The sequence below is a fragment of the Lactuca serriola genome, chromosome 3, assembly GCF_051521515.1.
Source record: "Lactuca serriola cultivar US96UC23 chromosome 3, Lser_US96UC23_V15, whole genome shotgun sequence".
Classification (NCBI taxonomy): domain Eukaryota; kingdom Viridiplantae; phylum Streptophyta; class Magnoliopsida; order Asterales; family Asteraceae; genus Lactuca; species Lactuca serriola.
Window position 1 is genome coordinate 183,863,449 of NC_136410.1, and position 72,089 is coordinate 183,935,537.

The 72,089-nt window shown below is 38.1% G+C and overlaps 1 protein-coding gene across 1 annotated transcript; it reads right to left on the reverse strand.

Annotated features, from left to right (window-relative positions):
* Positions 1-7,087: 7,087 nt before the first annotated feature.
* Positions 7,088-9,747, reverse strand: LOC145093433 (MYB-like transcription factor EOBI). Its single transcript, XM_079031559.1, has 3 exons — positions 9,507-9,747; positions 9,279-9,408; positions 7,088-7,629 (listed from the first exon to the last, which is right to left on the reverse strand). Exons 1-3 carry the CDS (start codon positions 9,643-9,645, stop codon positions 7,326-7,328), a joined length of 573 nt encoding a protein of 190 aa, XP_078887685.1. The 5' UTR covers positions 9,646-9,747; the 3' UTR covers positions 7,088-7,325.
* Between the last annotated feature and the right edge of the window lie 62,342 nt (positions 9,748-72,089).

The following is a 72,089-nucleotide window of genomic DNA, read 5'->3' on the forward strand; positions in this document are numbered from 1 at the left end:
CTGGGACCTTGTCCCCTCCATCGGACCGAAGTCCGAAGCTAACTGTCTGGGACCTTGTCCCCTCCATCGGACCGAAGTCCGAAGCTGACATCGGACCGAAGTCCGAAGCTAACTGACTGGGGCCTTGCGCCCTCCATCGGACCGAAGTCCGAAGCTAACTGAACACAGCATATCATAACATATCAACTGGCATAAACTCACATATACTGCATACTACATCGGGCCGTAACCCGGATCACATAACACATAAATACTATTTGAGCCACGAAGGCATCAAACATACTAACTACTGTATCCGATCAATATCCGAAACTACTGCTAGCTAAACGGGCCGGCATTGTGGCCTTAGACCCGTTCCTACTGGAAGGAAACTCACCTGAACTGCTGAGCCCTGCTGATAAACCTCTGGCTGCTACTCGACAATCCCCTGAACCGCTGCTCCTCTAGCTGTCCGAGCTATCAATATACATATAATACTTAGTCTGACAGTCAACTAGGTCAACTCTGGTCAAAGTCAACCTTCCAGGTCAACCCTACTCGCCGAGTCTTCCTTAAGACTCGCCGAGTTTATAAGCTCAGGGTCTCTCTTATTCGCGCCCCGACTCGCCGAGTCCAACTAGTTCCAAGTCCTTTCCTGACCAACTCGTTGAGTCACCACCCGACTCACTGATTCGAGTCTCAACTCAAAGGGTTTGAGGTTTCACGATCTGACTCGCCGAGTCCATGAACAGACTCACCGAGTCCATGCCTAACTTCAACCGACTCGACGAGCTGTTCATCCTACTTGTCGAGTTCCTCCTCATCTTCAAGCTACTCGCTGAGTCCACTCGAAGGACTCGCCGAGTCTATCCAGTCCTCAATCCATGCAGTGGCTTTTCGAGCCAAGCAGAACTTCTAACTCATAGATCCATACTTCTAGAGTCTATTCCCCACGTAAAGTGGCTAACTTTACGTGTAGATTGAGAGATCTATGCTCAAAACACACTAAACTAGGGTTTATGGCAAACATGCTTCTTCAACATACCAAGGGCTGATACTTTAGGGGATTCAAGACCAAAACCAACATGGATCTGAGGGAGCAACCCCAGATCTGAACCTCCAACCCGAATTGGTTACAAACATACCAGTAATGACCAAAACTCACACATAAGAATAGATCTAGATGCAAAGGGAGTCCAATCATCAGCTTATTACCTCCAAATGATCTGAAATGCCTTCTCAATCTCGGATCTACAGTCCCTTCTTGCTCTTCCAAGGCTTTTCTTCCTCCTCCAAGCTTTAGTGCACTCTTCAAGGCAAGATCTAGCTCAAAAACGGATATGGCGGCTAGGGTTTGGTGTTCTGGGGTAGAGAGGCAGTAAAGGAACCCTAGGAACGAGAATGAGACGCTTAAATAGGCTCCAAGTCCCGGATTTAGGGTTTTCCTCGATCAGACCCAACTCGTCGAGTCTCCTTGGCCGACTCGCCGAGTCGGTCGCTTTCACCACAACCCGGATCCCGCTCGGACTCGCCGAGTCCCTCCATGGACTCGCCGAGTCTCCCCTAAACTTGAGGTTTTCTTTCTTTTCTTGGCTTTCCAAACTTTGGGGTGTTACAACTCTCCCCCATTTAAACTAAACTTCGTCCTCGAAGTTTGCTATGATCAACTGCCTGCGAACTGCCTCCAATTCTCTGTCTGGAAAAATCTAACACCCTTTTGTCCGTCACTCCAGCCACTCACCATGCCGATCATTACCGTTGGAACATACTGAATCCTTCTCTTTTCCATAATTTCCTCAACGATACTTCCTCCGACTGAAAATCCTGCTGCCTCCCATCCGCCTACCGGATGCACTGAGACTACTCTGGTCTAACCAATCTCCCGATATCTGAGTTACCGGACCCCCACCGGTCACTACACTCCATCGCAACCTCCTAGCCTCTTCCAGCGACTCCTGAAGATACTTCGGCTATCTATAATTGGAAAAAAAAACACAAAAAAATTATAAAATTGTTTAAAAACTTATATATATTTTAATCTCGACGGTAAAAAAGAACAATACAACAACATAATATGTATGTAAAAGTATGTGAATTTCATGTTCTTATGTATTATGTAAAATTATGTGGTTTTCTTATAAGTAGGATGCTATAATTGAAAAGAAAATAAAAATTAATTATTGTTATAATTGGAAAAAAAACAAAATATATATATATATATATATATATATATATATATATATATATAATTGTTTAAAAACTTATATACAAAAACTAGAAGGTACCGTACGATATATGTAATTATTTATTTAAAATATAATCTAATTTTTAAAGTTAAACAAAACCTTAAGAGAGTGGAAACATTTCGCAAAGCTCATACCGATAAGAATGGTGTATTTGTTACTGCTGAATCGGAACAACAATATGTAAGTATTTAATTATAATTTTATCATATATTTAAATGTTTATTTATACTTAATTGTTACTCACTTTTGGGAGTTACAGAATCGGTTAGTTGAAGAGCTGTTAGAACAAACTCAAGGTGAAAGTGAGTTAACGCCCTCTCAAGAAAGAGCTTCGTTTGAGAAAGTATCAGGAGAGCGACGTGGCCACATTAGAGGCATTGGCCGCAAACCTTATGGTCTCCCGACGATTCCACAGCCTTCGCAACCATCACAACCACCATCACAATCATCACAGGTAAAATAGCAATCTACTTTAGCATCGTAAAATGCATGTTGATTTGGTAGTTTTGGTTTTGTGTTGGTTATTTGCTAAAAAGTTTGGTAATTTGGTTTTTGTCCCAAGTGCAAAATATAGCAATGTACTTTGGTTTTCTATCTTTGTTTAAAAAATCGCAATCTACTTTAGCATCGTAAAATGCATGTTGATTTGATAGTTTTGGTTTTGTGGTGGTTATTTGCTAAAAAGTTTGGTAATTTGGTTTTTGTCCCAAGTGCAAAATATAACAATGTACTTTGGTTTCTATCTTTGTTTAAAAATAACAATCTACTTTAGCATTGTAAAATGCATGTTGATTTGGTAGTTTTGGTTTTGTGGTGATTATTTGATAAAAAGATTGGTAATTTGGTTTTTGTCCCAAGTGCAAGAAATAGCAATGTACTTTGGTTTTCAATCTTAGTTTAAAAATAACAATGTATTTTGATAGTTTTTGTTTATGTTTGACGATCTAACTTATAAATTTATATATATTGTTATTAATTATGTAGTTGGAAAATCTTCGTGCAATGATCGTCGACCCGGCATGTAGGGATGAGCTTTATTCGTTTTTTCAATCCCAAAATAACCATGGAAACGATGGGAACGACGATGATGGTATGTAAGGATGAGTTTTATTTGCATATGTTGTCTCGTTTTGCTACTTGGTAGATTGTAAAAATTTTGTTGTTTTGCTACTCGGATATTATGACTTTTGATATTTAATTGTATTTGGATGTTTGTTTGTAGTTTGCATTGACATTATTATGTTTGTTTGATATATATTATTATTAATTTGTTTTGTAATTAGCATCAACACTATTGGTTTTGATATTTAATCGAATATTATTATTACCGGCGACACTTTTACCTGCGATATTATCACCGTCAACCAAAATCATTATTTAAAAAAAAATTAAAAAATTGAAAAAAAATTACCGGCGACACTTTTACCAGCAACATAAGTTATTATCGGCGACACTTTTGCCGACGACACTTTTACCAGCGACATAAGTTATTACCGGCGACTAGCTTATTAGCGGCGACACTACTCATTAGCGGCGACATAGTCAATAGCGGCGACTTTTATCATTAGCGGCAACAAACTAATCAATAGCGGCGAGACAGTAGTGGCGACTCAGTACCGGCGACGCGTCGCCGCTATTAGTATTACCGACGACTTTTGAGACTTTTATCGGCGACTTTTGTCGCCGGTAATGGCATTTTTCCTTGTAGTGATATATATATATATATATATATATATATATATATATATATATATATATATATATATATATATATAGAGAGAGAGAGAGAGAGAGAGAGAGAGAGAGTTAGGTTCAAATGTTTTCTACAATTATTGTATGTGTGTATGCACCAATCACAAATTAGCAAAATATTAAATCATTTTTTTAAATCAATAAGGGTAATTTGGTAAATGGCTTATAAAATCAATTAATTGAATTTAATTTACAATCCTTTAAACTTGGTAACTTTGTTTGATTTTGAACCTATATTTATGTTAATATATTTATTCAAATCTAGGTTTTTGATTTCCATTTAAATTTGTTAAATCAATTTTAAAACCTATAAACCATCGACGCCTTTCAGTATCTTGCCGCTACCTCTTATTCTTCCTCCCCCTCTACTGTCGGCTCGATCAACCATCGACGTGGGTATGTTAATGTTTATCGGACAAAAAAATGGAAGAAGAAGGTTGTTCTTCGAGTACTTTGTTTACGGGTGCCGAGGCTATGATATTGTTCTTCGAGGTGATTTTGCAATCTTTTACCCTAATTCATATAAATTAAATTACTTTATCTTCATGTTTTGTAACGTGCTTATGTATGAATTTTGACTTTTGATGGTAAAATCATTAGCTTTCTATGTTTTAACTACAAAATGTGTAAGAGCTGTGTCGATTATTGAAAGAAACTTGTTAGTTACATTAATTTTATAGAAACGAATTCATATATTGCTATTACAGTTATATGAAACAGATTAATTTGGAATGGGAATTATAGAAAAACAATTGAAAGCCTCATAATTAAAGCTATATGATGGTATGCGTGTTATAGAACAACGATTGAAATCATAGTAATTAAATATGAGTATTAAATTATTGTTATATTCTTGATTTAATGATTGTTTTGTTCCTTTATCTATTAATATAAATATTGTTGATTATGGTATTGTTGATATTGCTATGTTTTGGATGACGATTCAAACAATACTTTTTGAAGATACCATTACTATGTCTACTTTTGATTCTTTAATTCTATATTACATTCTTTAATTATGTTATAGTCTTTGTTGATACACACCTAGCACCCAAATTATTATTCTAACTTCATTAATTGTTTTAGATGAATTTTGGTTTGTTTGATGATAATATCTAACAACTGTTTGTTGAAATGCCTAAAAGAGAATTTAAAGAATTTAACTTTGTGGTATGCATTCTGTCAGAATTATTAGCAACATATGTTTTATGTAATTGTTTAAAAAGGTAATTAATTTGGAATCTAAAATTATATTAGCAGTAAATACGATACTTTTGAATGTATTGTATGTATTCTATTAGAATGTATTCTGCCAGAATAAAATCTATGTATTCTGCCAGAATGTATTTTTATGTATTCTATCATATTCTATGTATTCTACCAGAATATATAAAGTGTTAGTTAACTGCAAGTAACATGTTTTTAACCATTATTAGTTTTTGTTGTATTTGTGATAGGAATGTATGGAAGAATGCGTTGAAGACCTAATAGGAATAACTTGAAGAATGAATAAAGTTTGATCATACTCACAATTTAAGAATGCTGTTATTTTTTAAGAATTTTATTCATTTTTGTTGATATTCTATTAGAATATGTATAATTATATTAAAATGTATAAGTTCGGATGTATGAATTTGTATTTAATTTCAGATATATAATAGTATATTAGAATGTTGTTATTTTTCAACCTCAGATTCAAGAATTTTGTTATTCTTCAATAATATTCTAATAGAATAAAATTCAGAAAGACATCATTCTAACAAAAAAATATTCTGACAGAATAAAATCGGTTATGTTTACAAATTACGTTAGAATTGAAATTGAATTAATTAAAAAAAATCAAATTTTTTAAAATTAGGAGAATTAATTATCCCTAAAAATCCGAAAATTTCCTTTTTTAAATGTAGTTAATTGTCCAAAATACCCTTTTTCTAAAATTTGTGTGATTATATGGTACATGTTAGCGCATTGTAATATCATACACTTTCAAATCATGTCCATTGATTAATTTCATCCGTTGGTCCAGATCTGTGCATTCTGGCACACAATAGTTAGTAAAAACAAAATAACCTAACACTATATATATATATATATATATATATATATATATATATATATATATATATATATATATATATATATATATATATATGAAAATACAAAAAACGCATTACCAATATATATTATTTGTAAGGACACTATGTCTTTTATTTTATTTATTATATAACAATATTAGATTTGACAATAGTAAATACTAAATCTTCTGAAGGCATTACTAATACATATTATTTCTAAGGACAGTTTGTCTTTTATGGATTTATTATATGACAATATTAGATTAGACAATAGTAAATACTAAATCTTTTGAGAGTATGGGAAGAAAATGGTATCAATGCATGTGAAGACTTTCCTTGAATAGGTTGAAAAAGTTAGGCTTACGTCGCCCTTCAACAGTCTAAACCTCGTGCATTAGTTTGGATAAAAATAGAAAGCAAAGATTGAACTTTCCCAAAATAGCATTCAAGATCATTCCACATCTTTACACGTGTCGCTTTGTTATTGGTTCAGTTTGGCATATGTTTTCCTTTAGCTTCACTTGTCGTTTAGTAAAGTTGATGCCAACCCATTATTAGCATTAATAAAATTTTCCAAAATGAAGGAAAAAAACAAATACAGATTTGTATGTTTAACATTGATCCTATTTAAGCCTTATTAACTTTGTATGTTTAACAAAACATAGAAACTATCAATAAAAACAGATAATACTAAAAGTAAATAATGAAATAATTAACAAAAAACCGTAATATATAACTTTTTATTTTAGATGACTAAACAAAAAGAAATGGTTATGTGATGAGAATGATTTTTCAGAGGATCATGTACTTTTCCACCAATCAAATCATACAGATTAGAGGAAATCATATGTTGGTATTTTTAGTATGAATTATACTTTGGAAGTTACGGTTTAGGTATTTATCTATATATAGGATTAACACAAATTAATATAATCAATTATTTCTACTAAAAATATGTACAACAAATAGCCCTATTGTAAGATCAGATCATTTTTGGGACATTTTCCATGATATAAGTGTAAACTAATTCGGTGGTTTTATTGTATAAGCAAATGTAATGACTTCAATAACTCTGTTATAGTGATACATGAGTCCGTAAACAGAAGACCAAATATAGATGATTATGTTTCTCGTTTGACTATATATATATAAACAAAGACACAAGTCAAACAATGGTTTTACTCTCTCTTTTTTCGACTCATATGTTTATAAATGTATACTATATAGATCTATAAGACTCTGGTATGATTTTTTTTTTAAAATGTAAAACGATTTAATCGCTATTTAGTAATTGCATGGACCATAAATCCTCCATACTCCACATGTTCTCATTTGTTTCAGTGGGAAATGGACCTGAAAAGTTCTGAAAATTGTCGTAGGGTGGTGAATACGTTTCCATCGGATTTAGTACATTGCATGTTTGTGTTGAGCTTGTGGTTGCTTGATCCGTATGTCCTGAAGAAGTTTGTCCACTAAAGTTTTCCGCTTGCTTGATATGCTTTTGAATCCTTGTCCTCCAGTAATTTTTTATCTCGTTATCTGTTCTTCCGGGGAGATGTTTTGCTATTTTTGACCATCTAAAAAGCATTATAGTTTTAAAGGTTACATACAAATAGAAATAAACTTTAAGAACTTATAAATTATATTATGTTAATTTGTCTAGCAATATGTATCTACGTAAATATATCCGTTTTCTTTTTTTTTTTTTTGAAACGACGGAAGTTATTTGTTTATGTAAATATGATTTACTTTTTCCAGAAACCGAGATAGGTATGATGCCCCACAAAAGATGATAGGATGTACATTTGATAATTAAGACTCATATACAACCAAACATGAAACATGTTCCACGATGGAAATTAAAAGTCATCATGTTCCACGTTTTGAATGGGCAAAATCACTTTATCTTGAATCGATGTATATTTAAAGGAGACTCGACTCACATTTTATCTCGTAAATATAGGGAGGACTTCAGAAAAAAAGGTAACCTTTCTAATTTTTTAATCTTTTAAAATTCTTTGCTAAAGTTCATAACTCAAGATTCGTTTTGACGATGGCACGAAGATTCATTCGACAAGAGCATCGATGCGTTCGAGATTAGAGAAGAAAAAAGCTACATCTTTTTTTGGTAAGTAAAAGAAATTAAAAAAAAAATATGTTTTTAGAAACAAAAGACACGTCTCTTCAAGAAAATAAATTTATGCGTTAATATACTTTTTATAATTAAGTATTTTCACTACAAGTATTACATCTAAGGTGTTTTTTCCAGTACATGTAAACTGTTTTACTTGTCGTTAACTTGTATTTTAAGAAATTACATCTAATGTTTTTGTAAGTAGCAAGAATTTCAAGACCGATCACTACTTCAAATAAAAAATCGAATGCACATTATTTTTTTTTCTTATATAACTAAAATCTCGAAAAAGTTTCGGGGGTTTTTCTGACGATAAAAAATATTAATTATAATGAGTGCACACCGTCATAGAACCCTAAAAGTAAACGGTGAAGGACGATCACATTGTATTGTTGAGCCAAAAGAATATGGAATCTGTCAATTTCTAACGTAATTTTACGTGAGATCGATGAAATTCAAACACGTGATGGATTAAAAAGCGTTACTTCCAAAACTGGGATTTCTTTATTTGTCTGTTTGATCTTTTTATTAGTATTGAATTTGAATCCGAAGCTATGCAAGCTACAAGACCTATTATTACTATTTTGTTTTAAGGTGTTAATAAAAGAATCTTTTCTAAGTCCATGCTTTAATTAGTTGATTAAACTTAATTGTAGTTTCAAAGTGTGCTTAATTAAATAACTAATTATTAAATATTCCTCATGATTAAAATTAACTATGAACCTACCTTTTCTTTACGTTTTTTATGACAAGAAGAAAATAAAAACCATCGGTGAAAAGTGGATTACACATAGAAAGTAAATTGTAAAAAACTAAAACCAAAGAAAAAACTATAAAAAATTATTTGTAGACACGAAAAAACCTGGAATTAATATTGCAAGAATGCTGTTTGCGAACGCTAACTAATGGATTATTATAAGTTGAAGAAATAAGGAACAAAGCAACACGAATTGAGTCTTTGAATATATATACTATATATACATATGCACATGTATATATATGTAGAGAGAGAACCAAAAATCCGTAATTATCTTTGCTAGGAAATCAAGGTTTATTTTTATTAAATTAATGGACCAAAAATGAAATACGTACCTGTTTCCCCATTTAGCATGAAGCTCCATGATCAGAAGTTGTTCTTCGGGTGTAATATTACCCCTCCTTACATCGGGACGGAGATAGTTCAACCATCTAAGTCGACAGCTTTTTCCAGTTCTTTTAAGACCTAATTAAACAAGTAATTAAAATACATAACTAGGGTTTAGTAATAATTAAAACATCAATTTATTTAAAAACCATTAAAATTATAACTTTTTCAATTACCTGCAGATCTAGCAAGAGAGTTCCAAACACCTTCACCATGATTTGCAATATAATTTATAAGAATCAAGTCTTCTTCCATCGTCCACGGCCCTTTTCTAACTTCGACGTCTTGCGAAGAATTCATTGATTTTTTCTCCATTTTTATTAACAAAATTCTTTTATTTTCTGCTGAAATCTAGAGAGAGAGTAAGGGAGAAAGGTATAGAGAGAGAAAGAGAGGTTGGAGAGAGATTTTTGAAGAAAGATAATGAAGAAGGTGTTGGTTTTATAGGGGAAGCCTAAGATGACATTTAACATTCTAATTGAGCTCGTTAGTGAACCTTAATCAACTTTATAAATCCTTAGACCTAACTTCCTTATTAACCCTAATTAATTAGTGGTAAATATAATAAGGGATTCAAGATTTGTATTCAGCAGGCATGGATGGATTCATGCATGCATATGCCACCCTTACTCATGCAAATTCCATATATATATATATATATATATATATATATATATATATATATATATATATATATATATATATATATATATATATATAAATAAAGAGAGAGAGTATGTGTGTGTGAGTGTGTGTTGAGGGCAAAATGGATATTTGCATAGGATCCAATTATTTTATTATATATTTTTATTTAAAATAAAATTTTATAATAATGATAAAGGTCTTCTTTTTTGTTCGTCCTGGGCTTGGAGGATATTGAATTCCTTAGGACCGGCACTATATATATATATATATATATATATATATATATATATATATATATATATATATATATAATCTTCGTATTTTGATTTCTTAAAGATCTATATAATCATTACAAGTTTATCGATCGTTTTGAATGCTGTTATCTGAAATAGTATTAATTGTGTTTTACCATGGATTAGAGTTTTTATCTGATACATTATTATAGTTTAAGTTCATTTTCAATTTTATTAAATTTATCCTTTCAGAATCATTACTAATTTATTAGGATCTACACATTGTTATTCATTAACATTTTGGATTGCCACACACTACCAAGGTTTCAAATTCTATCATTGAAACATGTCTACAACATAAATTTTTCATTTTTAACCAACTTTGAAATAAAAAATTTGTCAAACAAAAAACAATCGGATTTGAATCGAATTAGTAATGAACGCTCATCAACAAAACATAAATTTTGAAAAATATTAGTACAAAAATGTTTAAAACAATGAGCACGAGCGTCATGCAGGTGCTCGAATACTACTAGAAAACAGTCCTTTAATGACACACATTTGATGTCATAAAATGGTGCAGCTGACATGCAATGCGTGTCATTAAAGCGCTTGTCATACATGGAAGACGACACGTATTTGCGTGTTGTAACCATATGATGCATATTTACGACATGTATATATGACACACAATGTGTGTCATAAAAGGGTTATAGATGACATGAATGCATATCATTAAACCCTCTGTTATAAATAAAGTTGACACACATTTGTGTTTCATAAACTTATAACATGCATTAATAAGGTGCATTTACAACATGCATTTACGAAATTTTAACACTCGTTTTCCAGATTGGATCAACTAAAGGCTTAATGGGATCAAAGATGGGGTTTGGGGGAAAAATCATGTGTCACGACATAGTACATAGGTTGCCACGACGTGGTAATTGCTGTTTATATGTGCATCAGCCTTGTGCGCCATGACGTGACAAGTTTATGGTCACGACGTGGTAGTCGCATAAAGGCTTAACCCTAATTAGGAGGTTTGTGCCCCTATTTACGGGAAGTGATGATGAGTTTTGAGTATTCTAACACTCCTATGGTGTACATGTAACCCTAGAAACCTTGGATCTATGTTTTCTCTAATATTTATGAAAATTTGATTTTTCCAAAGTTCTTATCCTAACTAGTATCTGTCACACCCCAAAACCACGAACGGCGGAAACGTTCAGGGGTGGAGGACGTCATGTACAGTATCACAAGAGTGTAGTATAATAAACAAGCAACAACATCATCCATTGCATTATAAGTAAAGTTTAATACATGTGTGTTCTTTCATTGTAATAAGACATCAAAAATATACAATCAAAATAAAAGACGAGACTTGTCTGCTCCGACTTCTCAAAACTTGGCCTCCGTACCTGTCTACTGATGACCTGAGAATACAAGTTATTTTGAAAGCGAGTATCAGCTTTAAGCTGGTGAATTCATAAGTATATAAGTGTCATTGCCTTGTTTGTGAAAATCTGTTATGAAAGCCATGTAAACCTTTAAATGAAAATATTGAGGTAAGTATGAAATCCCTAGAAAAACCCTTATTTTCTATAAGTATGAAATGTAGTCTTCTACCAAGACCCGAATGTTCTGTATGTATGAAGTGTAGTCTTCTACCAAGACCCGAATGTTTTGTAAGTATGAAGTGTAGTTTTTGTATTGACTAGTACTAAAAGTGCTTAGTCTAACTCATCGTTTATGTGAAAGGTATCACAAAATAAAGTAATAGGAAATACGTAATAAAGTAAATGTTAGCCGGAGGTACTGGTGCTAACATGTACTTATATAACCTAATGAACATCCGAAGATTGTCCAATTGTCCTCTGTAGCAGCAGCAGGGCGAGGGAAGGGTTAGTCCCCGTAAAGGTACTCCTAGTATAAGTAATAACCGTAGGCATCCGTAGATGTTCATCACTCATTGTTGCTAACAGATGGGTTCCAGAATGGTTAGTCCCGTACGTATATCCCGAGGTACTGTGGGATAGAGGCCCATCTAGGTATCCCGAGGTACTGTGGGATAGGGTCCTGTTTTAGATATCCCGAGGTACTGTGGGATAGGCAGGAAGATTTACACAGAAGGTACTAATAAATCATCCTCGCAATTTGAGATACAAATATTCACTATAAACAAGTATACACAGGTAAAGGTATCTACGTAAAGGTACTCTTGTAATGTGTTCATATATCATGTAAGCATATGTAAAGGTACTCATGTATCAGGTAAGGTTCTAGTAAGAACTCATGAATGAACTAACTCTTGTGTGATTCCTTGTAATAGAAGTAATGTTTGATATCTTCAAATTATCCCTATGATAATCTACTATAATATAACTGGAAGATCATGTAGGTTTGTACACTCTTACTACTCAAGAGTGTGGGAAACTAAATGAAAGATGTACGCTATAACATCAATACATATATAAGAATATAAGTGTATACGCATAGTTTAGCTCAAGAATGAAAAATGGTTTTTGTAAGACATCTATGGGTTTTGAACAATAATTAACAATGAATTGATGTCATTTTAATAAACATTTCAAAGGTAAAACATTTGGTAACAATGTGTTTTTAAGATGTAAAACCATTTCATGCATCACATTTTGTAGCATGTGAAATATGTTAAATGACAAACACAGTTATAAAATACATATCAATGATTAAATAACATGTTTGTTTCTACTTGTATCCCCCCCCCCCCCATTAAAGCATTTAAAATCATTTATAATATTGATTAGGGGTATGAACTCAATTGAAAGTTTGAAGATCGCGAGATGGAAAACCGGGCAGAGTTTCGTCTCGGGAAACGGATTTTTCTCGGGATTCTCGGGAATCTCGGGAATAAGATCGAACTTCGGGACTGGAGCAAAATGACCAGGGCTTCGGGTTTGAACGGGCACGGAAAACAAGGCAAAACGTGAGAGAAAAGAGAAGAAATGGGCAAGTTTTTCAGAAACCCTCGCATTCTATTTATAGGGGTCTGAGAAGCCTCGGTATGCGGGGCGTACGCTCGTACGCAGCGCGTACGCGTACGTCATGCATGACCGAGTCCTCGACTGCCTCGGCTTCGGATGAGACGGATCGGGTCGGATGGGACGGGTCGGACGGGCGGGTCGGTAGCTTCGCATAGGGGCGACGTGGACGGACCGAGACCAAGGCCTTCGGGTACGCGGGGCGTACGAGGTTACGCAGCGCGTAACTCAGATGAGGACGCTGACTCTTCCTTCGGATATTACCGGATTTTTGATTTAAATATATATATATATATATATATATATATATATATATATATATATATATATATATATATATATATAAATTATTTAATAAACTTCAAAAAATCATATCTCCTTCATACGAACTCCGTTTTCGATGGTCTTTATATCCACGCGAAGATGAGACTATTCTCTACAACTTTCGTTTAGACTCCGTTGGCAAATTCCGAAATTATTTTTATTATTTAATTATAAAATGACGTGATTAAGGAATTTCTTTAAAAATTCATAACTTCTTTATCTGACGTCGGTTTTTGCCAGACTTTTCACCGCTGAAATACCATTGTCGAGACCTTCGATTCTCGTTTAGGTCATTCCTACTAAAAGTCGCTCGATCTCCGATTCGAGTTTTTAGCTGTCTGTTGTTAAGCCGAACTTGGAAAAATCTTAACTTCAATATACGAAGTCGGATTTGGGCGTTCTTTTTACGTACGATCCCGATTTAATGACATTTAAACATAGAGGGAATTTAAATAGAACTTTTTGGACATTTTATTATCAAAGTTAATTTTATTAATTCAAAAGTGGTTACAATACTTGACTTTTTAGGTCATTACAAAGATTTGAAATATCGGGTTGTCACATCATCCCCCCGTTAGAGGGAATTTCGTCCCGAAATTTAAAGTAAGAAAACACTTGTGGACTAGGGAAACAGATGAGGGTACTTGTGTTTCATCTGATCTTCGCGCTCCCAGGGGTATTCAGGTCCTCGCTTTGCATTCCAGCGGACCTTCACGATGGGGATGCAACTTTGCTTGGTTTGCTTGACCTCTCGGTCCATGATTTCTACTGGTTCCTCCACGAAGTTGAGGCTCTCGTTGATCTCGATCTCGTCGAGTGGAATAACAAGAGTCTCGTCGGATAGACACTTTTTCAAGTTTGACACGTGGAAGGTAGGATGTACGTTACTGAGTTCTTGCGGTAGATTGAGTTTGTAAGCTACAGGACCGACCCTCGCAAGAATCTCAAAAGGCCCTATGTATCTTGGATTGAGCTTCCCACGCTTTCCAAAGCATATCAAGCCCTTCCAGGGTGAGACCTTCAGTACGACTCGGTCGCCTACCTAGAACTCCAATGGTTTCCTGCGCTTGTCAGCGTAGCTTTTCTGTTGGTCTCTAGAGGCTTTCAATCGTTCACGAATTTGAACGATCTTCTCTGTCGTTTCCCGAATGATCTCCGGACCTGTGAGAGTGCTTTCAGGAACTCGTCCCTTAGCTAACTGGGTATCACCCACTTCAGCCCAGCACAGAGGGGATCTGCACTTTCGGCCATAGAGGGCCTCGAATGGAGCTGCCTTTAAGCTCGTATGATAACTGTTGTTGTAGGAAAATTCAACAAGGGGTAAATGAGTATCCCAAGCTTTTCCAAAGTCAATCACACAGACACGCAACATATCTTCGAAGGTTTGGATAGTTCTCTCACTTTGCCCGTCGGTCTGTGGATGGTAGGCTGTACTCATCTCCAGCCTAGTTCCTAGGGAACTTTGTAATGACTGCCAGAAACTTGAAGTGAATCTACTATCTCGGTCTGAGATGATAGATAAAGGAACACCGTGTAGTCTTACAATCTCCCTAATGTAAGTTCTGGTAAGTTTCTCCATCTTGTCTGTTTCCTTGATCGGTAGGAAGTGTGCAGACTTGGTCAGTCTATCGACGATGACCCATATGGAATCAAGTCCACCCGTCATCTTGGGCAACTTGGTTATGAAGTCCATAGTGATCTGCTCCCACTTCCATTCTGGTATCTCCGGTTGTTGTAGAAGACCGGAGGGTTTCTGGTATTCGACCTTGACCTTTGCACAAGTAAGGCATTTACTTACGAAGGTAGCAATATCTGCTTTCATGTTAGGCCACCAGTATAACCTTTTAAGATCCAGATACATCTTATCTGAACCCGGGTGGACGGAATAACGAGCGTTGTGAGCTTCGGTCATGACCAAGTCTCTGAAGTCACCGTGTTTCGGTGTCCAGATCCGATCCATGAGGTATAAGTCTCCGCCACCCTTGACTTCCAAGTTCTTATCCATCTCTCTAAGGGATTCACCCGCCACGTTTTCAGGCTTCAAAGCGTCGAGCTGAGCCTCCTTTATTTGCGTGGACAAATGGATGGTTAGAGTCAAAGATTTGACTCTACGACCAGTATAATCTTTCCGACTTAGGGCGTCGGCTACTACATTGGCTTTACCCGGATGATAACGAATTTCGCATTCGTAATCACTAAGTAGCTCAACCCACCGTCGTTGTCTCATCTTGAGGTCTTTCTGGTCAAAAATGTGCTGTAGACTCTTATGGTCTGTAAAGATCGTGCTTTCTGTACCGTATAGGTAATGTCGCCAGATTTTCAGAGCAAACACAACTGCTCCTAGCTCGAGATCGTGGGTTGTGTAGTTAACCTCATGTGTCTTCAGCTGTCTCGAGGCATAGGCTATGACTTTACCTCGTTGCATCAGTACACATCCGATTCCTTGATTGGATGCATCGCAATAGACAATGAAGTCTTCTATTCCTTCGGGGAGGGATAGTATCGGGGCGGTGCACAAGGCTCATTTGAGCGTTTGGAACACTCTTTCCTGTTTCTCTTCCCAGTCGAAGGCCACGCCTTTCTGGGTCAGGGTTGTAAGGGGTTTCGCTATGCTGGAGAAGTTCTGAATGAACCTGCGATAGTAGCCAGCTAGACCTAGAAATTGACGAATTTCAGTAGGTGTCTTTGGTGCTGACCAGTTCTCGATGGCCTTAATTTTGGAAGGGTCCACGTGTATACATTCTTCGCTAACTACATGGCCCAAGAATTCGACTCGTCGAATCCAAAATTTGCACTTTGAAAACTTTGCGTAGAGCTTCTCTGATCGCAATGTTTCTAAGATTTTACGGAGATGTTGACTATGCTCCTCCTTACTTCGAGAGTAGATGAGTATGTCATCAATGAAGAAGATGACGAACTGATCCATGTAAGGACGACACACCCTATTCATCAGATCCGTGAATACTGCGGGCGCGTTAGTTAATCCGAATGGCATCACTACAAACTCGTAGTGCCCATAACGAGTTCGGAAGGCTGTCTTGGGAACATCCTCCTCTAACACTCGTAGTTGGTGGTATTGGTGTTGCGTTGTTTGGATTCCTGCGTGGCGGCATCTTTAACTATACGTTTAAAGGATGACGAAATGGATAAGAATAAATGATTAATGAATGTGTCTCATGGACTAAATCCCCATAGCCCAACAACAGAAGGAATAGCTAAAATAGACGAACTGACTAAGATAATTACAGTAAGACCAAATACCCCTATGGTATTTCTTTATGGTTGTGTTGGTAAGTTTTTAGACTTGCTGCCATATCACAACCATTCTCGGGCATATTCTAATCACTCCTCGGACCAGCATAGTTGATCAGGCTATGCCATTCCCAAGACTGACCATATATCCCCAGGCTTACTTGTGATATTCAACAATTGTAATACTTTTGTTCTTGTCGTTGTGACACTGATTTTAGTATGAATGCAGGCACGTATACTTTGTTAAATATTTTATTATTTAAAAGTATAAACTCTTAGACAGAGTGTTTTAATCCCATGTATTTATAGTTAGTATATCTTTTATGGGTTGATATACGTAATTCACTATAAACAATGCTCTGATACCAATCTGTCACACCCCAAAACCACGAACGGCGGAAACGTTCAGGGGTGGAGGACGTCATGTACAGTATCACAACAGTGTAATATAATAAACAAGCAACAACATCATCCATTGCATTATAAGTAAAGTTTAATACATGTGTGTTCTTTCATTGTAATAAGACAGCAAAAATATACAATCAAAATAAAAGACAAGACTTGTCTGCTCCGACTTCTCAAAACCTGGCCTCCGTACCTGTCTACTGATGACCTGAGAATACAAGTTATTTTGAAAGCGAGTATTAGCTTTAAGCTGGTGAATTCATAAGTATATAAGTGCCATTGCCTTGTTTGTGAAAATCTGTTATGAAAGCCATGTAAACCTTTAAATGAAACTATTGAGGTAAGTATGAAATCACTAGAAAAACCCTTATTTTCTATAAGTATGAAATGTAGTCTTCTACCAAGACCCGAATGTTCTGTATGTATGAAGTGTAGTCTTCTACCAAGACCCGAATGTTTTGTAAGTATGAAGTGTAGTTTTTGTATTGATTAGTACTAAAAGTGCTTAGTCTAACTCATCGTTTATGTGAAAGGTATCACAAAATAAAGTAATAGGAAATACGTAATAAAGTAAATGTTAGCCGGAGGTACTGGTGCTAACATGTACTTACATAACCTAATGAACATCCGAAGATTGTCCAATTGTCCTCTGTAGCAGCAGCAGGGCGAGGGAAGGGTTAGTCCCCGTAAAGGTACTCCTAGTATAAGTAATAACCGTAGGCATCCGTAGATGTTCATCACTCACTGTTGCTAACAGATGGGTTCCGGAATGGTTAGTCCCGTACGTATATCCCGAGGTACTGTGGGATAGAGGCCCATCTAGGTATCCCGACGTACTGTGGGATAGGGTCCTGTTTTAGATATCCCGAGGTACTGTGGGATAGGCAGGAAGATTTACACAGAAGGTACTAATAAATCATCCTCGCAATTTGAGATACAAATATTCACTATAAACAAGTATACACAGGTAAAGGTATCTACGTAAAGGTACTCTTGTAATGTGTTCATGTATCATGTAAGTATATGTAAAGGTACTCATGTATCAGGTAAGGTTCTAGTAAGAACTCATGAATGAACTAACTCTTGTGTGATTCCTTGTAATAGAAGTAATGTTTGATATCTTCAAATTATCCCTGTGATAATCTACTGTAATATAACTGGAAGATCATGTAGGTTTGTACACTCTTACTACTCAAGAGTGTGGGAAACTAAATGAAAGATGTACGCTATAACATCAATACATATATAAGAATATAAGTGTATACGCATAGTTTCGCTCAAGAATGAAAAATGGTTTTTGTAAGACATCTATGGGTTTTGAACAATAATTAACAATGAATTGATGTCATTTTAATAAACATTTCAAAGGTAAAACATTTGGTAAGAATGTGTTTTTAAGATGTAAAACCATTTCATGCATCACATTTTGTAGCATGTGAAATATGTTAAATGACAAACACAGTTATAAAATACATATCAATGATTAAATAACATGTTTGTTTCTACTTGTATCCCCCCCATTAAAGCATTTAAAATCATTTAAAATATTGATTAGGGGTATGAACTCACTTGAAAGTTTGAAGATCGCGAGATGGAAAACCGGGCAGAGTTTCCTCTCGGGAAACGGATTTTTCTCGGGATTCTCGGGAATCTCGGGAATAAAATCGACCTTCGGGACTGGTGCAAAATGACTAGGGCTTCGGGTTTGAACGGGCACGGAAAACGAGGCAAAACGTGAGAGAAAAGAGAAGAAATGGGCAAGTTTTTCGGAAACCCTCGCATTCTATTTATAGGGGTCTGAGAAGCCTCGGTACGCGGGGCGTACGCGTACGTCATGCATGACCGAGTCCTTGACTGCCTCGGCTTCGGATGGGACGGATCGGGTCGGATGGGCGGGTCGGTAGCTTCGCATAGTGGCGACGTGGACGGACCGAGACCAAGCCTTCGGGTACGTGGGGCGTACGAGGTTACGCAGCGCGTAACTCGGATGAGGACGCAGACTCTTCCTTCGGATATTACCGGATTTTTGATTTAAATATATATATAAATTATTTAATAAACTTCAAAAAATCATATCTCCTTCATACGAACTCCGTTTTCGATGGTGTTTATATCCACGCGAAGGTGAGACTACGCTCTACAACTTTCGTTTAGACTCCGTTGGCAAATTCCGAAATTATTTTTATTATTTAATTATAAAATGACGTGATTAAGGAATTTCTTTAAAAATTCATAACTTCTTTATCTGACGTCGGTTTTTGCCAGACTTTTCACTGCTGAAATACCATTGTCGAGACCTTCGATTCTCGTTTAGGTCATTCCGGCCAAAAGTCGCTCGATCTCCGATACGAGTTTTTAGCTGTCTGTTGCTAAGCCGAACTTGGAAAAATCTTAACTTCAATATATGAAGTCGGATTTGGGCGTTCTTTTTACGTACGATCCCGGTTTAATGACATTTAAACATAGAGGGAATTTAAATAGAACTTTTTGGACATTTTATTATCAAAGTTAATTTTATTAATTCAAAAGTGGTTACAATACTTGACTTTTTAGGTCATTACAAAGATTTGAAATATTGGGTTGTCACAGCATCGCATGGGGTACTTGTAATATAAAACTAGTAGAAAGACATACATTTCTTGCAGCTTGGATTCCATAAGACCTTGTGAGCCTAGCACCCCAAGTGTGATGCATCATATGTTTCACACAACACGACAACTCTTGGAATAACTTGAGAGAAGAACACTTTGATCATAAAATCGGCTACACCTCACCCTTTGAGTCTTTGTGCCGATTTTACTCCATATGAGGTTCTTTATATAGTCTGACGCACCGACTCGCCGAGTCACCCTCTAGAACTCGCCGAATAGGGCTGACTCGCCGAGTCCAAGAGTGACTCGCCGAGTCAGGTCGAACAGTGAGGCCAAAACACGATTTTCAGTTACATCAAGCATCAATACAATAGAAACCAATCATGGCTCTGATACCACTGATGGGTTTTGGTCATAAGACATCCTATGTGCTCATACAAACCCTAATGCTTGGATCTAGGTTTCTCTATTGTACATACTTTGAATCCAAGACTATAAACCCTAATTCTAGCATATGGAAATCGGAATTCACATGTAATTAGGTTTAAGAACATACCTTGATTGTTATATAGCAATAACAATCCAATTCCTCCTTGAATTGACCTTGGAAAGCTGAGAGTCACAAGTGTCACTCCTCTAATGGCTTACAAACACCATAAGCAAGTGGAGAAGGTATAAAGAGAGAGGAGTGAGGTTAGAATTCATCCTTAGGACCTCTTGGGAAGGGTTAGACGAATTCCTAAGCCCTAGGGGGTTTATATAGGTGTAAAGATAGAGTTTCAGTCATTATCCTTATCTAGTTGCTTATCCACCAAGCAACCCATAAGATAATCCTTGAATCCTTATCATAGTCGAATTCTAAGTGATTATCACTTCAAATTCGTCCACCACATATATAAGATAATTCTTGCCTTATTTTGTAACTATCACATAATTACAATTCAGCCCCTCTAGTTTAATTAATTACACTTGATCACAAAATTAATTCTTAATTAATTATTGACCAATATTAATTAAAAAAATATGATTTTTCCTTTAATATATTATTCTTATAACATATTAATAAATCATAATAACCTCTCTCTCTTTATTTATTTCTCCATTCAAGTTGCTTTGGTGAAGGCAACCCAAAAGGACCATGCACCATCGGGTCAAGTACATACCAAAATAGTTATGGACTTAGACACTAATCCAACAGTCTCCCACTTGGATAAGTCTAACAACTATTCTGTGTATGACTTCAGATCCCGATCTGCAATCGTAGCTTTCCAAAGCCGCTGTCAACTCTGATCATATCAAATACGCGTGTCCTTAGATAAGGGATCATATATTCCTCCATTCTAGATATCATATGAGATATTATTTCAAATCATTCTCTTTGTACTATATCTCGATTTCTGATTTATGACGACTGACTAGTTGAACAAATCAAATTAGCCCTAGCCCGGCCGAGCATTTACGTTTGTCATCACTAAACCATCGAGGGGCCCAAAGATATCGCTTTTATCCTACTTTGGATAAAAGGAACGGATAAACTTTGATACAATGCTTGCTTGTACTCATGCACCGAATCACACACAACAATATGTTTTATAACACCAAGTTACTGGTGCGTTTACATATTATCAATGTGCAACCGATTTGCAAAATACAACTCACACATCTCGGTTTCAAGAATATAAGATGTTATCGTCTCACCAATCACTCGTGATACAATCCATGGAGTGATCCAAGTGAGCGTGGGTCTAATCGAATGCTCAAATCACATTCATAAGCACTCATGAACGTTGCAGCAAACATTTGCTTATGTCTAATACTTTTCTAGACATTCCACACACCAATTCACGACAGTCTTCATTCATATCTACTTCCAACATATGAACGACTGTGGCCCGTTCGAATAATTCGATTATTCTTAATAAACTCAATTATTCTGGAAGTCAAAACATGCAAATGTGAAACACAAGAATAATACTAATCCCATATGGCCTCAAACCTTTGAGTATAAATAAAACTCATTTTATTTATCACCATATCGATTACTCATTATTTGTCGTTTCGGGTAATCAACTTCTTACTTGAATTACAACACTTGTCCCATGCTCCTAGCATGCACACAATGTTTACCTATGGTTCTTACTTTGTGAAATAGATCACATTGAACACATTTCCAATCCTTCTCATTTCACAACTCCAAATCCGTTTTTCATAAGTTAAAGAATATCAAATTCTTGCTACTTATAGAATATGCTAGATTCTAACATTCTATGCAACTATCCTTTCGTAATGTCACTATACCAAAGTCACAAAGACTATTGCCAATGATATTACAAAGTCCTCTATCGGAGATTGTTACAAGACAATTCCATAGACGTGATGTCTCTCACTCAAAGTACATTCTTTGAACATCCTTTTGCATAGAAGTTTCTAATCTAGTCATAGATTTCTCAATATTCAATTCCCAATATGGACACACTTCCATATGTTCCATGTGACAACTCATTCTTAATAGAATCTTATCTATTCGTAATGATGTCGATATGGTCCATCCAATATGGAAACATTTCCATATTTTCCAATACTATACTTCCAACTACTCACAAGCGACCAATCCTCGTCGAACTTGGATTGTCCTTTGATAGTTGTTTAATTATTTTAGTCTAATGTTTTATTTGCTATGTTCTCAAAATTCAAATTGTGAAGAGGGATGCCGTAATCATAATCGAAATTTTAAGAACACACTTTGTACCTTTGACTAAATTTTATTAACACTTCTCAACCTAAACCTTTAGATTTGAAATGAAGCATAATATTCTCTCCCTTAATTATAGCAAAACAACTCTTCAACTATTGCGACTTTGCATAGTATGACTCTTGTTTTCTATAATTAATATTGCTAATCTTGCAATACTTTCCTTAATAATCATACAATCATAACTTTTATGCTCCCACTATCTTGATGATTATTATAAAACATAACACTTATGCTCCCACTAGCTTCGACATGTATTCATAAACATCTTAACTTTCAGAAAAACAATGCTTATTGAATTTCTTAAGTTCATGTTTCTAATACTTAGTGCTTTGATAATCTTTTATCAATGTTTCTTGATATTATACACATTTGCCTTCGATAGTTCATATGTGTGTCTAAACAATTAAGACTAATTGCCAAACCTCACAATTCAAATTATGGAAAGGGATGCCGTAACCATAATTGAATTCGAGAATGCAATTTTACAATCACTATCTTCTTAGAATCTGTCTTAGTGAAAGCATTTCCTCACAATCATTTTCATGAAGGAGGAAATCTTATGACACTTAGATTTAAACAGTGTATTTGTTCCTATCCATGTGAATTTGTCAAAACCAAGGTTTACGACAAATTCAAACTCTTATGAATCGAACTTTCTTGATCTCGATTTCTTGCCTTTATGGTAGCACAGATGCCCACCATGTCTTCCAAGTAGTTAAGCAGCTCACCCTTTCCTATCAATGTACCTTTCATTGATTAAGGTGCTTTGCCTTTTATGCGTTCAAAATGAGAACTCATAGAACTCACATGCATAATTAACTCGATTGGATTGGCACATAATCAAAATAATGTCAACACGATAGGTTGTAAACCTCAACTCGTGTGCTAGTGATGATCGATAAGGTTTATTTGATTTGTTCTTGAAACCTTTCAAGACCATTAAGACTCCCACTGACTCCTTGACATATAAGATTCTCTTGTCAAAAACCATTTCTTGACAAACAAATATTCAAGAGTTAGTGTAGCTTTTATCAAAAGACGTCATAAATTGGTCCTAGTTGGTCTTTGTCTTATCCAAGACATTACAACTTTCCACATTTAATGAAAGTTACAAACCTTCTTAATACCTTTCACTCAATGTCACAATCTTAACTTTAAGACTTGTTATTGGAACGAAGTATGATTGACTTATTGATTTAACCATCTCTTCAATTCTTGATTCCTCTTCTTAGACATACAATTGTACTAAGACTCTCTTAGAGGATCAATTGAGGTATGGTTCTTAATCACTAAGACATATCATAAAGCATAAAAGCTACCCTCCCTTCTTCTTAGAATGGAGAAACTTTTATCTTTCTGCCTACTTGATTCTTCTTATTCGTTCTGCTATTGATCTAAACCCTTTAATCAATTCAGAATTACACTTAATCTTGTAAGTATAATCATATTTACTAAACCTTTAGTAAATCATGACGAATATCTTTGTTACTCTTATGGTGGACTTGATCAACATGCAACTTTGTGTATTCGATCTCCAAGTCCTTCACTTGACACTTTGTCAATGAATTAGTCTAATTTCCAAATATGAAATTTCTCATTCATCGTGCAACCAAGTTTCATGATTCCAAATTTCTGTCCAATTGAAACTTGGGCGATGAGAAACTCTCCCTATTTGGTAAATTCTCGACTTTTACATAAACAACATAACTAAGAATCATATCCATTCGTTGTAGAAATATTCAAACATCAATTTTCATAACGATTTCATTGCAAGGAAAAATAAATAAAAATTGAAATCAAAATTTATTTTATTGCAGAAAAAATTTGTCCTTACAATGCAATGCTAATACATCTTTCTTAGCAATCTAACTCTAACTCTAAGTAGTAGCTCAAGAATCTAATCTTCGAGAAATGCGATCGAAATCCATTCCTTCACGGTTAGATTTTGCTCACTTCTTCCCTTAAGCTTCCTTTCTTTCCTTCGATCCTACAAAACATCAATTGTAATCTTATCACATTATGTATTAAGAATATAGAATAGAAGCTTAAAAGAGTTAGTCAATGGATTTTACCTAAAGCAAAGCCATACATTTTGACTCTCTTAGATCTCTTAGGCAAATAGGGCAGCTTTGTCTCCAATGCCCCTTTTCTTGGCAATAAAGCAAATTGACTCTTTTGGAACAGAACATGGAACTACTTCAGACATTGCCTTTTCTCTTATGATCAAACTTTTCGATCATAGCATGTCTTTTGTTACCATTGTTTATATCCATAGAGGTCTTGAAGGCAGATTCACCAATCAACTTTGCTTTTCTATTGCGCCAAACCATTGCTGATTCAGCAGCAATAAGCATATAGGTGAGATCTATAAGGGTCACGTCGCGGTTCATCGTATAGTAATCTCTTACGAACTCACTATATGAGTTAGGAAGTGACTGAAGAACCCAATCAACAGCCATCTCCTTACAGACAACGGATCCCAACATCCTTAACCTTTCAATGTGTGACTTCATCCCTAGGACATGTGCACACACCGACTTTCCTTCTTTATGTTTACTTGCCAAAAGGGCTTGAGTGATCTTGAACTTTTCAAGCCTTCGAACTTGTGGGTTAGGGAGAATAATTGGAGGAGGAGGAGGAAGTGAAGTATGATCTCTTGTTCCTCGATCGAATCGTGGAATATCATCTTCATGTGGAATGCTTGTTCCATGGGATTTGAGAAGACCATAGTTGTCAAACTTTGACATCTACAAAACGGGAGAAAACAAATTCAAGTTAGTTGATTGATAGAGTCCTTAGTAAATCACCCAAATGAAATACTAAGGCTAGGACCCAACACAATATTCTAAAACTCGGGAGAGGGATGCCGTAACCCTAATTGCAGAATATTTGAAGGTAAGTGAATGACGATTCACTAATTTCCACCACGAAAAACGAAAAAGAAATTTAAGTTTTAAATCTATGAAAACTCCTAGATCCTTTGAGATTCATTGAACTTTCAATGGCATGTTTAAATCTCGATATGCCCCTCTTGTTTGTGACTGGGATGCCGAGGATCACAAAGCGGGTGTGAATAACCATGCAAACTTACATGGTGCACTCACATGTTACAGTCACCTATTCGATGTGTCAGTAAACCACACACGCTCCACCGAACTATGACAAACATTGAGTCACCCTTTGCTACCTTTGCTTAGAACCATTTAGTGTGCCGGTAAACCACACACGCTCCACTAACGTCTTCGCAAGGGCACAAAGTGTAATTTCATGGAATTGCATCAATTCACTTTTGCCTAAGTAACTAAGATTGGGAATTTTATGAAAACATTTAGTTACTTTTATATACTTTATTATACTTATAATGGAAGGTTTCGTCCTATCCTACCCGTTCGGCTAACGACCCTCCACTAGTCAAGAGTGCGGTGGGTAAGAGTGGATACCCATTCAATTGCCATTTTATAGGCAATTTCCTTAAACACCCCTTATAGACTAGCTTCGTGAATGAGGCCTACTAACGGTAAGACTGACTTTTACTCATACATATATATAATGTTAGACTTTTAATGTTATATATAGTATAGGGTGTATTTTATACTTTTAAAATACTAGGTGGTCTAATTTAACAATTATGCTTTTAATTCAATTATATTGTAAACCTAAACTTTTATGGATTTATTAAACCTCTTTTAATTATACACCTTAATTAATTAATAAAACCATAAGGGTGTGATTTGAACTTTTTCAAAACTATACTAGAGTTTTAGAATTTAACATTCCTAATTAAACTTTTAATCAACTTTTAAATTCCAAAACTTGAGGGCAAGTTTTGAAACATTTCAACACGTTAGGTTTTCGAATTTAAATATACATCAAAATTAAACTATTTAATCAAAATTTAAATTCCAAAACTTGAGGGCAAGTTTTGAAACCTTTTTCAAAACATTAGGGTTTTAACTATTTAAATTTCCAAACAACAAAACTTTTGGGTTCAAATTTAAACTATAAAACCTAAAGGGCAAAATATGAAACTTTTCACAACAACAAGGATCAAATAAAAAATAATTCAAATTAACATTTAATCACATAATTATCCATATTTGATGATTTCTTGCAAAATAATTTATCAATTTACTTAAAATAATTAATCAATTATCTTATAAGGAAACAATTATCCTATTAATTGATAAATATCTTCAATTAGATTAAAATTATAGTCAAATATATCATATAATCAGATTAATATTAATCTAACATGATAAGGTAATTATCCCAATGCAAAAACAGCAAGAAATCCCGAGATAAGCACTGTCTGACGCACCGACTCGCTGAGTCACCCTCTAGAACTCGCCGAATAGGGCTGACTCGCCGAGTCCAAGAGTGACTCGCCGAGTCAGGTCGAACAGTGAGGCCAAAACACGATTTTCAGTTACATCAAGCATCAATACAATAGAAACTAATCATGGCTCTGATACCACTGATGGGTTTTGGTCATAAGACATCCTATGTGCTCATACAAACCCTAATGCTTCGATCTAGGTTTCTCTATTGTACATACTTTGAATCCAAGACTATAAACCCTAATTCTAGCATATGGAAATCAGAATTCACATGTAATTAGGTTTAAGAACATACCTTGATTGTTATATAGCAATAACAATCCAATTCCTCCTTGAATTGACCTTGGAAAGCTGAGAGTCACAAGTGTCACTCCTCTAATGGCTTACAAACACCATAAGCAAGTGGAGAAGGTATAAAGAGAGAGGAGTGAGGCTAGAATTCGTCCTTAGGACCTCTTGGGAAGGGTTAGACGAATTCCTAAGCCCTAGGGGGTTTATATAGGTGTAAAGATAGAGTTTCAGTCATTATCCTTATCTAGTTGCTTATCCACCAAGCAACCCATAAGATAATCCTTGAATCCTTATCATAGTCGAATTCTAAGTGATTATCACTTCAAATTCGTCCACCACATATATAAGATAATTCTTGCCTTATTTTGTAACTATCACATAATTACAATTCAGCCCCTCTAGTTTAATTAATTACACTTGATCACAAAATTAATTCTTAATTAATTATTGACCAATATTAATTAAACAAATATGATTTTTCCTTTAATATATTATTCTTATAACATATTAATAAATCATAATAACCTCTCTCTCTTTATTTATTTCTCCAATCAAGTTGCTTTGGTGAAGGCAACCCAAAAGGACCATGCACCATCGGGTCAAGTACATACCAAAATAGTTATGGACTTAGACACTAATCCAACAGTGTTTAAACTATAGGGCGATCTGTTTATGGGAGTCGCACTGGGTTCTAAGTTTGTTCACATGACGATGTGATTTCTCGTAGGCTTAAGCTGTTCTCCGTCCTAAAGTTTATATTAGAATTCATAATTGGTTTCACAATCACAATTTCAGGTATACGAGTCGCATATAATTAAGGTTGAAAAGGTAGTCAAATAACTGATTCTTCTTTAAGCTCACATCCCATCGAGGAAAAAGAAGTTAAAGTGGAATCATCAATTCTAAACCTGTAGAAGCTTGATCATATATAACACTTACGTATACCTTCCTCAGTGATAGATCAATCGCATGAATCCTTGGATTAAACTTGACGTACTGCTCGAGTGGTACTTCGGGGATTTCTTTGGAAAGAAAATAACTAAGTGGTACTCCTGGCATGAGTACTTCGGTGTTCTGATATGACGGCTTCGCTGGAAAAGTGATCAAGAAGAAAGAGATGTACGTAAAAAGCTGTTTTCGTGAGGATCAAATTTAATCGAGTCGTATGATAATGTCGGAATCATACTGAAATTTAAAGACATTAGATTTGAACATAAGACGTTCACAGACAAAACAAAACCGTGCAACCATGAACAGAGTTTCAATACTTTAGATTTACCACAAGACTATTGCTGCGAATAAGATATACTACAAAAGACAAGTATACGCAACACGAGAATTCCTATACAGACAGGATCTCGCAAAAGGTAAGACTCTAGTTGCACTAGTTCTAGATAGTTTATAAGTTTGTTACAACGAAACGCCTTAATTACATTAACGTGGTTACGGAGTAGGCTCTCCTACCGCTGTGATCCTGCGAATCTTCCCATCAGCACTAGAGTTCTGCATTACCGGGCAATCCTTCTGGAGGTGTCCAATTTCACCGCATTGGTGACATATCTGGACAACACCCACATCAGTCGAGGAAGTGAAGTGTCGAGTAGGAGTTATGGGGACACGGCTGCTTTCATTGATCTCCCTTTCTGGGCAATTTTTGTAATAGTGTCCTGCCTCACCACAACTATAGCAAAGTAGGCTTGCTCCGGTGGTGGAGGTAATTCTATAGAAACGAGCAATGTGTCCCATCTTGTTGCATTTATTGCATTGCCAGGCTCGGCAAATTCCCTTGTGGTGGTGGTTGCACCGGTCGCACTTCGGGAGTGTTCCTTTATATGGTCTGCTCGGTACTGGGATGGCAGAGGTTTGTGGCTGTTTCCTGGCAATTCTCTGAAACCGTTTGCTTTCCACCTTGGCTTGACGTTTTCTTTTCTTGAACTCTGAGTTGTTGTTTTGGGTGGTGGCGACTGTTACTATTTGTTGATTCCCCAGATCATTAACATGATCGGGATTTTCAACTCCTTTTTCAGCCTTGTCTGCATTGGCAGTGCTGCGGTTTGCCAGGACTGCTGTCACGGCAGCCATCACGGCAGTTGTAACGGTGGCTTGAAAAGTAGTGGCGTCCATAGGAAAAGTAGAGGTCTCGTTGCTTGGCTGGTTGTTTCCGGATGATGACATGATCCTGTAACACGCAAGGTAAGGGTTTTGTGAACGATTCTGGTTGACCCTGATGTACTTAGATTGTTCATGTAAAGAGTAAGAGTATGATCTCGAATGTTTGACCTACGTCCCTATGATGCAGTCCTAGTAAAGAATGAAAGTATGTTCGCGAAGGTTTGAGCTACATCCCTATGATGCAGTCCTAGTACGGAATGGAAGTATGTTCGTAGAATGGTCTCAAGACGTTTGACGTTCGAGCTGAGGTATCGGGGTTGGTGAATAACAAGATCCAACCACTGAAAGAGACTTGGAAATGTCTCTGGAGATAAATCACCATAGTCCAATGACTTGACCAAAGCATGTTTCAGATAGACTCTAAATGAAAGTAAGATAAAAGTACTTGAATGAAGAATGACACAGAAGTTAGCCGGCTGTCAATATCTTTGATATTCACGATGTAAGGATTTTGGAAAATGACCTTGTAAAGGTCTTACATCATATCCACAGAAGATAGTTCTTGACAGCATAAAGACCTAACTAAAGTTCTTACAGTACAAGATAATTTCATGGAAAATGCCACATCGGGCATAGACAGAAAACACGATCACTATTAATAAGGAAATAAACTAAAGCGTCTACTACTGGCGACGGTCATCCCTCTGGTGAACTCTCAGTTCAGCCAATTGACGTTCCATGTCAAACGGGTGTCTTTCGAACACCATCTGGCGCACTCGGAGTTCTAAGACCTCGGCTCGTGATTCAGCCAGTGCTTGCAGCAGGGTTTCATGGTTTCTCTCTAATCTCTCGTGAGCATGTTCTAGTCGAATGGTGCGGAGGGTATGCATTCTAGCATAGGCGACTATTTCTGAAATATGATGTAGGGCTGTCCTGCCTTGAATCTCATTTCAGGCCACTCTGCGGACCAAGATTGGCAAGACTAAATCTGCTAAGCCCTCATTGCTCAAGTCGTAAAAGCTTCGGTCGCCATCAAATAGCATAGACTGATCTTGCCCTTGGCTCCATATTTCCAAGCATTCCACTCACTCAGGGTCGGGCCAAGAAAAGCCAGACGAGGGTTAGGAATTGGAAAGGGAGCTGCTCATGGTAGGTTCTCAACCTCTAGTTCGGAGTTAGCATCATACGAAAGGTCTTCATCATGGTGATCATCCAAGGGGATAGGATGATCATTCTCTGGTTCTTCTCCAAACCAACCAGCTATGACTTCATTTGGAAGATACTGGTTGTCAAGGGGATGGAGTCCAGCTATGATTTCTATGCAAGAATTTAGGGTAAGAGGATAATTATTAGACGAACTATCTAGATAATTATTTAGAAAACCTTCATTAGTTACATCGCTATTTGTGAAGTGCATACCAGCTATGTGTAATCTAAAAAGGATAGACCTTCGAATAAGTGACCTTAGTTCCAAATTCACACAGAATAGGGGTAAGGCAAAATTTCCACAAATTCTAAGTCTATAACATCCTAATTACATATAGCCTCAGTGTATCCACTTAGCAACTATCAACTTAATAATGAAGATCCCGTTTTAATTCTCAAGTATAAAGTACTTATAGAAACACCAAATACTCCTATAGTATTTTAAATTTATTGTTATGTTCTATTGTTCTCATTGTGGTAGGGTTGGTAAGATTTTAGCATTGTTGCAACCACACTTAAACTTAGGCACATGCTAGTCAACCCTTGGATAATATAGGTGATCAGGCTATATCTTCCCAGTTTTGACCATATGTCTCTAACCCCACTTGTGTTGCCCAACAATCGTAATTCTTTTGTACTGTCCTAGTGACACTGATTTTAGTATGAATGCAACACGTATACTTACTTAAATATTTTACTATTTAAAGTATAAACTCTTGGCCAGAGTATTTTTAATCCCTTATGTATTTATAGTTAGTATATCTTTTATGGGTTGATATACTTAATTCACTATAAACAATGCTCTGATACCAATCTGTCACACCCCAAAACCAAGAACGGCGGAAACGTTCTGGGGCGGAGGACGTCATGTAAAGTTTCACAACAAAGTAAATGTAAATAAGCAAACAACATCATCCATTGCATTAAATATATAATTTTAATACAAGCGTGTTCTGTAGAGTTTTAGACACCAAAAATATAAGGTAAATCAAAATAATAATATGATGAGTCTTGAATGCGCTCCATCTTCTCAAAAGCTGGCATCGATACCTGTCTACTGATGACCTGAGAATATAAGTTATTTTGAAAGAGTTTATCAGCATTAAGCTGGTGAGTTCATAAGTATTTTAGTGTCGATGTTTGTTATAAAAAACGTTTGAACGTGTCTCAAGTATAAGTTTGTAAAATGTATGTAAGTGTTTGTAAAAGTTTGAATCTCTCAGAAAAACCTATATTTTCTATTAAGGTAACCTTCTACCAAGGCTTAACTGTTTTGACCATATGTCGATGTTTGTATGCTCGTTTTTTGTAAAAGTGTGTAATTTCCCAAGTGTAACTATCATTTAATAAAATATAGTTTGTACATTAATGTTTAAGTGAGGTTATCACTAAAAATATGTAATGGGTAAATCAATGTAGTACTGTAGTTTTGTTTTATAGGAACTACTGTTGTACTAACTACCTTAAACCGGATTTTATATTAAGGCATTATTTGATAAATTGCACCATACTATCGACTGGTAACAACGACATACGAATGGTCGTAATAACGGAATGACGTTTGGCACCCGCAGACCTGCAGGTCCGGCTGTAGCTAGCAGCAAGGTGTAGGATAGTCAATCCAGTATAGATCTATACGCAAACTCACGCTCTCCCTCCAAGAGAATTCTGGCTACAACTCGGGCCATGACATTTAAGGCATGCTCCGATACAGTGGATCACAATTGTTAACGTATTAATGTAAGGGTAATGTTTCTCGTTCTAGTATAGTTGTATATGTTCTCTTCCTAGTATAGTTGTATATGTTCTCATAGTATAGTTGTATATGTTCTCTTCCGATTATAGTTGTATATGTTCTCATAGTATAGTTGTGTATAGACTCATGAATGAACTGACTCATTGATCTAACAGTTGTAATAGTATGATCCTGTGTCACACCGATGGTAACTCACTAATGATGTGTCTAGTACGTATGAATATGGATGTACTTTTATGTATATATAGGTATATTTGATATATAATTAATATTGAAACGACCTTCGGATGGTCACCCGAAATCCCACCAGACCACATCCAAATCGAGAAAAAGGAAATAGGGCGGATGGCCTTCCTAAGCCCTTTAAACATTATTTATACATCTATACATATATGGGCATGCAATTTATAATATAAAAGCATAAATAAGTTTTTATAACACATTTGAAACATAAGTGTTATTTTAAGAAAAGATCGACTTGATGTCAATCTATAAAGCAATTTGAAGGCATAGGTTTGATAAAACAGTTTAAGTATAAGGAACATTTGTTTGATTCACAGTTGTAAATAAGTTTGAAAAGTAAAAGGGTTTGTAAAACATTTTGAAGTAAAACAGTTTGATAGACAGTTTGAACAGTGATAAAATCACTGGTTTCCCTAGTTATTAATCACATGTGATTAACGCAATCACATGTGATTGAAGCAATAACTATAAGTATTTAACTTGTATTCCCCCCCATAAGTATTTAAAACATTTAAAATCATTTCAAAGGTTGATTAAAGGGGTATGAACTCACTTGATTGATTGAAGAAAGCGAGATGGAAAACCGGCCAGAGTTTTGTCTCGGGAAACGGATTTTTCTCGGGATTCTCGGGAATCTCGGGAGTAAAATCGACCCTCGGGACTTGAGCAAAAAGACCAGAGCTTCGGGTTTGAACGGGCACGGAAATCGAGGCAAAACGTAAGAGAAAAGAGAAGAAATGGGCAAGTTTTTCGGAAACCCTCGCATCCCTTTTATAGGGGTGCTGAACCGCCTTGGTACACTGGGCGTACGAGGGTACGCAGCGCGTACTGGGACGTCATCGCTTACGCACTTCGGATGGGAGAGCATAGAGGAGTAGGGGCGACGTGGACAATCCGAGGCCCTTGATTCGAGTACGCGGGGCGTACTCCGGTCCTATCTGCTGACTCGCCTTCGGATATTACCAAGAATTTATATTTAAATTTATATTTATTTTAAATAAACTTCTAAAATTCATATCTCCTTCGTACGAACTCCGTTTTCGACGTTCTTTATATCCTCGCTTAGGTGAGACTAAGATCTACAACTTTCATTTAGATTCCGTTGGCAAATTACAAAATTATTTTTATTATTTAATTATAAAATGACGTGATTAAGGAATTTCTTTAAAAATTCATAACTTCTTTATCTGACGTCGGTTTTTGCCAGACTTTTCACCACTGAAATACCATTGTCGAGACCTTCGATTCTCATTTAGGTCATTCCGGCCAAAAGTCGCTCGATCTCCGATTCGAGTTTTTAGTTGTCTACTGCTATACCCGAATCTTGGAAAAATCATAACTTCCTCATCCGAAGTCAGATTTGGACGTTCTTTTTATGTACGCTCACGGTTTGAGGTTATCTATAACTTTCATTTAGATACTTAAGGCTAAAAACTATTGTATTGAAACTTCGCGTTTTTCGTTTAATCAGTGCTGCCAGTTTTGCCGAGAATCTTCGGTTGGTCATACACATACAATACCAAAAAGCTAACTATACTCCCGCTAGCCTTAACATATACACAGGACTCATCATCACTCCTCGAAAAGCCAAATTCTTTGACTTTCTCATCGAAACAAAGATTCCATCTGCGAGATGCTTGTTTCAATCCATAGATGAATTTCTCAAGCTAGCACACTCTATTAGGGTTCTATGTATCGACAAAACCCTCTGGCTGACTCATGTAAACATCCTCAACCAACTTTCCATTAAGGAAAATGGTTTTGACATCTATTTGACATATTACATAATCATGAAATGCAGCTATGGCTAGCAAAACCCTAATAGACTTAATCTTAGGTATTGGTGAGAAGGTCTCATCATAGTTAACTCCTGGAGTTTTAGTAAAGCCCTGCGCAACCAGTCGCGCTTTATAAATGTGTACACTCCCATCCATGTCGGTCTTCTTCTTTAAGATCCATTTACACAGGACCGTTTTACGACCCGGTACATTTTCAACCAAGTTCCAAACTTGATTGCCGCACATGCACTGAATCTCGCTATCTATGGCCTCTTTCCATTTGGCAAACTCAGGGCCTGCCATGGCTTCCTTAAAGTTGTTAGGCTCATTCTAATTTACTAGTGTACTATTACTGGTAAATGCATCACCTTCCGCAATAATATGAAAACCATACTAATGCTCAGGTGGAATCCTAACTCTTGTGGAACGCCTCATAGGTACAGATTCATCAAAAGGAGTTTCCTCCTTAGGTTGATTGCTAGGGTTTGTGGTTCCTTCACCGCTTGACTCTTGAAGGTCTTCAAGGTCAATTTTCCTCCTACTGTTTCCTTGGATTATAAACTCTCTCTCTCTCTCTCTCTCAAGATCCCCTCTCCTTGCCACAAAGACCACATTCTCACTGGGTCTGTAGAAGAGGTAACAAAAAGAGGTAGCCGATGAACATACACTGCTCACTACGAGGTTCGAGCTTGTTCTGAGTCTCACATATCACGAAAGCCTCGCAACCCCAAATCTTGATGTGGTCTAAATTGGGAGCTTTCCCAGTCCACATCTCATGAGGTGTTTTGGCAACCTTCTTGGTAGGGACTAGATTAAGGATATATGCGGGAGTCTCTAAGGCATACCCCCAGAATGAGATTGGTAATGAAGCTCGACTCATCATGGAACGAACCATGTCTAACAAGGTTCAATTGCGCCTCTCAGCCACACCATTCAGTTGTGGTGTCCTAGGAGGTGTCAATTGTGAAACAATTCCACATTCCATAAGATAGTCAAGGAACTCTGTATGTAACATCCAAAAATTTAAAACCTATTTAAACTTTTCAAAAACAAGCCATAACCATTAAGTTATTACAAAAAGGTTTTCAGTTCATTTATTATCAGAGTATCCCATAAACATCAACATAAAACTGAGGAGCGGTACGATTACGCCTTCGCCTTGCCACGGTCTCCTGAAGTACCTAAAACAATACACTGAAACTGTAAGCCCGAAAGCTTGGTGAGTTACCCCCAAAATACCAACCACAATACCATACACATATCATATCATATCATAAACAGAACATCCATGCATATCGAGTTTGCAGTGTGACTGGTCTGCCTGCACCAGGCCTTCAGTCCACCTGGTCCACTCTCTCTCCGAGTCTACAGTGTGAATGGTCCGCCTGCACCAGGCCTTCAGTCCACCTGGTCCACTCTCTCTCCGAGCCTACAGTGTGACTGGTCCACCCGCATCGGGCCTTCATTCCACCTGGTCCACTCTTCGAGTCTACAGTATGACTGGTCCGCCCACACCGGGCCTTAAGTCTATCTGGTCCACTCTCCGAGCCTCGGCACGTCTGGTCTGCCCTCTTGAGGCCTTCAGCCTATCTGGACCGCTCGCTGGGGCTTCGGCCTAACCGGTCCTCCCTTGGTATATTGGCCTACATCACAAAGCAGGACCCGCCTCAACCAAACCCTAGTGCAAACAACCATGTGCACATAAACATATAATCATATAACAGTTCACAACTAATTATACCAATCTAGCAGATCACATATCATAGCAACATCCTAACCAGGATATCGACCTAACCGGACACTAACATAGCATCATCCTATATACTTGGATACCAACCTTAACCAGGTCTCTAACATATACCATCCTATCCACCAGGATACAGACATAGCAAAGCGATAACATAACAATAAACTACCCGGATTACCATCCGATAAAGGGCCGGCCTTGGTGCCTTAGACCCTGTCAATATAGCGAGGATAACTCACTTGCAACTGCCGACTGAAAATAAGATCATGCTGCTCCGAACACCGACACGAACTCCACCACTGAACATTACCAAATAACCAAATCCAATAAATACCAAATTCACACAAAATAGGGGTAAAGTAAAATTTTCACAGATTCTAAGTCTATAACATCCTAATTACATATAGCCTTAGTGTATCCACTTAGCAACTATAAACTTAATAATGAAGATCTCGTTTAGTTCTCAATTATGAAGTACTTATAGTAACACCAAATACCCCTATAGTATTTTAAGTTTAATGTTATGTTCTACTGTTCTCATTGTGGTAGGGTTTGTAAGATTTTTAACTTGTTTCAACCACACAACTACACTTAGGCACATGCTAGTCAACCCTCGGATAATATAGTTGATCAAGCTATATCTTCCCAGTTTTGACTATATGTCTCTAAGTCCACCTGTGTTGCCCAACAATCGTAATTCTTTTGTACTGTCGTAGTGACACTGATTTTAGTATGAATGCAGGCACGTATACTTAATTAAATATTTTATTATTTAAAGTATAAACTCTTGGTCAGAGTGTTTTAATCCCATTGTATTTATAGTTAGTATATCTTTTATGGGTTGATATACTTAATTCACTATAAACAATGCTCTGATACCACTCTGTCACACCCCAAAACCATGAACGGCGAAAACGTTCTGGGGCGGAGGTCGTCATGTACAGTATCACAACAATGAAAAGTAGTAAACAAGAAACAACATCATCCATTGTATTAATAATATAATTTTAATACAAGTGTTCTGTCAAATTATAATAGACACTAAAGTATAAAAAAAATGAAAGATGAGTCTTGAACGAGCTTCATCTTTTCTAAACCTTGCATCGGTACCTGTCTATGGTTGACCTGAGGATACAAGTTATTTTGAAAGAGAGTATCAGCTTTAAAGCTGGTGAGATCATAAGTATTTTAGTGTCGTAATTTGTATGTAAGTATTTGTATGTGTAGGAATTGTAAGTATTGAAAATGTATATGAATTGTAAGTATTGAAAATGTTTATGGATTGTAAGTATTGAAAATGTATATGAACTGTAAGTATTGAAAATGTTTTGTATGATCCTAAGAAGCCCTATGTTTCCTACTAATTGTATCCTTCTACCAAGGCATCTAGTGTCTGTGTGTGTGGCTCTTGTAAGAGTGTGTAATTTCCTAATTCTGACTATCATTAACCAAAAATATAGTTTCTACATTACCGTGCGTCTTGTGAATGTTCACGAAGTGAATGTAATGGGAAAATTAAATAGTACTATGGTGTAGTGTCGAACTACAACCGTACCAATTACCTTAAGTCTAGGTGAAACGACCCAAAAATACGACCCGAAAATTTCAATTTTTATTATAATAAAAACCATGAAGCTGAGTATCACATAATAAAACCATACGTTGCGTGTTTCAAAAACCATAATAACATACCGTGAGAAAGACTGTAACACAACTGTATCCAAACATATCAAGAAATTGAATCAACTCCCAAGACAAAAACTGAAGCTGTGGTGTGTGCGATGCCATCATCCCGAGCTCTTCCCTTTGCTTGCGGAAGTACCTGAAACCAAAACTGAAACTCTAAGCACGAAGCTTAGTGAGCTCCCCCAAACTACCACATACCATACAATACATAAAAATCACATACTGGGCCTTGCCCACTGACTGGGACCCCGTCCCCTGCATCGGACCGAAGTTCGGACTAACTATCTGGGACCCCGTCCCCTGCATCAGACCGAAGTCCGAACTAACTATCTAGGACCCCGTCCCCTGCATCAGACCGAAGTCCGAAACTGACTGGGACCCCGTCCCCTACATCGGACCGAAGTTCGAAACTGACTGGGACCCCGTCCCTTGCATCGGACCGAAGCGCGAAACTGACTGGGACCCCGTCCCTACATCGGACCGAAGTCCGGACTAACTGAACATGGCATAGCATAACATATCATCTAGCATAAACACATAAATCATGTCTGAGCCACGGAGGCGTCAAACATACTAACTACTGCATTGGACCAAAGTCCAGAAACTACTTGTAACTGAACGGGCCGACATTCTGGCCTTAGACCCGTTCCTACTGGAAGGAAACTCACCTCGTGAACAGGCTGATGTGTGTATGGCTCTTGAAGCTAACTGTTGCAGCTCCGGTATCTCCCCGGCTACAAATCCATAAACACACTCAATCAGATGCTAATCACTGCATTGGGTAAGATGACTCTTTTACCCCTGGTCAAAGCCAACTCTCCCGGTCAAAGTCAACCTACAGTTGACCTGACTCGCCGAGTTGAGCCGCCAAGTCGCCGAGTCCCTAGTCTCATTTCTCAACCCTACTCGTGGCTACTCGTCGAGCATGGCATCGACTCGACGAGTACCCTCTTGATTCAAAAGCTCAGGCAATCTGCATCCGACTCGTCGAGTCATATGAACAACTCGACAAGTTGTTCTTCGATCTAAGAAGATTGTCTTGGACTCGCCGAGTTGTATGAACAACTCGTCGAGTCCCTCCATTACTGAGTCTAACCTCTGACTCACTGAGTCCATCCTACTGCTCACTAGCCTCCACTCGGAATCACTCAAAGGGTAAAGATCGGGGACTCGCGACCTGACTCGCCGAGTCCGAAGAACGACTCGCCGAGTCACATGCATGCAGATCCTAAAAACTCGATTCTGATCAAAACCACCGCATACAATTTGTATATCTGAGTTTCTAAGGTTGATTTACCACGTAAACTTTCCAACTTGACGTGTACATACGCATGAAAAGGGATATAAAGGCTAAAAAGGTACTTAGAAGAGTAGATCTAGGGCTATCATGCAAAATGGCTCTATAAAGGATATAGATCTGCGAATTTGGAACTGAAACATGGCTAGATCCGAAGGCTAATCAATCTAATGTGATCTCTCTACTAAGAAAAAGCTAAGAAATGGCTAAAAGAGGCTAAATATGCTTGTTAAAGAGAAATCAATCATAGAAATAGAAGGAATTCGGTTAATACCTCAATAAACTCTAAAATGGGTGCAAGACCTTGGATCTTCTTCTTCTCCTTTGGATCTAGCCTCCTTCTTCTCTTCAAAATTTCAAGATTCACACAAGAAATGCTCAATTACTCAAGGGAATGATTTGGGTTTGCTAAATGATGCTCTGAGGGTGAAGGGGACGAGTTTGGGGCTCATAAGGTGGTTTAAATAAGATGCAAACCCGGGGATTTAGGGTTTCTACCTTGCAGGCAGACTCGCCGAGTCCTGAATATGGACTCGCCGAGTCGCCGACTAACATGTGCTCGAAATCTCGTCCCTACTCGACGAGTCGGTCAATAGACTTGCCGAGTCCCTCTCGAAAACTTCTAATTAAATGCCACGAAAGCAACATACCAGAAATGGGGCGTTACAATTCTCCCCCACTTGTCTCAGACTTTGTCCTCCAAGTCTGCTGCGGCTGAATCTGCAAATAACTCCGGGTAAGGCTGCTATCAACCTGAATATCTTCTAAGGGAACAACTGTTGACTCATCCTCCAAACACTTCCTCAACAGAGACACATGGAAAGTGTTATGGATCTGGCAAAGCTTTGCTGGAAGATCCAATCGATAAGAAACCCGACCCACTCGGGCCAAAACCCTGAAAGGACCAATGAACCTAGGGCCCAGCTTTCCCCTCTTCCGAAACCTGATGACACCCTTCCATGGTGAGACCTTCAGAAGGACCATATCGCCCACCCGGAACTCCAAGTCTGAACGCCTCCTGTCGGCGTAGCTCTTCTGCCGACACTGCGCAGTCTGCAGTCTACTACGGACCTGCTGAATCAACTCGGTCATCTTGAGCACCACCTCTGTGCTCCCAACGACCCGCTGACCGACCTTGCCCCAACAAATCGGGGTCCTACACTTCCTCCCATAAAGCATCTCAAAGGGAGGTCGATCAATGCTCGCATGATAACTGTTGTTATACGAAAATTCCGCTAACGGAAGATACGTATCCCAACTGCCACCGAAGTCTAGAACACATGCCCTGAGCATGTCCTCGAGAGTCTGAATCGTCCTCTCGCTCTGCCCGTCCATCTGAGGGTGGAAAGCGGTGCTGAAATGGAGATGAGTACCCATCTCGTCGTGAAACCGCTTCCAGAATCTGGATGTAAAACGGACATCTCAGTCTAACACCACCGATACCGGCACTCCATGACGTGCCACGATCTCACGCACATAGATATCGGCTAACTTTTCTGCCGATATACTCTCCTGGATCGGGATAAAATGAGCACTCTTCGTCAACCGATCCACTACTACCCATATCGAATCTATCCCTCGTGCGGTCTTGGGAAGCTTGGTGATAAAATCCATGGTGATGTCCTCCCATTTCCACACGGGAATATCTAACGGCTGCATCTTGCCATGAGGCCTCTGGTGCTCCGCCTTGACCTTCCTGCAGGTCAGGCACCTCTCAACATACCAGGCGACATCCCGCTTCATGCAGGGCCACCAATAATAGGGTCGAAGATCTCTATACATCTTCGTCGCCCCTGGGTGGATAGAAAATCGATACTTATGAGCTTGTCCATCATCACCTGCCGTACCCCACCCCAGTACGGTACCCACACTCTCCCATGAAGCCTCAGCAATCCCCGACTGTCATAATCAAACGAAGCTACTCGGCCCACTATCCTCTCAAACTTTTGCCTCTCCTCCTTGAGGCCCTCAACCTGAGCCTCCGTGATCCGTTCCAATAACGGAGTAATCATTGTCATCCTCAAACATAAATCTCTGATAGGGGCTGCCGACACCTTGCGGCTTAGGGCGTCGGCCACCACGTTGGCCTTCCCTGGATGGTAAAGGATCTCACAATCATAATCCTTCAGCACATCCAACCACCTCCTCTTCCTCATGTTCAGACTCGGCTGATCCATAAGGTACCTCAAACTCTTGTGATCCATGTAGATAGTACAACGGACCCCATAAAGATAATGTCTCCAAATCTTGAGGGCAAACACAACCGCCCCCAGCTCTAAATCATGGGTAGGATAGTTAGCTTTGTGAGGCTTCAACTGCCTCGAGGCGTAAGCTATCACATGGCCTCGCTGCATCAACACTGCTCCCATACCTGTGATTGAGGCATCACAGTAGACTACAAAGTCCTCTACTCCCTCTGGCAAGGTAAGGATCGGAGCCTCGCACAATCTCTGCCTGAGAGTCTCGAACGCTTCCTGCTGCTCAGGCCCCCAACGAAATACCACCGACCTCTTGGTCAGTCGGGTGAGCGACACTGCTATCTTGGAGAAATCCTGAATGAACCTCCGGTAATACCCTGCCAACCCTAGGAAGCTCCGAATCTCGGATGGAGACTTCGGACCTGCCACTGCATCACGACCTCTATCTTGGCCGGATCCACCAAAATACCCTTCTGGTTGACGAGGTGACCAAGGAACTGCACCTCGCGCAACCAGAACTCGCACTTAGAGAACTTTGCGAAAAGTCTCTCCCTCCTCAAAACTTCCAGCACCTCCCTCAGGTGCTCCTCATGCTACTCCTACGTCTTGGAATACACCAAGATATCATCTATGAATACTATCACTGACCGATCCAGCATCGGTCTACACACGCGATTCATGAGATCCATGAACGCGGCTGGAGCATTGGTGAGCCCAAATGGCATCACCATAAACTCATAATGACCATACCTGGTCCTGAAAGCAGTCTTCTGCACATCCTCATCCCTAACCCGCATTTGATGATATCCGGAGCGTAGATCGATCTTGGAGAACCAAGACGCTCCCTGAAGCTGGTCAAACAAATCATCTATCCTCAGAAGTGGGTAACGGTTCTTCACCGTTACCTTATTCAACTCCTGGTAATCTATGCACATACGGTGCGACCCATCCTTCTTCCTCACAAACAGGATCGGCGCTCCCTAAGGCGAACTGCTCGGCCGAATGAAACCCTTGTCTAGCAGCTCCTGCAGTTGCGCAGACAACTCCTGCATCTCAGGGGGAGCTAGACGGTACGGTGCCTTGGCTATCGGAGCCACACCAGGAATCAGGTCGATCCTAAACTCAACCTTCCTCTTAGGAGGTATTCCCGGTAAATCTTTGGGAAATACATCCGTGAAGTCTCGCACTACCGGAACATCATCAACTGTCGTCTTGCCCTTCTCCCGAGCATCCAAGACATAAGCTACATAACCAGCGCAACCCTGCTGAAAATAGCGTCTCGCTCTCGCGGCGGAACAAAAGGTTGGTCCGCGATGTGGCCTCTCGCCCTGAATCACTAACTCTCCCCCACTGGGAGTGCGAACCTTCACTAGCTGTAGCTCACAATCAATCACCGCCCCATTGGGACTCAACCAATCCATGCCTACTATAACCTTATTCCCTCGCAGGGGAATAGGAACCAGGTCCACCGAAAACTGCTCGTCGAACAACTGAAGAGAACACCCTCTATGCACTCTGGCGACCCTCACGGTCCTGTCATATGCTATCTAAACCTCTAGTGGACAATCCAGCTTCCCTGGAGATCTACTAAATCTCTTGCTAAGCGCAAGCGATACAAGCGATCGGGTAGCCCCCGAATCAAATAATACCATAGCAGAAACGCCGTTCACAGAGAACGACCCTATATAAAAACATACAATCATAAGCAATAATCAATCAATAATAATAAAGAGATGAAGGGAAAATACATACCCGTCACCACATCAGGAGTTGCTCGCACCTCCTCTGCTGTCATCTGAAAAGCCCTACTCTTCGCCACTGGCGCCTCGGCTCGGCCCTGCCGGCCATCTATAATCCTCAAAGTAGCAGGGGCAGGTGCAGCCACCTTCCCTACTGCGGCTAAACTCGGGCACTGGGAGTTTTTATGTCCCCTCTGATTGCACTGAAAGCAAATCAGATATGATGCTGCAATGGCAGTAGCAGGGGTCGTACAATCCCTGCTCAAATGCCCAGTCTGACCGCACTTGAAGCAGCCAGAACTCCCTGCCTTGCACACCCCATCGTGCATCTTCCCACACTTGCCACATCGACCGTGGCTCGGCTGAATCCGGTATCTGTGATCTGAAACCTTGGGCTTTTTGCTCGAACCTCCTGAACCCGAAACCGCCTCCGGTTTCCTCTTCTTCTCCATCTCGAGATCAATCTACCTCTCTCAAGCCCTAGCAATCATGTCATCTAGCGTTTTACAGCTGGACCGGCTCACAAACTGACGGATATCGCTCCGCAACATCTCATGATAACGGGCCTTCTTCATCTCCTCATCGGCTGCATACTGAGGAACAAGAAAAGCCCTCTCCCTGAACTTGGCGGTGATCTCCGCCACGGTCTCTGTAGTCTGGGTGAGGTCCTGAAACTCTCTGGCTAACTGCTGCACCTCAATAACCGGTGCAAACTCCGCCCTGAACTTTGTAGAGAAATCAGCCCAGGTCATGGCATCTAACGCTGCATCATCTCCAATGGTATGTCCGACCTCTTCCCACCAATCCCGTGCCCTGTCCTTCAGAAGACAGGATGCCAATCTAACCTTGTCCCACTCGGGACACCTGCTCGTGCGGAACGCATTGGCCACATCCGCCAACCATCTAGTACTCGCTATGGGGTCCCGCGCCCCATAATAATCTGGAGCTCCACATGCCCTGAACTCCCTGAATGTAAGTGTGCGCGACCCCATCATGGCCGCCACCTCGGCACGGAAGGTGCCCAACCTCTCATCCATCGACTCTAGGATACCCTCCTTGATCGTACCGAACATCACAGGAGTCTGCTCCAAAATGATACGGGTAATCTCTGAAGAAAGAAACTCTCTGGTCTGCTCATCCATGCGCTCGTTCCCCGAGCCTAATCCTGATCCCTCCCCGACACCTCCACTGCCGGCTGCTGGCCTAGAACGCAAAACCACCATTCTGAAACACATCATAGCAACATCAGAAAACTGAAATATCTCAAGGGATCATTGATACTACTACTAGCTTCCTGGTCTTGTCTCGGCCTTCCTTGATTTGAGTACGGATCCTCTGCTTTCAGTAGTACGGGCCCATACTACCTTCCACATCTATTCGTACTTTCCTCAAGAACTACCTTGACTCCACCAAGTCACTTCTACTACTGATCTCTGCTACTCTCATCCTAGGCTTGCCCTAGGGAAATCTCTGACTTCACTCAAACCAGTCCTTAGCTACTGAAGGCCTCCCTGCAATGCTAATTAGCCATCACCTGAATACCATCACATGTGATGAGGCTCGGATAATCCTTTGAGTAAAAGGCTCGTCCCTACAACGGTTAGACTCAAACGAGAGTTGCGCAATAGGGCCAAATCCAACACTCTAAGATTATTCAACCCTGATCACATGTGACGTGACGTATTCACCTAATGGATAACTCTCATCACCAAGAGTCCTACAAAGCACGAAGCAAGCAGCATTCGGACACCGGAAACTACTCAAGCAAATCTACTCTCATAACGAGAAACTATACTAGCATACAATGCTAAGCTCGCGCTACCAGACATAATAAATATACTAGCATACTACTGCTGTCTACTCGATATTAGCATGCATTCTACTGAAACTGAAACTATTTATCATAATAAATAAACTTGTATGGGTAGCTTGGGAGTACTTACTTGAGCTCGGCTGATCGCATGCACCATACCCTTATCTTGTTTAAAAATTCTTTTCTTTCTAAGTGCTTTCCAAGATTTCATTCGAAAACATTTTTCCTTTTTGAAAATCTTTTTATCTTTCCCTTAGTTTGAGTTCAGATACGCCCGAAGGTGTATCCGAATCCCTCAAACCAAGGCTCTGATACCAACTTGAAACGACCCAAAAATACAACCCGAAAATTTCAATTTTTATTATAACAAAAACCATGAAGCTGAGTATCACATAATAAAACCATATGTTGCGTGTTTCAAAAACAATAATAACATACTGTGAGAAAGACTGTAACACAACTGTATCCAAACATATCAAGAAACTGAATCAACTCCCAGGACAAAAACTGAAGCTGTGGTGTGTGCGATGCCATCATCCCGAGCTCTTCCCTTTGCTTGCGGAAGTACCTGAAACCAAAACTGAAACTGTAAGCACGAAGCTTAGTGAGCTCCCCTAAACTACCACATACCATACAATACATAAAAATCACATACTGGGCCTTGCCCACTGACTGGGACCCCATCCCCTGCATCGGACCGAAGTCCGGACTAACTATCTGGGACCACGTCCGCTGCATCGGACCGAAGTCCGAACTAACTATTTGGGACCCCATCCCCTGCATCGGACCGAAGTCCGAAACTGACTGGGACCCCGTCCCCTACATCGGACCGAAGTCCGAAACTGACTGGGACCCCGTCCCCTGCATCGGACCGAAGCCCGAAACTGACTGGGACCCCGTCCCTACATCGGACCGAAGTCCGGACTAACTGAACATGGCATAGCATAACATATCATCTAGCATAAACACATAAATCATGTCTGAGCCACGGAGGCGTCAAACATACTAACTACTGCATTGGACCAAAGTCCAGAAACTACTGCTAACTGAACGGGCCGGCATTGTGGCCTTAGACCCGTTCCTACTGGAAGGAAACTCACCTCATGAACAGGCTGCTGTGTGTATGGCTCTTGAAGCTAACTGCTGCAGCTCCGGTATCTCCCCGGCTACAAATCCATAAACACACTCAATCAGATGCTAATCACTGCATTGGGTATGATGACTCTTTTACCCCTGGTTAAAGTCAACTCTCCCAGTCAAAGTCAACCTACAGTTGACCTGACTCGCCGAGTTGAGCCGCCAACTCGCCGAGTCCCTACTCTCACTTCTCAACCCTACTCGTGGCTACTCGTCGAGTCATATGAATAACTCGACGAGTTGTTCTTCGATCTAAGAAGATTGTCTTGGACTCGCCGAGTTGTATGAACAACTCGTCGAGTCCCTCCATTACTGAGTCTAACCTCCGACTCACTGAGTCCATCCTACTACTCACTGGCCTCCACTCGGAATCACTCAAAGGGTAAAGATCGGGGACTCGCGACCTGACTCGCCGAGTCCGAAGAACGACTCGCCGAGTCACATGCATGCAGATCCTAAAAACTCGATTCTGATAAAAACCACCGCATACAATTTGTAGATCTGAGTTTCTAAGGTTGATTTACCACGTAAAGTTTCCAACTTTACGTGTACATACGCATGAAAAGGGATATAAAGGCTAAAAAGGTACTTAGAAGAGTAGATCTAGGGCTATCATGCAAAATGGCTCTATAAAGGATATAGATCTACGAATTTGGAACTGAAACATGGCTAGATCCGAAGGCTAATCAATCTAATGTGATCTCTCTACTAAGAACAAGCTAAGAAATGGCTAAAAGAGGCTAAATATGCTTGTTAAAGAGAAATCAATCATAGAAACAGAAGGAATTCGGTTAATACCTCAATAAACTCTGAAATGGGTGCAAGACCTTGGATCTTCTTCTTCTCCTTTGGATCTAGCCTCCTTCTTCTCTTCAAAACTTCAAGATTCACACAAGAAATGCTCAATTACTCAAGGGAATGATTAGGGTTTTCTAAATGATGCTCTGAGGGTGAAGGGGACGAGTTTGGGGCTCATAAGGTGGTTTAAATAGGGTGCAAACCTGGGGATTTAGGGTTTCTACCTGGCAGGCAGACTCGCCGAGTCCCGAATATGGACTCGCCGAGTCACCGACTAACATGTGCTCGAAATCTTGTCCTTACTCGACGAGTCGGGCCATAGACTCGCCGAGTCCCTCTCGAAAATTTCTAATTAAATGCCACGAAAGCAACATACCAGAAATGGGGCGTTACACTAGGATAATTCTTCAAAGTACTGTAGTATTTGTAATAAATAACTACTTCTATACTCCTATTGCCTTATTTGAGGGATAAGGTATAATGTGATGGCTAGATCCCAGGCTAGACGCTCCCCAGTCAAAGGGATTTTGATACCTTTACACGCCCATGCATATATGCACGCCGTGAACATCCACATTACTATGATCATGTATACCCAGTATAACTATCACAAATGCGTCGTGATTCATCGGTATAGTTAGATCCTAAACTCGTTCCATGCTATAGCACCTAGTGATGTCTATCCTATCATCGTATATGGAAACGTACTCATGTAAGTGTAATCATGTAAGTGTACTCATGAAGATGTACTCATGTAGATGTATCTATATAGATGTACTCATGTAAGTGTATATATGTAAACGTATTCATGTAAATTTACTCATGTAGATGTATCTATGTAATAGTATAGTAATGTACTGTGTGCACTAGCTATAACGTGTGTTCTCTCTCTATCTAGCATGCATAGTAATGTACCATGTGTACTAGCTGTAATGTGTGTTCTCTCTCTATCTAGCAAGTATTGACTCATGAATGAACTGACTCATTGTATGATATCGTGTTCTAGTAATAGTTCTAGTATCTTCCTAAACTACCCAGATGGTAGCTTACTAGTAATGTAACTGGTACGTATGAACATGGATGTATACCCTTGCTACCCAAGGGCATTGGATGAACTGGAAGGACCTTTATGACTATATATGTACACATCATATATAACTAATATTTAAAGGACCTTCGGACGGATACCCGATATCCCACCAGACCACATCTCAAGCGCGAAAAGGAAATAGGGTGGATAGCCTTCCTAAGTCTTTTAAACATTTCTTATATATCTATACATATATCGGCATGCAATTGATAATATAAAAGCATAAAATAAGTTTTGTAAAACCTTTGAACATAATTATTATCTAAGAAAAGATTGACTTGATGTCAATCTATAAAACGGTTTGAAGGCATGGGTTTGATAAAACAGTTTAAGTATAAATAAACTTTTGTTTGAAACACAATTGTAAATGAGTTTGAAATGAAACATACAGAATAAAATGTACAGTTTAATATGGAGTTTTAAAAATAATAAGTGTTTATGAAAAACATTTGAAGGAAACTGTTTGGTAAAACGGCTAATGAGTAGCCAATCATTTGAATGCTGCTTATTAACCACATGTGATTGATATAATAAGTAGCATGATTCTACTTGTATCCCCCCCCCCATAAAGTATTTATAAACAATTAAAACATTGATTAAGGGGTATGAACTCAGCTGTTGCGAGTGGATCGGAAGGAAGTGTCGGATAAGTGCTTGGTGTCAAGTGAAGACTTAGACACGCACAAAGATCCTAATTACATATGAGGACATATGTATATAAACAATTAGTCTTTAGACAACTACTAAACAAGTCAAGACACTTTAGGACATGACAAACACTTTGTATAAGTGTTATAAGTGTTCAGGAGTGCATCTAAGTGTTGTAGGGAAAGGCTAGCATGATTGGGGTTCAAGGAACACTCTTAAAATGAGTTTACTCCCTAAGGACCAACACCCCTTGAGTTTACGGTCGTAAACTCTAGATTTTACGGTCGTAGACTCCTAACCTTTTGACCATTTGTTGTTTTGAAGTCTTCTAAGCTATTCCAAGCATTCCTACATCATGATTTAGCCTTAGGAAGTGTTGTGTGGCATCAAGACACTCCTAAATGGAGTTTACGGTCTAAGGACCATTTCTCCATGAGTTTACTAGCTTAAAATCATGAGTTTACTACCTGAAACCCATAAGTTTGGTATATGGCAGTTTTCAAGTCCTTAGCTCAAACATGGCAATAGTCTAGGTTAGATTTAGACATAAGGAACAATCGTGGGACATTTATGGAACTTTTACACATCATTTGGGGTGTTTACGGTTTTGGGAGATCCCCAAACTGTAAACACGTAAAAATATATGATTTTGGTGCTTTTTGTATGCTAAACTCATCAAGGATGAATCTACACAAGTCCCTAAGGCATTGTGAAGCATCTAGGCACCCTAACACACCACTTTTGCCCTATTCTTGGTGTTTACGGTTTTGGGACCTCCCAAAACCGTGAACACCTTTTAAATTGGTGTTCTTGTGACTTTTCCTTGGTATAAACATGTATAGCTAGCTTTAAATGAATCTAGGATAGAAGTACTTGCATTGTGGAATCTTGAAATGAACTTATAGTCCAAGAACACTAGTGTGTGTTCTTGGTGTTCTTGGTGTTTTTGGAGAACTAATCAAAACACAAAAATAGATGGATTAAATAATGTACAATCACTAGATTAAGTGATATACTAATTTGAAAGGGCTAGAAACACTTACTAGATTGAATATTTTGAATAAAAACTTGGATGATACTTGAGAGGATATTTTGGAGTTTACTCTTTTGGGGTTTGGGGAGTAAACACAAGAATGACTAGTCTTGGGGAGTAAACTCATGCTTATGCATGAGTTTACGATTTTTGGATGATTTTTCGACCCAAACATAAAAGTTTGGCCACGAACTTCTAAGACACGATGTGTTTGTGGTTTTTAAATTTCAAAACCCGAGACGACACTTTCTTTCACCCGTTCATTTAAAGAATAGTATTAAAATAATCAATTGAACTTATTTTTCCCAAAAACAAGTAAAAGTGAACTTGACTTATAATATGGAGTGATTGACTTTTAGGGTTTGACCGAATGAAAATTTTCGAGTTGTCACATCATCCCCCTGTTAAAGGGAATTTCATCCCGAAATTAGAATTTAGGTAAGGAAGTAGGTATGAATGATCGAGTCAAGAGGTGGGAAACTTCCTAATCGATTGGTTATCGCGCTCCTAAGTGAAATCGGGTCCTCGGTTGGTATCCTAACGAACTTTCACTATAGGGAGGCGGCGCTGCTTTGTCCGCTTGACCACTCAGTCGAGGGTCACTACGGTTCTAATATGAAGGCGAGGATCTCGTTAATCTCGATCTCGTCGAGTAGGCTTACGAGATGTGATAACCCGATATTTCAACTCTATGTAATGACCTAAAAAGTTAAGTATTGTAACCACTTTTGATACAATGAAATGAACTTCGAAAATAAAATGTCCAAAAATCTCAAATTAATTACATACTATGTTAGATGACATTAAACCGTGGCCGTACGTTAAAAGAACGCCCAAATCTGACTTCGTATAAAGAAGTTTTGGTTTTTCCAAGTTCGGCTTAGCGACAGACAGCTAAAAACTTGAAACGGAGATCGAGCGAATTTTGGACGGAATGACCTAAATGAGAATGGAAGGTCTCGACAATGGGTTTTCAACGGTAAAAAGTCTGGCAAAAACAGGCATCAGATAATGAAGTTATGCATTTCTAACAAAATTGTCTTACCGCGACCTTTTAAAAATAAATAATAAAAATAATTTCAAAATTTGCCTACGGAATCTAAACGAAAGTTGTAGAGCGTAGTCTCACCTACGCGTGGATAAAAAGAACGTCGAAAACGGAGTTCGTATGAAGAAGATATGAATTTTTGAAGTTTATTAAATAAATAAAATATAAATTTTATTATTTAATCTTGGTATTATCCGAAGGAGGAGTCACCAGGCCGATCCGAGTTACGCCCAGCGTACTCGAGGCCTAGGCCTCAGATCGTCCACATCGCCCCTATGCGAGGCTATGCCCCATCCCATCCGAAGGCCCGAGGCAGTCGAGGACGCGGTCACGCATGATGCACGCGTATGCCCAGCGTACTCGCGTACGCCCAACATACCGAGGCGGTTCCCACCCCCTATAAAAGGGATGCGAGGGTTCCGAAGAAAGGGCTCAATTTCTCTCAACTTTCTTGCGTTTTTTCCTTGTTTTCCGTGCACGTACTATCCCGAAGCCCCGGTTTCCTTGCTCAAGTCCCGAAGGTCGTTTGTGCTCCCGATATTCCCGAGAATCCCGAGAAAATCCGCTTTCTCGAGTCGAAATTCTGCTCGGTTTTCATCTCCCCTTCTCCGATCTTTCAAGTGAGTTCATACCCTTATAATCCACACTTTTAAATGTTTTGTAAATGCTTTTACATGCTTTTAAAGGGGGAATACAAGTAAAACACACGATTATTATCGTGTGTTATATAAAGTTTCATTATACATTTTTTTATCAACGGAATCATATGTGATTTATAACTATTATAGGGAAACTTTCGTATGCAAAATATATCACGATAACATCATATCTTTTAAAATGAAAAATGTTGTTATATATGTATAAATCAAACACTCTGCTTATACTATATGTATATGTGTCCATCTTAGGCACTATAAAAATTATACTTTTCATAACAAGTGAGCATTTCACTATGGATTACTATACAAACGAGACACACTTTTAGAAAACTATAATAGGTATAGTTTTACTAGAACATCACGAACTTTTACATACTAGAAAGAGTATTTTCAAGAAGTCACTTTCACATACAAGAACAAACGAACATTTTCACAAGTAAATCTGTTTTATACTAAGTTTTGTGAGACATTAACTTCACGTACGTTCGAGTACACATTTCAAGTCCTGTATTATATACCAGAATCCCTTGGAGGGGGAGCATGGTGTTTGTGTATAGATCTATACGGGATTGACAACCCCACGCCCAAACTGTTATCTATAGTACACTATTTGGGGTGACTAACGTCAGAACATTCCAACGCCTGAAGAACGTTGTGTATAGGAATTTCTAGTCAATAACATGGTTATAAAACTCACATGGAGTATTAAAAATTCATTGATTTATGGGGTTTTTCAGACATAATGGCAATTTTATACGTACATAAATTTTCTAGAAACAAACATAGGTCTTGATAGAAGGCTACATTTATGCTAGTAGAAAATATTGGATTTTCTAGGAACAAACAAACAAAAACAAAACATTTCATTTTATACAAACGTTGTCATTTAATACTTATGAAACTCACCAGCTTAAATGTTGATCTACTCTTTCAAAACTACTTGTATGTCCCAGGGATTCAGTAATTACAGGTAACAAACAGCTTTTGAAGAAGGGACGTTGCGATGCCAGTTTAAATTCATATTTTGGCATCATATTGTAATTGGTTTTGAACATGTACCTTTTTACAATGTAAACTTTCAATTATATTTATATGATGGTTATATTGCTTTCTTTACTAAGAATTCATTTGTTACGCTACCACATGAAGTCATCCGCCCCCGAACGTTTCCGCCGTTCCGGTTTGGGGGTGTGACACGGGAGTCCTAACAGAAAGGTACGGTTTCAAGATCGAGACGCGAAGAGTAAAATGTACATTACTGAGTTCGTGGAGTAGGTTTAGTCTGTGATATATAGGACCGATTCTGGTAAGAATCTCAGAGGTCCTGACTATCTTGGATTTAGCTTTCCACGCTTTACGAAGCGTATTAAGCCATTCCCAGAGTGAGACTTCCTAAACAATTTCGTCTCTCACTTGGAATTCCAAAGGTTCTTTCTCTTGCTAAACTTTCTAGTCAAGGGCCACCCCCTGCTAGGTCAAAGTCGTAAAGGTTTCTCTGATTTGCGAGGAGTTCTGGATGAACTATGACAGTAGGTCTGTAAGACCTAGAATCTGGCGAATTTCTGTCGGCGGCTCTGGTGTCGACAAATTCTCAACGGTTTTGATAAATTGACAGACTACTCAAGAATTTCCACATCATTAATAGTGTGTCTTAGGAAAATTTGACTCTTCAATTTCCAAAACTCGTGTTCAGAGAACACTGCGAAAAGTATCTCCGAAGGTAATGTTTCTGCGGGTTCCTTCGTACTACGAGGGTAGATAAGTAAGTCGTTATCTGGAGAATGACGAACTGATCCAAGTAAGAAAGACGAACTCTATTCATTAAACTCATGAATGCTTCGGGCGTATTGGTCCTATCCGAGGGGTATCACTACAGACTCAAAGTGTCCGCATCGAGTTCGGAAGGTAGTCTTCCGAACATCCTTCCCTCACACTCAAACTGGTGATATTCGGATCTCAGGTCTATTTGTGAAAGAAATTCTTTCCTTGTGTTTTCTCAACCAATTCATCTATGCGAGGCAGAGACAACGATTTCTAATGGAAAACCTTGACGGAGTCCTCAATATCTGAGGTACATACGATGCAATCCGTCGACCTCTAGAAGATTAAGACCGGGGCTCTCCAGGGTGAGAATCCTAGTCTTCCAATTCTACTTCTGTGTAGTTTGCTAAGTTGTCCGGGCTATTCTTGTATCTCCGTAGGTGTTTATGTTGGAATAGTGTCTAAGGCTGCAACTATATTAGGGAAGTATTTGACCCGGTTGTGCATGGTCCTTTTGGGTTGCCTTCACCATTGCAACTTGATAGGATGATTTATAAAGAGAGAGTAAATATTATTAATATATTATGAGAATAATATAAAGAATAATAATATTGTTATTTGATTAATATAAGTCATAGAATTAATTGGAATTAATTTGGTGACTTAAAGAGATTAATTAAATAAGAGGGTATAAGTTGTCAATTGTTTGATAGTTAAACTTTAGACTGTAAATCCATATAGATATGTATTGGACGGATTCTAGAAGCTAGGGATAGCTTCAAATCGTCCAAGGGGTTATCTAACGAATGGATTTGGATAGCTTTAAGAGAAGATTATCCAATTAGGGTTTAGGTTGTAACCCTTAAGGAGTCCACAAGTATAAATAGACCCTATGGCATAAGGAAATCGGAACTTCACCTAAAGTATAGAAACCGTGGCCGATTTCCTCCCCTCTCCTCTCTCCCAAATCATCCTCCTTGCTATTTGGTGTTTGTAAGCCATTAGAGGAGTGACAATTGTGACTCTAGAAGCTCCAAGACAACAAGATCAACAAGGAATTCAAAGGTATGATTCTAGATCTGTTTCAATATTGCTCTTATTCCTAAATGGTCATTAGAAGTCTTGGATTCAAAGCATCTTTAATTAGAAAGCCTAGATCCAAGCATTAGGGTTTTGCATGCGCACATAGGAAAGTTCTTATGGCTAAAACCCATCAGTGGTATCAGAGCCTAGCTTGGTTTTCATTAAATTGTTGCTTATTTGTTTGAAAATAAACTGCAAAATTCGAATTTTGTGTTTCTGAGTCATGGACTCGGCGAGTCCAAGAGTTAGGAATGGCCAGATTCGGGATTTCTTCATGATTATCTTATGGAAACTTACCTTAATCATATTAGATCAACCCTAATCCGATTTTTTGATATATATGACTATAATCTTGATCTAATTAAAGATATTTATCAACTAATAAAATATTTAATTTCCTTATATGATAATTAATTAATTATTTTGTTTATTTTGGTAATTATCTTGAAAGAAATCTTGAATAAATCAAATATAGATAATTAGGAAATTAATTGTTAATTGAAATTATTTGTTATTTGATCCTCCAGTTTTTAAATGTTTAAAACTTGTCCTCAAGTTTTGAAATTTATATTTTGTGATTAAAAGTTTTTAATTTAGACAATTTAAATTTCAAACCCTAGATTTTAAAATGTTTAAAATACAACCCTATACTAATATAATATTACAAGAATAATATATATATGTATAACTAAAATGCTAGTCTTACCGTTAGTAGACCTCATTCACGAAGCCGATGTATAAGGTAGGTATAAGGTTGGGGCCTATAAAATGGCGCTTAATGGGTGTACACTCACACCCACCGCTTGCTTGATTGGTGGAGGGTCGTTAGCCGAACGGGTAGGATAGGGCAACCACATCCTCTCATTAAAAGTATAATAAGTAATACAAAGTAACTACACATTTTTAAAAATTTCCCAATCTTAGTTACTTTAGGAAAAGTGAATTGATGCAATCACATGAAATTACACTTTGCACCCTTGCTAAGAAGTTAGTGGAGCGTGTGTGGTTTACCGGCACACTAATTGGTCCTATGCAAAGGTGTCAAAGGGTGATTCATTGTTTATCATAGTTCGATAGAGCGTGTGTGGTTTACCGGCACATCGAATAGGTGACGTTACAATGAAGGCACCATGTGAATTTGCATGGTAATTCACACCCGCTTTGTGATCCTCGGTATCCCAGTCACAAACAAGAGGGGCATATCGAGATTTAAACATGCCATTGAATAGTTTCAATGAATCTCATCCGATCCTAGGAATTCTCAATACATTTAGGACTAATAGTTAGGTTTTATGGTGGAGAATTAGTGAATCTTCATTCACTTACCTTCAATTTATTTGCATGTTAGATTACGACACCCCTTTTCTAATATGTAAATGTTGTTGTTGGATCCTAGCCCTAATTTTTCTTATTGGGTGATAATTAGGGATTCATATTCTAATCTATCTTTGTCCTTTCTATTTGTAGATGTCAAACACAAACAACGCTGCTGCTAGTTCTTTCACGTTGATGAGCCTTTTCCAAAATGTCACCTTCGATGGAACGAACTTTAGTGAATGGATAAGATACATTCGCACCATTGCTCGCTATGAGGATAAGGAGTAAGTCCTCGATGAGAAGCTCGAGAAAATCAACCCTGAAATCGCTACTCCGGTGCTAAATGTAAGTGGTCAAATGATGGAGAAATGAACATTTGTAGTGGAAAAGTACCTTAATAGTTGTTGTGAACATGCTTAATCACTTATTTGCAAGACTTAAAGCCTAAATACAGGAACAACCTTGATTAATACCAACAAGAGAATGGTATAATAGACAATTATGAGAAAAGAGTACATACTTCCCACAAATCTACAGATGAAATACTTCCCAAAATACAGGAACAATCGGGGTTGCACAATTAATGGTTTTTTATAAAAAAAAATGAAGGGTGAGTGACATGTGAATGGTTTTCTCTTTGGGTGTCAACTGTCATTTACAAGATGAAGAAGAAGAGCAGCTCCTACAAGATCTAGAAGCTTGTTGACACCAACCTATACACAAGCAAATATAAATATTAGCGCAAGCGCAACCAGAATCTCCTAAAGGTAAAAATGTGTCAACTTGATGCTACTGGTAGCTTCTTGATTGCAGACCTATCCTCATGGAAATACAAATCATTGGCCATTATATTATACTCTAGGGTAATTCTTTTCTGTATAACTACACTTTTACATATGTATACAAGAGGAATGGAAACGTTTAGAATTCTTATTCTATGTATACATGAATCACTACAAGTATATAAGATACAAATTCTCAACAACATTAGAAAACAAAACTTTAATTCCAAACCCTAGAATTTTAAAAATTATACTTCTAGTATTTGTAAACATTATTATAATAAAGTTAACGAATTATGTTAAATAAACGTTTAAAAATAACAGACTATTTAGGATAAATGTTTTTTATAAAAGTTGTAGTAGTCGTGATGACGATTCCATGGCAAAAAGAACGTCATCTGACATCGCGTGAAGAAGTAACAGTTTTTGGAAGTTCTATGTTCAACCAGAAACATCAAAGTGTGTCACAAAATATGAATCGGTGATAGCTTGCTTATTAGCCTAATTGATGTAAATGAAGGTTTTAGTAATGGCAATTCCAAAAGCATGCATATAAAGAATGCCAAAATTTGAGTTCGTGCGAGGGAATGATGTTTTTCACAGTTTTAGTACGATACAATATAGTAGTGTACGACAAATAAATCGAAATTAAAATCGGTTGATTCTTAGCCAAAACAATGTGAAAGAAAGTTGAAGATATCGTATATACAAATTCGTTGATATAAAGACAGTTGAGAACAGAGTTCATACGAAGCAGTTATGATTTTTACATTGATTATAATAATGTAATCTCTATATAATATGAAGTAAAAATAAAGTGAGAATTAGCTGTTGAGATCTGAAGGAAATTTGTAGTACTCGGAATTTCCTTTGCGTGGATATAAAGGACATCGAAAATGCAGCTCATATGCAAAAGTTTTGATTTTTTGCAAATCGTGAAAAATACTTATGTACGATGACATGGAGGAACGAGAGCACGCCATGTGGTGACGCCTAGGCCGAACTCTTCAACCGACCAGGCAACGTGGTCCTCCAAGAAATATACATGTGGCACGAATTGATTGAGGCCAATATGCTCTTATCCATATGGTGCGGTGTGTACACTCAAGCAACCTTTAAATGGCAGCGAAAATCGGCTCACTTGCTCACACCTTACTCTAAATCTCTCTCTCAAGCTCTCTCCCAAACCACTGGGATATAAATTCTGACTCTCAAGCATTTTAGCAGGGCTCTGCGGTGCTAGAAATCCCAACAAGATGAAGCATTCGAAGTCGAAGTTTTGCCTGCGAACTTTCCAAATTTTCACTAGAAACTTTGTAGGTTAATCTAGACTTGCTATGCTTTAAGTGTAACTTATATTTAGATTCATAATCATTATTATGAATTTATAAATAAGATTTATCATTGATTCTAGGTCATAATACAGGTTGGTCTACTTATGGGAGTGATGTCTAGGCTACATCTATTATGATGTTTAAAGTGGATTTTCCAAACAATATATTATATATAGGAAACGGATCCTACCCCCAATATGATCTTACCTAGTAATTCCTTATTTAATAGAACTTCAAGTATTTCTATGAATTATTGAAGAATCTAGAAATAGAAATTATAAGGATATAAATACGAACAAATAACTGAAGCAATGTGATATTTGTATTTAAGATGTGTAAAAGGGATAAACTGAAGTATTAGCCGATGAGCTAGCTTTCCCGTTGATCTTCCACCTCAATCAGGTTAGCGCATAGATATTTTGATGAAAATGATTTTAATACAAGTATTAATAAAAATATATGTTGAAATTTTATATGTGAATTATATACTTATATATGTTAGATGCATATTTGATGATATACACTGTTCAAACTAGATACAGCTCTATATGTGTTAAGATGTATATATGATATTATTATATGGTAATAAAAATTGAAGTATTATTAATGAGAAATGTATGTTAATATCTAATACTCTACATTCAATATCTACACAAAATTCAGATAGTGTTGCCTAACCAGAGTTGGTATTGAAAGTAGATTACAAAATACTATAGTCTATTCTAGTTTCTAAACTAAGACGTACAAAGGATGTTTGGATTCAATTAAGTTGGATAATAGTATAGTAATACTCTATATTAGGATGATATCATGAAGATCATATTGACGACGACCAGTGAAATGGTCTAGTTACAAACTAAGGTTTGTTAAGGACATTTAGTTTGAGTTAACTTGAAAGTGTGTTAATTATAACCTATATTTTAAAGATTTTACATAGAGAGGAAATTTTGAAATTGAGGTTGATTACATATATTGTAATCTTGTCTAGTGATAGACCAAGACCGAAAATAAATGTTTGTTTGGATATTGGGTAGCATCAGATAAATGGTATGTGTGTGATGGGAATGGAAAGTAGAACTTTGTGCGACGATATTGGTGTTTGGTAGGGGTATGAGTGCATACAGGAGCACTATATTAGTATTTCCCATCCTTTTCTTTATAGATAGCCTGAAAGGGTGTGACAACCCGAAATTTCTATCTCGTATAGCCATTCAATTCAATCAAATTCAGACTCATTTCCGCAATCTTTTAGCAATGTTTAGATCCTTTTTAAGTGTTCTAAGCCTAGTTCAATCAAGGTTGAGATTAGGGATGAGTTAACGAAGTCATAAAATAGCATTTCGGGCCATACACTCCTTTAGGAGGAGTGTATGGTCGTACACATGGGTGTACGACCGTACACCCCCTCATGGCCGTACACTAAAGGTGGTGGGTCACCTACCCCTATATATATGAGTAGACCTCCCTTCCTTCATTCCTTCTTCCCTTGGCTACACACTACTCCATTTTCTCTCAAGTTTCTTTAACCGTGAACCTTCCAAGGCTTAAAAAACGTAAGTATCCATGCTTTAGATTGTTATACTTGAAATACCTCTTGATTCAAGCCTTGGTTCATCAAGTTTCAACATCGTTCTTCATCCTTTGAAGGAGTACAGCCGCACACCTTCATAAGGTTGGCCGTACAAACCATAAAGGCCCTCCAAAGTGAGGGTTTGGCCCCTATCATCTAGTTGGACATGCTAAACCTTTGATCCTAGCCTTAATTCGCCAAAAAGTCGACAACTTTAGCATGAACATGAAGGGTGTACAACCCCACACCCCCTTGTACGGCCGTACACACCTCATAGGGCCATGAACCCCCTTTTTATGCTCATTATTGACCTTAAACTCGCAATAAAACTAAGCATGGGACCTAGAAAACTTCCTTGATTCTTGTTAGGACCTTAAAAACATCTCATTTGTACGCTTCTTCATGAGTGTAAGACCGTACATTCATGGGCCATACACCCATGGCCGTACACACCCTAGTGTGGCCGTAAACCTCCCTTATTCAATCATATGTGATTTTAGCATTTAGTTTCAAGTATTTCCTAGTCCCTAGGGTGATTACGTATCATAACTAGTTGTGTAATACACTAATTTGATACAAATATATGTCATTATATTCTAAATAGGATCCGTGTATACTAACCAATCTTACGTAGGCATCACTCGCAGCATGTGAGTTCATACTGTCACACCCCAAAACCAAGAACGGCGGAAACTTTCTGGGGCGGAGGACGTCATGTACAGTATCACAATAATGAAAAGTAGTAAACAAGAAAAAACATCATCCATTGCATTAATAATATAATTTTAATACAAGTGTGTTCTAACAATTTATAATAGACACTAAAGTATAAATCAAAATGAAAGATGAGTCTTGAACGCGCTCCGTCTTCTCTAAACCTTGCATCGGTACCTGTCTATGGTTGACCTGAGGATACAAGTTATTTTGAAAGAGAGTATCGTCTTTAAAGATGGTGAGATCATATGTATTTTAGTGTCTTAATTTGTATGTTAGTATTTGTATGTATATAAATTGTAGTATTGAAAATGTATATGAACTGTAGTATTGAAAATGTATATGAACTTTAGTATTGAAAATGTTTGTAAAACAACTGTAAACGTTTGAAAAACCCTAGAAATCCCTATGATTCCTACTATTATGAAAGAGAGTCTTCTACCAAGACCTAACTGCTCTGAATGTACGTTTCTTGTAGAAGTGTGTAATTTTCCCAAGTGTAACTATCATTAACAAAATATAGTTTTTACATTTAATGCTTAAGTGAAAAGATCACTAAATATATGTAAAAGGAAAATTAATGTAGTACTGTAGTGTAGTGCTATAAGAACTACTGTTGTACTAACTACCTTAACCTGATTTATATTAAGGCATCATGTGATTAATTGCACCATACTACCAACTGGATAACAACGACAAATGTAGGTCATAAAAAGGAATGACGTTTGGCACCCGCAGACCTACAGGTCCGGCTGTAGCTAGCATCAAGGTGTAGGATAGTCAATCCAGTATAGATCTATACGCAAACTCACGCTCTCCCTCCAAGAGACTCTGGCTACAACTCGGGCCATGATATTTAAGGCATGCTCCGATACAGTGGGTCAAAATTTTGTCAACGTATTCATGTATATGGAATGTACTGAACTGTTCTACGTGTGCTAGCTATAATATGTGTTCTCTCTCTATCTAGGAAGAATAGTAATGTACTGTAATGTTCTAGCTGTAATGTATGTGCTCTTTATCTAGCAAGTATAGTAATGTACTGTAATGTTCTAGCTGTAGTGTATGTGCTCTTTATCTAGCAAGTATAGACTCATGAATGAACTGACTCATTGTATGATATCGCGTTCTAGTATTAGTTCTAGTATCTTCCTAAACTACCCCTATGGTAGTTTACGAGTAATCTAATTGGTACGTATGGACATGGATGTATACCCTTGCTACCCAAGGGCATTGGTTGAACTGGAAGGGCCTTTATGACTATATATGTACATATGATATATAACTAATATTTAAACGACCTTCGGACGGATACCCGGTATCCCACCAGACCACATCAAAATCGAGGAAAAGGAAATAGGGTGGATAGCCTTCCTAAGTCTTTTAAACATTTCTTATATATCTACACATATACAGACATGCAATTGTTAATATAAAAACATAAAATAAGTTTTGTAAAACCTTTAAACATAATTATTATCTAAGAAAAGATCGGCTTGATGTCAATCTATAAAACGGTTTGAAGGCATGGGTTTGATAAAAATGGTTTAGTATAAAGAAACATTTGTTTGAAACACAATTGTAAATGATTTTGAAATGAATCATATCTAGAGTAAAATGTACAGTGTAATAAGGAGTTTTAAACACATAAAGTGTTTATGAAAAACATTTGAAGGAAACTGTTTGGTAAAACGGCTAATGAGTAGCCAATCATTTGAATTCTGCTTATTAATCACATGTGATTGATATAATAATTAGCATAATCCTACTTGTATCTCCCCCCCATAAAACATTTAAAAAACAGTTAAAACATTGATTAAGGGGTATGAACTCACCTGTTGTGGGTGATACGGATGAACTGAAGAGGTAGGACTGCTCGGTGTCAAGTGAAGTCTTGAACACACTCTATGATCCTAGCTAACATATAATGTCACATATATGTAACAAATTAGTCTAAAAACAACTAATAAACAAGTCAAGACACCCTAGGACCTTCTAAACACCTTTATCAAGTGTTATTAGCCTCTAGGATTGCATCTAAGTGTTTGTAGGGGAAACTTATTGTGTGTAGGGCTCAAGGAAAACACCATAAGGGAGTTCACAACCCTAATGACACTACTAAATGAGTTCACGTTCGTAAACTAATGAGTTTACAGCCGTGAGTTCATACTTATGTGTCCATTTGATGTTTGTTGCTCTACAAGGTCCTAAGAAGCATTTCTACTTAATGGCTTGGTCCATGGAAGAGTTTAGGGCCTTATATAACTCCTTTTAGGAGTTCACAACTTTTGGACCATATCCCTTGGAGATTACGGCCGTAATCTCCCTTGGGAGGGTGTTTGTGGTGTTTTCAAGTCCCTAATTTTACTAGAAACTAAACTTATGCTAGTGTACAAGGCTTTAGAAGAGTTTATAGCACCATTTGGCACTATTATTTGGCGTTCACGGCCCTGGAACTTCTTTGGCTGTGAACACCTTTTTCTTGGTGTTCTAAAGGTGTTTGCTAGTCTTAAACACATTAGGGTACTTGTCTAAATTAGTCTCTTGGTTTAAGGAAGGTTTTTAGGGCATTTTGACACCTTAAAATGGAGTTCACGGCCCAAGAACTTCCTTGACCGTGAACTAACTTTCAACCATTGATTCTTAATGTTTTGGATCTCTAAACAAGTTATGGGTAGTCTCAAGGTTCATTTCCAAGGTTTGGAGGGACATTGGGCACATTTTGGCCCTTATAAAAGATTTTACTCTCCAAGTGTTCTTGTGCGGTAAACTCTCAAATCTTTGGGGCTTTGATCCGATTTTGATGTTATTAAACACACTCTAAGCTATATAATACAACTAGATAGAAGTACTCACGATTTGGGATGAAAACCCGAAGATCCATGAGAGAGAATTTGGATTTTCTCTAGTTGGAAATGTAACTAATGAATGAATATGTTTCAGATTTCTATATACAGTCTTGGGATTTTTTTTTGGCAGAAAATATTTTTATTCCGGAATTGAACCCTAATATCCTAGACTTTTAGAATAACAGTGTTGCACTAAACCCTAGTGCATCCACTCTCCTGATATCTCCTTAAGTGTAAATCCTGAAAAACTGTCAAACTTATACCCAAAGTCTGGAATTTCACTATAACTGATTTAACTTCTATTGATTTGATATGGTTTGTAAAGAATAGAAATTTCGGGTTGTCACATCATCTCCTTTTTATAGGGAATTTCGTCCCAAAATTAGAATTTAGGTAAGGAAGTAGGTATGGATGATCGAGTCATGAGTATGAAACTTCCTAATCGATTGGTTCTAGCGCTCCTAAGTGAAATCGGGTTCTCGGTTGGTATCCTAACGAACCTTCACTAATGGGCGACGGTGTTGCTTCGTCTGCTTGACCTATCTGTTGAGGGTCACTACGGTTCTTTCACGAAGGCGAGGATCTCGTTAATCTCGTCCTCGTCGAGTGAGCTTACGAGAGTCCTGACGGAAAGGTACGGTTTCAAGATTGAGACGCGAAGAGTAAAATGTACGTTACTGAGTTCATGGAGTAGGTCTAGTCTGTGAGATATAGGACCGATTCTGGTAAGAATCTCGGAGGTCCTGACTAACTTGGATTTAGCTTTCCACGCTTTACGAAGCCTATTAAGCCATTCCCAGAGTGAGACTTCCTAAAGAATTTGGTCTCTCCCTTGGAATTCCAAAGGTTCTCTCTCTTGCTTATCTTCCCCGTCAAGGGCCACCCCTTGCTGGGTCAAAGTCGTAAGGGTTTCTGTAATTTGCGAGGAGTTATAGACGAACTATGATAGTAGGTCTGTAAAACCTAGAATTTGGCGACTTCCTGTCGGCGTCTCTGGTGTCGACAAATTCTCAACGATTTTGATAAAGTGAAAGAGTACTCAGGATTCCCACATCACTAATAGTGTGTCTTACGAATCTGACTCTTAAAGTTCAAAACTCGTGTTTAGAGAATTTCTCGGAAAGTATCCCCGAGGGTAATGTTTCCATGGGATCCTTCTTACTACGAGGGTAGATAAGTAAGTCGTTACTTGGAGAAATGAAGAACTGATCCAAGTAAGAAAAACGGACTCTATTCATTAACTCATGAATGTTTCAGGCGTATTGGTCCTATCCGAGGGGTATCACTACGGACTCGAAGTGTCCACATCGAGTTCGGAAGATAGTCTTCGAGACATCCTTCCCTAACACTCGAACTGGTGATATTCGGATCTCAGATCCATTTCTGAAAGTAAATCTGTCCTTGCGTTTGCTCAACCGTTTCATCTATGCGAGGCAGAGACAGCGATTTCGAATGGAAAAATCTGGACAGAGTCCTCGATAGCCAAGGAACATACGATACAATCCGTCGTTCGCTGGAAGAATAAGGCCGAAGTTCTCCAGGGTGAGAAACCTAGTCTTCCAATTCTATTTAGACTGTAGGGCGATCGGTTCACAGGAGTCATACTGGATTCTAAGTTGGTTCGCATGATGATGCGATTACTCGTGGTCTTAAGCAGTTCTCCGTCCTGAAGGTCATATTAGAATTCATATATTGTTTCACAATCACAATCTCGTGTATACGAGTCGTACATAATTAAGATTGAAAAGGTAGTCGAATAACTGATTCTTCTTTAAGCTCACTTCCCATCGAGGAAAAAGAAGTTAAAGTGGAATCATCAATTCTAAACCTGTAGAACCTTGATTATGTATCACTCTTATGTATACATTCCTTGGTGATAGATCAACCGCATGAATCCTTGGATTAAACATGACATACTGCACGAGTGGTACTTCAGGGATTTCTTTGGAAAAGAGAAGAACTATGAGTTACTCTTGGCATGAGTACTTTGGTGTTCTGATATGACGGCTTCGCTGGAAAGGCGATTTCAAAGAAGTGATGTACGTATGAAGATGGTATGGTGTGGCTCAAATTGAATCTAGTTGGATGATAATGTCAAATTCATACTGAAACTTAAAGACATTAGATTTGAACATAAGACGTTTACAGACAAAACACAACCGTGCAACCATGAACAGAGTTACAATACTTTAGATTTACCACAAGACTATTGCTACGAATAATATATACTACAAAAGACAAGTATACGCAGCACGAGAATCCTTATACAGGCAGGATCTCGCAAAAGTAAGACTCTAGTTGCACTAGTTTTGGATGGTTTATAAGTCTGTTACAACGAAACGCCTAAATTACATTAACGTGGGTTCCGGAGCAGGTTCTCCCACAACTGTGATCCTGAGAATCTTCCCATCTGCACCTGAGTTCTTCGCTATCGGGAAATCCTTCTTGAGGTGTCCAATTTCACCGTATTGGTAACATATATGGACAGCACCCACATTGGTGGTGGAAGTGAAGTGTTTAGTATGAGTTATGGGGACGCGAGTTCTTTCCTTGATTTCCTTTTTCGGGCAATCTCTTTTATAGTGCCCAAACTCACCACACTGATAGCAACCCTGGCTGGCTCTAGCGGCGGTAGTTCCACAGAAACGGGCAATGTGTCCCAGTCTGTTGCAATTGGTACATTGCAATACCCGGCATGCTCCATTATGATGATAGCCACACCTGCTACACTTCGGAAGCGTTCCCTTATATTGCTTCCTAAAGTGTTCAACTTTATCACTACTTTTGTGTGTAGGGTCGGTCCCGATGATAGGGACTTGAGCGATGGGTCATGCTGGTGCTCCACAGTTATGAGCATGGTGCCCTAAGTTTAGGCAATTACAACATTGTATCTCATGGCAAGCCCCATGATGATGGAAACTACACTTATCACACTTTGGGAGTTTTTCCCTCATATGGCCTACTCGGTTCGGGGATGGCCGGGGTTTCCATTTGCTGCTGTTGCATAACCAGCCTTTGGGATTTATTGCTTTCTTTCTGGGCTTGATGCTTTCGTTTCTTGTTCTTTTCTTTTCGACTTTGCGAGCCTGTGACTGTTACCGTTTGACGACTTCCTAGATGGACACCACGATTTGAAACATCAACCCCATCATCAGCATTGATTGTGCTGATAGCACTACGGTGCGAAAGGACAGCTGTCAAGGCAGCCATCACAGCAGCTGTAACTGCGGTTTGAAAGGTAGCGTCGTCCATAGGAAAAGCGGAGGTTTCGTTGTTCGACTGATTGCTCCCTGATGATGACATGATTCTGTAACACGAAAGGCAAGGATTTTGTGAGCGATTCTGGTTGACGCTAGGTGTACGGCGTTTGCTCAATCAAAGAGTAAGAGTATGTTTTCGACAGTTTGACCCACATCCCTATGATGCAGTCGTAGTACGGATTGGAAGTATGTTCACGGAGGTTTGACCTACATCCCTATGATGCAGTCCTAGTACTGAGTTGAAGTGTGCTCATGAAGGGTTGACCTACATCCCTATGATGCAGTCCTAGTGATGAGTAGAAGTAAGTTTGTAGAATGGTCTAAAGACGTTTTTCGTTCAAGCCGAGGTATCGATGGTTGGTGAATAACAGGATTCAACCACTAAAAGAGACATGGAAATGTCTCCGAAGTTAAATTACTATAGTCCAATGACTTAACTAAAGCATGTTTCAGATAAACTCTAATAAAAGGATGATAAGAGTACTTGAATAAAGATTGACACAGAAGTTAGCCGACTGTCAATATCTTTGATATTCATGATGTAAAAGTTCAGGAAAATGACCTTGTAAAAGGTCTTACATCATATCTAGAGAAGATAGTTCTTGACAGCATAAAGACCTAACCAAAAGTACTTACAGTACAAGATAGTTTCATAGAAAATGGTACATAAATCATAGACAGAAAAAACGATTCCTTTTAACAAGGAAAATAAAGTAAAACCTCTATTACTGGCGACGGTCATCCCTCTGGTGAACTCTCAGCTCAGCCAGTTGACATTCTACATCGAGTAGGTGTCTTTCGTACACGCTCTGGCGTACTCAGAGCTCTATGACTTCGGCTCGGGATTCAGCTAGTGCTTGTAGCAGGGTTTCATGGTTTCTCTCAGATCTCTCACGAGCATCTTCTAGACGAATGGTGCGGAGGGTAAGCATTCTCGCATTGGTGACAACTTTGGTGATCTGATGTAGGGTTGTCCTGCCTTGAATCTCATTCCGGGCCACTCTGCGGACCTAGATTGGAAAGATTCTGTCTGCTGAGCCCCCATTGCTCAGGTTATAAAAGCTTCGGTCACCATTCAATGGCATGGGCTGATCTTGTCCTTGGCTCCATGTTTCCGAACATTCCACCCATGGAGGCGTCGGGCCATGAAAAGCCGGACGAGGGTTAGGAATTGGAACGGGAGCTGCCTGAGGTAGGTTCTCAACCTCGGGTTCAGAGTTAGCACCGTTCGAAAGGTCTTCATCATAGTGATCATTGTCAGGGATAGGCTGATCATTCTTTGGCTCTTCTTCAAACCATCTAGCAATGACCTCGTTCGGAAGGTACGGGATGCCGTGGGGATGGAGTCCATCCATGTTATCTACGCGAGAATTGGGGTAAGAAAATAATTAGTAGACGAACTATCTAGATAATTATTTAGAAAATGTTCATTTGTTACATTGCTATTTGTGAAGTGCATACTAGTTATATGTAATCGAAACAGGATAGGCCTTCGAATAAGTGACCTTAACTCCAAATTCACACAGAATAAGGGTAAAGTAAAATTTTCACAGATTCTAACTCTATAACATCCTAATTACATATAGCCTTAGTGTATCCACTTAGCAACTATCAACTTGGTAATGAAGATCCCATTTTAGTTCTCAAGTATAAAGTACTTATAGTAACACCAAATACCCCTATAGTATTTTAAGTTTAATGTTATGTTCTACTATTCTCATTGTGGTAGGGTTGGTAAGATTTTTGACTTGTTGTAACCACACAACTACACTTAGGCACATGCTAGTCAACCCTCGGATAATATAGTTGATCAAGCTATATCTTCCCATTTTGTCTATATGTCTCTAAGACCACCTGTGTTGCCCAACAATCGTAATTCTTTTGTATTGTCCTAGTGACACTGATTTTAGTATGAATGCAGGCATGTATACTTAATTAAATATTTTATTATTTAAAGTATAAACTCTTGGTCAGAGTATTTTGAATCCCATTGTATTTATAGTTAGTATATCTTTTCTGGGTTGATATACTTAATTCACTATAAACAATGCACTGATACCAATCTGTCACACCCCAAAACCAAGAACGGCGGAAACGTTTTGGGGCGGAGGACGTCATGTACAATATCACAACAATGAAAAGTAGTAAACAAGCAACAACATCATCCATTGCATTAATAATATAATTTTAATACAAGTGTGTTCTGACAATTTATAATAGGCACTAAAGTATAAATCAAAATGAAAGATGAGTCTTGAACGAGCTCCATCTTCTCTAAACCTTGCATCGGTACCTATCTATGGTTGACCTGAGGATACAAGTTATTTTGAAAGAGAGTATCATCTTTAAAGCTGGTGAGATCGTAAGTACTTTAGTGTCTTAATTTGTATGTAAGTATTTGTATGTATATAAACTGTAGTATTGAAAATGTATATGAACTGTAGTATTGAAAATGTTTGTAAAACAACTGTAAACGTTTGAAAAACCCTAGAAATACCTATGATTCCTACTATTATGAAAGAGAGTCTTCTACCAAGACCTAACTGCTCTGAATGTACGTTTCTTGTAAAAGTGTGTAATTTTACCAAGTGTAACTATCATTAACAAAATATAGTTTTTACATTTAATGCTTAAGTGAAAAGATCTCCAAATATATGTAAAGGGAAAATTAATGTATTACTGTAGTGTAGTGCTATAAGAACTACTGCTGTACTAACTACCTTAACTGGATTTATATTAAGGCATCATGTGATTAATTGCACCATACTATCAACTAGATAACAACGACAAATGTAGGTCGTAAAAAGGAATGACGTTTGGCACCCGCAGACCTGCAGGACCGGATGTAGCTAGCAGCAAGGTGTAGGATAGTCAATCCAGTATAGATCTATACGCAAACTCACGCTCTCCCTACAAGAGACTCTGGGTACAACTCGGGCCACGACATTTAAGGCATGCTCCGATATAGTGGGTCACAATTTTGTCAACGTATTCATGTATATGTAATGTACTGAACTGTTCTACATGTGCTAGCTGTAATGTGTGTTATCTCTCTATCAAGCAAGAATAGTAACGTACTGTAATGTTCTAGCTGTAATGTATGTGCTCTCTATCTAGCAAGTATAGTAATGTACTATAATGTTCTAGCTGTAGTGTATGTGCTCTTTATCTAGCAAGTATAGACTCATGAATGAACTGACTCATTGTATGATATCGCGTTCTAGTATTAGTTCTAGTATCTTCCTAAACTACCCCTATGGTAGTTTACTAGTAATATAATTGGTACGTATGGACATGGATGTATACCCTTGCTACCCAAGGGCATTGGTTGAACTGGAAGGGCCTTTATGACTATATATGTATATAAGATATATAACTAATATTTAAATGACCTTCGGACGGATACCTGATATCCCACCAGACCACATCCAAATCGAGGAAAAGGAAATAGGGTGGATAGCCTTCCTAATTCTTTTAAACATTTCTTATATATCTATACATATATAGACATGCAATTGATAATATAAAAGCATAAAATAAGTTTTGTAAAACTTTTGAACATAATTATTATCTTAGAAAAGCTCGACTTGATGTCAGTATATAAAACCGTTTGAAGGCATGGATTTAATGAAACGGTTTAGTATAAAGAAACATTTGTTTGAAACACAATTGTAAATGATTTTGAAATGAATCATATCTAGAGTAAAATGTATAGTGTAATAAGGAGTTTTAAACACATAAAGTGTTTATGAAAAACATTTGAAGGAAACTGTTTGGTAAAACAGCTAATGAGTAGCCAATCATTTGAATGCTGCTTATTAATCACATGTGATTGATATAATAATTAGCATAATCCTACTTGTATCCCCCCATAAAACATTTAAAAAACAGTTAAAACATTCATTAAGGGGTAAGAACTCACATGTTGTGGGTGACACGGATGAACTGAAGAGGTTGGACTGCTAGGTGTCAAGTGAAGTCTTGAACACACTCTATGATCCTAGTTAACATATAATATCACATATATGTAACAAATTAGTCTAAAAACAACTAATAAACAATTCAAGACACCCTAGGACCTGCTAAACACCTTTATCAAGTGTTATTAGCCTCTAGGATTGCATCTAAGTGTTTGTAGGGGAACGTTATTGTGTGTAGGGCTCAAGGAAAACTCCATAAGGGAGTTTACGACCCTAATGACACTACTAAATGAGTTCATGGTTGTAAACTCATGATTTTATAAACATGAGCTCATATTTATGTGTCCATTTGATGTTTGTTGCTCTACAAGGTCCTAAGAAGCATTTCTACTTAATGGATTTTTCCATGGAAGAGTTTAGGGCATTATATAACTCCTTTTAGGAGTTCACGGACTTGGGACCATATCCCTTGGAGATTATGGCCATAATATCCCTTGGGAGGGTGTTTGTGGTGTTTTCAAGTCCCTAATTTTACTAGGAACTAAACTTATGCTAGTGTACAAGGCTTTAAAAGAGTTTATAGCACCATTTGGCACTATTATTTGGAGTTCACGGCCCTGGAACTACTTGGGCAGTGCACACCTTTTTCTTGGTATTCTAAAGGTGTTTTCTAGTCTTAAACACATCAGGGTACTTGTCTAAATTAGTCTCTTGGCTTAAGGAAGGTTTTTAGGGCATTTTGACACCTTAAAATGGAGTTCACGGCCCAAGAACTTCCTTGACCGTGAACTCACTTTCAACCATTGATTTTTAATGTTTTGGATGTCTAAACAAGTTATGGGTAGTCTCAAGGTTCATTTCCAAGGTTTGGAGGGACATTGGGCACATTTTGGCCCTTATAAAAGAGTTTACTCTCCAAGTGTTCTTGGGCGGTAAACTCTCAAATCTTGGGGTTTTGATCCGATTTTGATGTTATTAAACACAATCTAAGCTATATAATACAACTAGATAGAAGTACTCACGATTTGGAATGAAAACCCAAAGATATGTGAGAGAGAATTTGGATTTTCTCTAGTTGGAAATGTAACTAATGAATGAATATGGTTCAGATTTCTATATATAGTCTTGGGATTTTTTTTGGCAGAAAATATTTTTATTCCGGAATTGAACCCTAATATCCTAGAGTTTTGGAATAATAGTGTTGCACTAAACCCTAGTGCATCCACTCTCCTGATATCTCCTTAAGTGTTAATCCTGAAAAACTGTTAAACTTATACCCAAAGTCTGGAATTTCACTGTAACTGATCTAACTTCTATTGATTTGATATGGTTTGTAAAGAATAGAAATTTCGGGTTGTAACACATACCCCTACATTTTTCCGAGTTTTGAATGTTTTCAGGGGGGAATACAAGTCCAACATGAACGATTTTATGAAATTTTACAAAACGATTTCAATAAACTTAAAACAGATGCAAACGATACAAACATACAATTTCTATTCTTTTATAAAATATTTAGATATTTTATCCCTTCTGTATTATGTTGAGCATAAGGGACGTTTTCAACTTACAAACTTAATCACATAGTTTTCAGAACATACAAGGTTATACATTTACAAACACACAAACTATATTAGGTATAGTTTGGGAATTCATACAAGGTTATACAAATACAAACACACAAACTATAATAGGTATAGTTTGGGAATTCATACAAGGTTATACAAATACAAACCCACAAACTATATTAGGTATAGTTTGGGAATTCATACAAGGTTATACAAATACAAACACACAAACTATAATAGGTATAGTTTCGGAATTCATACAAGGTTATACATATACAAACACAAACTATAATAGGTGTAGTCTAGGAATTCATCAAACGGTTTACAAACTTATCTTTTATAAACCTTTCCGTTATTTGTAAAAAGGGTTTTCTTGTATTATTACTTGTAAGTTCGTTAATCTAGTTGGAGACACGTCCTTGGGCGCTTACAAACATAACTAAGTGGAGGACTACTATTATAAACCAGAGTCTCCCCGAGGGAGAGTGTGAGCTTGTGTATAGATCTATAAGGGACTATCTATCCCGCACCTTGTTGCTAGCTACAGTAGGACCGGCAGGTCTACGGGTGACAAAGTCATAAAGGATACGGGTGCCCGATTCACGCCATACCAAGTTTAGTATAGGCATAAAACTTGCAAGTAGATAACAACGATATACTTACATAGTAATATACTTCACTTGAACAATGATTATTTAGCATTAGTATGGAAAATACATGGTTTCTTTTTGAGAAATAAAACAACTATACTTACTGG

Excerpts from the sequence above, each read along its gene's own strand:
- LOC145093433 (XM_079031559.1), bottom strand. The coding sequence starts at position 9,645 with ATGGAGAAAAAATCAATGAATTCTTCGCAAGACGTCGAAGTTAGAAAA. Across the intron at positions 9,409-9,506 it reads CTCTCTTGCTAGATCTGCAG|GTCTTAAAAGAACTGGAAAA; the intron begins GTAATTGAAAAA and ends TTGTTTAATTAG. Across the intron at positions 7,630-9,278 it reads CATGCTAAATGGGGAAACAG|ATGGTCAAAAATAGCAAAAC; the intron begins GTACGTATTTCA and ends AATGCTTTTTAG.